Raw genomic sequence first — 71,181 nt, 5'->3', positions numbered from 1 at the left:
CCCCCCATTATAGGACCCCCCCCATTATAGGACCCCCTCCCATATAGGACCCCCCCCCATTATAGGACCCCCCCATTATAAAACCCCCCCCCATTATAGGGACCCCCCCATTATAAGACCCCCCCCCATTATAAGACCCCCCCCCATTATAAGACCCCCCCTCCCATATAATACCTGAGTGTGTGGCCCTATATGGGGGGGGGGGGGGCACAATATAAGGGGGGGGGTCCTGTGATTGCCCCCCCCCCATTATAGGACCCCCCCCCATTATAAGACCCCCCCCATTATAAGCCCCCCCCCATTATAGGACCCCCCCCCATTATAAGACCCCCCCCCCCCCCATATAATACCTGAGTGTGTGGCCCTATATGGGGGGGGGGGGGGGCACAATATAAAGGGGGGGGTCCTGTGATTGCCCCCCCCATTATAGGACCCCCCCCATTATAGGACCCCCCCATTATAAGACCCCCCCCCATTATAAGACCCCCCCCATATAATACCTGTGTGTGGGGCCCCCCCTCGTTATGGGGCCATGGAACCATCTGGGCCAGATCCCGAAGCACTGAAGGCCAATGGTGGCGGGGGGGGCGGCTATGGGGGGGGGGGGGGGTGTTAATATGGGGGGGGGGATTTGGGGTTATGGGGTGGGGTATGGGGTTATTATGGGGTATATGGGGGGATATGGGGTTATGGGGTGGGGTATGGGGTTATTATGGGGGGATATGGGGGGATATGGGGGGTTATGGGGGAGATATAGGGGGATATGGGGGGATATGGGGGGATATGGGGGGATATAAGGGGATATAGGGGGGATATAGGGGGATATAGGGGGATATAGGGGGATATAGGGGGTATAAGGGGATATAGGGGGATATAGGGGGATATAGGGGGGATATAAGGGGATATAGGGGGGATATAGGGGGATATGGGGGGGATATAGGGGGATATGGGGGGGATATAGGGGATATAGGGGATATAGGGGGATATAGGGGGGATATAGGGGGATATAGGGGGATATAGGGGTGATATAGGGGGATATAGGGGGATATAGGGGGGATATAGGGGGATATAGGGGGAATATAGGGGGATATAGGGGGATATAGGGGGATATAGGGGGATATAGGGGGATATGGGGGGATATAGGGGGGTATGGGGGGGATATAGGGGGATATGGGGGGTATAGGGGGATATAGGGGGGATACGGGGGGGCTATAGGGGTGATATAGGGGGATATGGGGGGATATAGGGGGATGTAGGGGGATATAGGGGGGGTATGGGGTGATATAGGGGGATATAGGGGGATATAGGGGGCATATAGGGGGGATATGGGGGGATATAGGGGGGATATGGGGGGGTATGGGGGGATATAGGGGGGATATAGGGGGATATAGGGGGGATATAGGGGGGATATGGGGGGATATAGGGGGATATAGGGGGGATATAGGGGGATATAGGGGGGATATAGGGGGATATAGGGAGATATAGGGGGATATAGGGGGATATAGGGGGATATAGGGGGGATATAGGGAGTTATAGGGGGATATAGGGGGATATAGGGGAATATAGGGGGGATATAGGGGGGATATAGGGGGATATAGGGGGATATAGGGGGGATATAGGGGGGATATAGGGGGGATATAGGGGGGATATAGGGGGATATAAGGGGGATATAGGGGGGATATAGGGGGATATAGGGGGATATGGGGGGATATAGGGGGGATATGGGGGGACATGGGGGGGTATAGGGGGTTATTAGGGTCAATTTGGGGTGGGGGTCTTGATGCCCCCCCCTCATACCGGCGGCTCCGGGTCCTTTCTGAGGGGGGGGGGGCGGCGCTGCCCTTGGTCGGCCTCATCTGTTCCATTATGGGGGGGGGGCTTATATCAGTGGCCCCCCCCCATATCCTATAGCCCCCCCCCCTCCCCTTTATTGTAATGGGGGGGGGGGGCACAATGGGGTTTTGTAAGGGGTCTTATGGGGGGGTCTAAAGGGGGGGGTCACTATGGACTTATAAAGGGGGGGGGTCTTTAGGTGGGACCCCCCCCCCACTACCATGGACCCTCTACATTGGGGTCCTTATGGGGGGGGGTTATGGGGGGGTCTAAGGGGGGGTAATAAAGGGGTCTAATGGGGGGGGGGTTATAAGGGGGGGTCGTAAGGGGGGGTCATAAGGGGGTCTTTGGGGGGGGGCATATGGGGGTCTAATGGGGGGGGTCATAAGGGGGTCTTTGGGGGGGGGCATATGGGGGTCCTGGGGGGGTTATAAGGGGGTCTAATGGGGGGGGGTTATAAGGGGGGATAATAAGGGGGTCTAAGGGGGGGGCATAAGGGGGTCTTTCGGGGGGGTCATATGGGGGTCCTGGGGGGGTCATAAGGGGGTTATGGGGGGGTCTAAGGGGGTCTTAAGGGGGTAATGAGGGGGTCTTTGGGGGGGTCATATGGGGGTCCTGGGGGGGTTATAAGGGGGTTATAGGGGGGTCTTGGGGGGGTCATAAGGGGGTAATGAGGGGGTCCTGGGGGGGTCATATGGGGGTCTAATGGGGGGGGGTCATATGGGGGTCCTGGGGGGGTTATAAGGGGGTTATAGGGGGGTCCTGGGGGGGTCATTAGGGGGTAATGAGGGGGTCCTGGGGGGGTAATAAGGGGGTCTAAGGGGGGGGGGGTCATGAGGGGGTCTTTGGGGGGGTCATATGGGGGTCCTGGGGGGGTTATAAGGGGGTCCAAGGGGGGGTAATAAGGGGGTCTAATGGGGGGGGGGCTATAAGGGGGGGTCGTAAGGGGGGGTAATAAGGGGGTCTTTGGGGGGGGGCATATGGGGGTCCTTATGGGGGGGGGGTTATGGGGGGGTCCAAGGGGGGGTCATAAGGGGGTCTAATGGGAGGTAATAAGGGGGGGTAATAAGGGGGTCTTTGGGGGGGGGTCATAAGGGGGTCTAATGGGGGTAATAAGGGGGTCTAAGGGGGGGGGTCATAAGGGGGTCTTTGGGGGGGGGGGGTCATAAGGGGGTCCAAGGGGGGGTATTAAGGGGGTCTTTGGGGTGGGTCATGTGGGGGTCCTGGGGGGGTTATAAGGGGGTCCAATGGGGGTTATGGGGGGGTCTTTGGGGGGGGTATTAAGGGGGTCCAATGGGGGTCCAAGGGGGGGTCATAAGGGGGTCTTTGGGGGGGGTCATAAGGGGGTTATAGGGGGGTCTTGGGGGGATCTTGAGGGGGTCCTGGGGGGGTCATAAATGGATCCAAGGGGGGGTCACAAGGGGGGTCCTGGGGGGTCATAAGGGGGTTCTAATGGGGTCCTTGGGGGGGGGGGGGGGGCATGAGGGGGTATAGGGGGGGGGTTATGGGGGTTCTTGGGGGGGGGGGGGGTCCTGGGGGGTCATAATGGGATTCTAATGGGGTCCTGGGGGGGGTCATGAGGGGGTATAGGGGGGGTTATGGGGGTTTTTGGGGTGGGGGGGGTCCTGGGGGGTCATAATGGGGTTTTAATGGGGTCCTGGGGGGGTCATGAGAGGGTATAGGGGGGGTTATGGGGGTTCTTGGGGTGGGGGGGGGTCCTGGGGGGTCATAAGGGGGTTCTAATGGGGTCCTGGGGGGGTCGTGAGGGGGTATAGGGGGGGTTATGGGGGTGGGGGGGGGTCCTGGGGGGTCATAAAGGGGTTTTAATGGGGTCCTGGGGGGGTCGTGAGGGGGTATAAGGGGGGTTATGGGGTTTCTTGGCGTGGGGGGGGGAATCCTGGGGGGTCATAATGGGGTTTTAATGGGGTCCTGGGGGGGTCGTGAGGGGGTATAGGGGGGGCTATGGGGGTTCTTGGGGGGGGGGGTCCTAAGGGGGTTTTAATGGGGTCCTGGGGGGTCGTGAGGGGGTATTTGGGGTGGGAGCAATAGGGGGGGGTGAATAAAGGGGTCACTGCGCCTTTAAATCTGGAAGCCGCACCTTTCCCGCGCTTCCTCGAGGGAATGGCGCGAAAACCCGGCGCGCGCGCGCGAACGTAGGGCGGGAAAAAGAGGGGGCGTGGTTAACTTTGGCCACGCCCACAAATGGAAAAGACGGGAGGATTTAAAGGGGAACGAACCCATTTTTATTAGGGGGGGGTCCCTTATAACCCCGGGTCTCCCATAGGATAAAAGGGGGGTTGGATGGGGGGGTCCATGTATTTCAATGGGGGGGATCCCATGTATTTAAATGGGGGGGGTCCATGTATTTAAATGGGGGGGGGATTCCCAGTATGAGCTCCTATGGGACTGGGGGGGGGGGTCCCTTTAAACCCTATATCTCCCATAGGATATAATGGGGTCTGGTGGGGGGTCCTCTCTCCCATAGGATAACATGGGGTCTGGTGGGGGTCTCCATGTATTTAAATGGGAGGGGGTCTCAAAGAGGGGCTCCTATGGGGTCCCAATATGAGACTGGGGGGGGGTCCCATATAACCCTGGGTTTCCCATAGGATATAATGGGGTCTGGTGGGGGGGGGGGTCCCAAAGAGGGGGGGTCCCATATAACCCTGGGTCTCCCATAGGATATAATGGGGTGTGGTGGGGGGGTCTCCATATATTTAAATGGGGGGGGTCCATGTATTTAAATGGGGGGGGGTCTCAAAGAGGGGCTCCTATGGGGTCCCAATATGAGACTGGGGGGGGGTCCCATATAACCCTATCTCTCCCATAGGATATAATGGGGTCTGGTGGGGGGTCTCCATGTATTTAAATGGGGGGGGTCCATATATTTAAATGGGGGGGGTCCATGTATTTAAATGGGGGGGGGTCTCAAAGAGGGGCTCCTATGGGGTCCCAATATGAGACTGGGGGGGGGTCCCATATAACCCTATCTCTCCCATAGGATATAATGGGGTCTGGTGGGGGGTCTCCATGTATTTAAATGGGGGGGGTCCATATATTTAAATGGGGGGGGGTCCCATTGTACAGGGCTCCCAATATGGGACTTGGGGGGGGGGGGGGGGTCCCTTTAAACCCTATATCACCCATAGGATATAATGGGGTCTGGTGGGGGGTCCTCTCTCCCATAGGATATAATGGGGTCGGATGGGAGAGTCCATTTACTTCAATGGAGGGGGGGGGTCTCCCCTTTATTTGCCCGCGATGAGGGGGTTCCTTAGGACCACGATGACCGAATCCCCCCTTAGGAACATCAAGAGGGGGGGGGTCCCATATAACCCTGGGTCTCCCATAGGATATAATGGGGTCTGGTGGGGGTCCATATATTTAAATAGGAGGGGGGGGGGGTCTCCATGTATTTAAATGGGGGGGGGTCTCAAAGAGGGGCTCCTATGGGGTCCCAATATGAGACTGGGGGGGGGTCCCATATAACCTGGGTCTCCCATAGGATATAATGGGGTCTGGTGGGGGTCTCTATGTATTTAAATGGGGGGGGGTCCCAAAGAGGGGGGGTCCCTTATAACCTGGGTCTCCCATAGGATATAATGGGGTCTGATGGGGGTCTCCATGTATTTAAATGGGGGGGGGTCCATATATTGAAATGGGGGGTGGTCCATGTATTTAAATGGGGGGGGGTTCCCAGTATGAGCTCCTATGGGACTGGGGGGAGGTCCCTTTAAACCCTATCTCTCCCATAGGATATAATGGGGTCTGGTGGGGGGGGTCCATATATTTAAATGGGGGGGGGTCCATGTATTTAAATGGGGGGGGGTCCCATGTATGAGCTCCTATGGGACTGGGGGGGGGGGGGTCCCATATAACCCTGGGTCTCCCATAGGATATAATGGGGTCTGGTGGGGGTGTCCATGTATTTAAATGGGGGGGGGTCTCAAAGAGGGGCTCCTATGGGGTCCCAATATGAGACTGGGGGGGGGTCCCATATAACCTGGGTCTCCCATAGGATATAATGGGGTCTGATGGGGGTCTCCATGTATTTAAATGGGGGGGGGGGTCTCCATGTATTTAAATGGGGGGGGTCCATGTATTTAAATGGGGGGGGTCCCATTGTACAGGGCTCCCAATATGAGACTGGGGGGGGGGGGGGTCCCATATAACCCTATATCTCCCATAGGATATAATGGGGTCTGGTGGGGGTCCATATGTTTAAATGGGGGGGGGGTCCATATATTTAAATGGGGGGGGTCCCATATATTTAAATGGGGGGGGGTCTCAAAGAGAATCCTATTGGCTCCCAATGAGACTTGGGGGGGGGGTCCCATATAACCTGGGTCTCCCATAGGATATAATGGGGTCTGGTGGGGGTCCATATATTTAAATAGGGGGGGGGGGTCTCCATGTATTTAAATGGGGGGGGGTCTCAAAGAGGGGCTCCTATGGGGTCCCAATATGAGACTGGGGGGGGTCCCATATAACCCTGTGTCTCCCATAGGATATAATGGGGTCTGGTGGGGGTCCATATATTTAAATAGGGGGGGGGGGTCTCCATGTATTTAAATGGGGGGGGGTCTCAAAGAGGGGCTCCTATGGGGTCCCAATATGAGACTGGGGGGGGTCCCATATAACCCTGTGTCTCCCATAGGATATAATGGGGTCTGGTGGGGGGGGGGGGTCCCAAAGAGGGGGGGTCCCTTATAACCCTGGGTCTCCCATAGAATATAATGGGGTTGGATGGGAGGGCGTCCATATATTTAAATGGGGGGTGGTCCCATTGTACAGGGCTCCCAATATGAGACTGGGGGGGGTCCCATATAACCCTATATCTCCCATAGGATATAATGGGGTCTGGTGGTGGGGGGGGGGGGGTCCATATATTTAAATGGGGTGGGGTCCATGTATTTAAATGGGGGGGGGGGTCCATATGTTTAATGGGGGGGGTCTCAAAGAGAATCCTATGGGCCTATGGGCTCCCACTATGAGACTGGGGGGGGTCCCTTTAAACCCTATCTCTCCCATAGAATATAATGGGGTTGGATGGGAGAGTCCATGTATTTCAATGGGGGGGGTCTCCCCTTTATTTGCCCGCGATGAGGGGGTTCCTTAGGACCACGATGACCGAATCCCCCCTCAGGAACATCAAGAGGGGGGGGGTCCCATATAACCCTGGGTCTCCCATAGGATATAATGGGGTCTGGTGGGGGTCCATATATTTAAATGGGGGGGGGTCTCCACATGTTTAATGGGGGGGGGTCTCAAAGAGGGGCTCCTATGGGGTCCCAATATGAGACTGGGGGGGGGTCCCATATAACCTGGGTCTCCCATAGGATATAATGGGGTCTGGTGGGGGTCCATATATTTAAATGGGGGGGGGTCCCAAAGAGGGGGGGTCCCATATAACCCTGGGTCTCCCATAGGATATAATGGGGTCTGGTGGGGGTCCATATATTTAAATGGGGGGGGGTCCCAAAGAGGGGGGGTCCCATATAACCCTGGGTCTCCCATAGGATAAAATGGGGAGGGGGGTCCTATTGACTCCCAGTATGAGACTGGGGGGGGTCCCATATAACCCTATCTCTCCCATAGGATATAATGGGGTCTGGTGGGGGGTGGGTCCCTTTAAACCCTGGCTCTCCCATAGGATATAATGGGGTTGGATGGGAGAGTCCATGTACTTCAATGGAGGGGGGGGGTCTCCCCTTTATTTGCCCGCGATGAGGGGGTTCCTTAGGACCACGATGACCGAATCCCCCCTCAGGAACATCAAGAGGGGGGGGGTCCCATATAACCCTGGGTCTCCCATAGGATATAATGGGGTCTGGTGGGGGGGGTCTCCATATATTTAAATGGGGGGGGGTCTCAAAGAGGGGCTCCTATGGGGTCCCAATATGAGACTGGGGGGGGGGGGTCCCATATAACCTGGGTCTCCCATAGGATATAATGGGGTCTGGTGGGGGTCCATGTATTTAAATGGGGGGGGGGGGTCCACATGTTTAATGGGGGGGGTCTCAAAGAGGGGCTCCTATGGGGTCCCAATATGAGACTGGGGGGGGGGGTCCCATATAACCCTATCTCTCCCATAGGATATAATGGGGTCTGGTGGGGGGGGGGGTCCCAAAGAGGGGGGGTCCCTTATAACTCTGGGTCTCCCATAGGATATAATGGGGTCTGGTGGGGGTCCATATATCTAAATGGGGGGGGGGTCTCAGAGGGGCTTCTATTGACTCCCACTATGAGACTGGGGGTGGGTCCCTTATAACCCTGGGTCTCCCATAGGATATAATGGGGTCTGGTGGGGGTCCATATATTTAAATGGGGGGGTCTCCATTTATTTAAATGGGGGGGGGTCCCATGTATTTAAATGGGGGGGGGGGTCCATATGTTTAATGGGGGGGGGTCTCAAAGAGAATCCTATGGGCTCCCAATGAGTCCCTTATAACCCTGGGTCTCCCATAGGATAAAAGGGGGGGGGGGTCCTATTGACTCCCAGTATGAGACTGGGGGGGGTCCCATATAACCCTATATCTCCCATAGGATATAATGGGGTCTGGTGGGGGTCCATATGTTTAAATGGGGGGGGTCCATGTATTTAAATGGGGGGGGGTCCATGTATTTAAATGGGGGGGGGGGTCCATGTATTTAAATGGGGGGGGGTTCCCAGTATGAGCTCCTATGGGACTGGGGGGGGGGGGTCCCTTTAAACCCTATCTCTCCCATAGGATATAATGGGGTCTGGTGGGGGGTCCTCTCTCCCATAGGATATAATGGGGTTGGATGGGAGAGTCCATTTACTTCAATGGGGGGGGGGGTCTCCCCTTTATTTGCCGGCGATGAGGGGGTTCCTTAGGACCACGATGACCGAATCCCCCCTTAGGAACATCAAGGGGGGGGGGTCCCATATAACCCTGGGTCTCCCATAGGATATAATGGGGTCTGATGGGGGTCCATATATTTAAATGGGGGGGGGGTCTCCATGTATTTAAATGGGGGGGGGTCTCAAAGAGGGGCTCCTATGGGGTCCCAATATGAGACTGGGGGGGGGGGTCCCATATAACTTGGGTCTCCCATAGGATATAATGGGGTCTGGTGGGGGTCCATATATTTAAATGGGGGGGGGTCCCAAAGAGGGGGGGTCCCTTATAACCCTGGGTCTCCCATAGGATATAATGGGGTCTGGTGGGGGTCTCCATATATTTAAATGGGGGGGGGGTCCATGTATTTAAATGGGGGGGTCTCCATGTATTTAAATGGGGGGGGGGTCCCATTGTACAGGGCTCCCAATATGAGACTGGGGGGGGTCCCATATAACCCTATATCTCCCATAGGATATAATGGGGTCTGGTGGGGGGGGTCCATGTATTTAAATGGGGGGGTCCATATATTTAAATGGGGGGGGGTCACATTGTACAGGGCTCCCAATATGGGACTTGGGGGGGGGGGTCCCTTTAAACCCTGGGTCTCCCATAGGATATAATGGGGTCTGGTGGGGGTCTCCATGTATTTAAATGGGGGGTGGGGGTCCATATATTTAAATGGGGGGGGGTCCATGTATTTAAATGGGGGGGGGGCTCCATGTATTTAAATGGGGGGGGGTCTCAGAGGGGCTCCTATGGGGTCCCAATATGAGACTTGGGGGGGGGGGGGGTCCCATATATCCCTATATCTCCCATAGGATATAATGGGGTCTGGTGGGGGGTCCTCTCTCCCATAGGATATAATGGGGTTGGATGGGAGAGTCCATGTATTTCAATGGAGGGGGGGGGTCTCCCCTTTATTTGCCGGCGATGAGGGGGTTCCTTAGGACCACGATGACCGAATCCCCCCTTAGGAACATCAAGAGGGGGGGGGTCCCATAGAACCCTGGGTCTCCCATAGGATATCATGGGGTCTGGTGGGGGTCCATATATTTAAATGGGGGGGGGGGGTCTCCATGTATTTAAATGGGGGGGGGGTCTCAAAGAGGGGCTCCTATGGGGTCCCAATATGAGACTGGGGGGGGGGTCCCATATAACCCTATATCTCCCATAGGATATAATGGGGTCTGGTGGGGGTCCATATATTTAAATGGGGGGGGGTCCATATATTTAAATGGGGGGTCTCCATGTATTTAAATGGGGGGGGGGTCTCAAAGAGGGGCTCCTATGGGGTCCCAATATGAGACTGGGGGGGGGTCCCATATAACCCTAGGTCTCCCATAGGATATAATGGGGTCTGGTGGGGGGGGGGGGGTCCCAAAGAGGGGGGGTCCCTTATAACTCTGGGTCTCCCATAGGATATAATGGGGTCTGGTGGGGGGGGTCTCCATATATTTAAATGGGGGGGGGGTCTCAAAGAGAATCCTATGGGCTCCCAATGAGACTTGGGGGGGGGGTCCCATATAACCCTATATCTCCCATAGGATATAATGGGGTTGGATGGGGGGTCTCCATGTATTTAAATGGGGGGGGGTCTCAAAGAGGGGCTCCTATGGGGTCCCAATATGAGACTGGGGGGGGGGTCCCTTATAACCCTGGGTCTCCCATAGGATATAATGGGGTCTGGTGGGGGTCCATATATTTAAATGGGGAGGGGGGTCCATATATTTAAATGGGGGGGTCCCATGTATTTAAATGGGGGGGGGTTCCCATGTATGAGCTCCTATGGGACTGGGGGGGGGGGGGTGTTCCTTTAAACCCTATATCTCCCATAGAATATAATGGGGTTGGATGGGGGTCTCCATGTATTTAAGTGGGGGGGGGTCCATATATTTAAATGGGGGGGGGTCCCATTGTACAGGGCTCCCAATATGAGACTTGGGGGGGGGGGGGGTCCCTTTAAACCCTGGCTCTCCCATAGGATAACATGGGGTTGGATGGGAGAGTCCATTTACTTCAATGGAGGGGGGGGGTCTCCCCTTTATTTGCCCGCGATGAGGGGGTTCCTTAGGACCACGATGACCGAATCCCCCCTTAGGAACATCAAGAGGGGGGGGGTCCCATATAACCCTGGGTCTCCCATAGGATATAATGGGGTCTGGTGGGGGTCCATATATTTAAATGGGGGGGGGGGGTCTCCATGTATTTAAATGGGGGGGGGGTCCCATGTATGAGCTCCTATGGGACTGGGGGGGGGGGGGTCCCTTATAACCCTGGGTCTCCCATAGGATATAATGGGGTCTGGTGGGGGTCCATATATTTAAATGGGGGGGGGGGGTCTCCATGTATTTAAATGGGGGGGGGATTCCCAGTATGAGCTCCAATGGGACTGGGGGGGGGGGGGTCCCTTATAACCCTGGGTCTCCCATAGGATAAAAGGGGGGTTGGATGGGGGGGGATCTATGTATTTAAATGGGGGGGGGTCTCAAAGAGGGGCTCCTATGGTGTCCCAATATGAGACTGGGGGGGGGGGTCCCATATAACCCTATATCTCCCATAGGATATAATGGGGTCTGGTGGGGGTCCATATATTTAAATGGGGGGGGGGTCTCCATGTATTTAAATGGGGGGGGGGGTCCCATGTATGAGCTCCTATGGGACTGGGGGGGGGTCCCATATAACCCTATCTCTCCCATAGGATATAATGGGGTCTGGTGGGGGTCTCCATGTATTTAAATGGGGTGGGGGTCTCAAAGAGGGGCTACTATGGGGTCCCAATATGAGACTGGGGGGGGGGTCCCTTTAAACCCTATATCTCCCATAGGATATAATGGGGTCTGGTGGGGGTCTCCATATATTTAAATGGGGGGGGTCCATGTATTTAAATGGGGGGGGTCCATGTATTTAAATGGGGGGGGGTCCACATGTTTAATGGGGGGGGGTCTCAAAGAGAATCCTATGGGCCTATGGGCTCCCAATGAGACTTGGGGGGGGGGTCCCATATAACCATGGCTCTCCCATAGGATATAATGGGGTCTGGTGGGGGGTCTCCATGTATTTAAGTGGGGGGGGGTCCATATATTTAAATGGGGGGGGTCCCATATATTTAAATGGGTGGGGGGGTCTCAAAGACAATCCTATGGGCTCCCAATGAGACTTGGGGGGGGGGTCCCATATAACCCTATATCTCCCATAGGATATAATGGGGTTGGATGGGGGTCTCCATATATTTAAATGGGGGGGGTCCATGTATTTAAATGGGGGGGGGGTCCATATATTTAAATGGGGGGGGGGGGGTCCCAGTATGAGCTCCTATGGGACTGGGGGGGGGGGGGTCCCATATAACCCTATATCTCCCATAGGATATAATGGGGTCTGGTGGGGGGGTCCATGTATTTAAATGGGGGGGGGGGTCCATATATTTAAATGGGGGGGGGTCCATGTATTTAAATGGGGGGGGGTCCCATTGTACAGGGCTCCCAATATGAGACTGAGGGGGGGTCCCATATAACCCTATATCTCCCATAGGATATAATGGGGTCTGATGGGGGTGGGGTCCCTTTAAATCCTGGCTCTCCCATAGGATATAATGGGGTTGGATGGGAGAGTCCATTTACTTCAATGGAGGGGGGGGGGTCTCCCCTTTATTTGCCCGCGATGAGGGGGTTCCTTAGGACCACGATGACCGAATCCCCCCTTAGGAACATCAAGAGGGGGGGGGTCCCATAGAACCCTGGGTCTCCCATAGGATATAATGGGGTCTGGTGGGGGTCCATATATTTAAATGGGGGGGGGGGGTCTCCATGTATTTAAATGGGGGGGGGGTCCCATGTATGAGCTCCTATGGGACTGGGGGGGGGTCCCATATAACCCTATCTCTCCCATAGGATATAATGGGGTCTGGTGGGGGTCTCCATGTATTTAAATGGGGGGGGGGTCTCAAAGAGGGGCTCCTATGGGGTCCCAATATGAGACTGGGGGGGGGGTCCCATATAACCCTATATCTCCTATAGGATATAATGGGGTCTGGTGGGGGTCCATATATTTAAATGGGGGGGGGGGTCTCAAAGAGGGGGGGTCCCATATAACCCTGGGTCTCCCATAGGATAAAAGGGGGGGGGGGTCCTATTGACTCCCAGTATGAGACTGGGGGGGGTCCCATATAACCTGGGTCTCCCATAGGATATAATGGGGTCTGGTGGGGGTCTCCATGTATTTAAATGGGGGGGGGGGGTGTCCATGTATTTAAATGGGGGGGGTCCCATATATTTAAATGGGGGGGGTCCATGTATTTAAATGGGGGGGGGTCTCCATGTATTTAAATGGGGGGGGGTCCATGTATTTAAATGGGGGGGGGTCCATGTATTTAAATGGGGGGGTCCCATATATTTAAATGGGGGGGGTCCATGTATTTAAATGGGGGGGGGTCCATGTATTTAAATGGGGGGGTCCACATGTTTAATGGGGGGGGGTCTCAAAGAGAATCCTATGGGCCTATGGGCTCCCAATGAGACTTGGGGGGGGGGTCCCATATAACCATGGCTCTCCCATAGGATATAATGGGGTTGGATGGGAGAGTCCATGTATTTCAATGGAGGGGGGGGGTCTCCCCTTTATTTGCCCGCGATGAGGGGGTTCCTTAGGACCACGATGACCGAATCCCCCCTTAGGAACATCAAGAGGGGGGGTCCCATATAACCCTGGGTCTCCCATAGGATATAATGGGGTCTGGTGGGGGTCCATATATTTAAATAGGAGGGGGGGGGGGGGGTCTCCATGTATTTAAATGGGGGGGGGTCTCAAAGAGGGGCTCCTATGGGGTCCCAATATGAGACTGGGGGGGGTCCCATATAACCTGGGTCTCCCATAGGATATAATGGGGTCTGGTGGGGGGGGGGGTCCCAAAGAGGGGGGGTCCCTTATAACTCTGGGTCTCCCATAGGATATAATGGGGTCTGGTGGGGAGGGGGGGTCCCAAAGAGGGGGGGTCCCTTATAACCCTGGGTCTCCCATAGGATATAATGGGGTCTGATGGGGGTCCATATATTTAAATGGGGGGGGGTCTCCATGTATTTAAATGGGGGGGGTCCCATTGTACAGGGCTCCCAATATGAGACTTGGGGGGGGTCCCTTATAACCCTGGGTCTCCCATAGAATATAATGGGGTTGGATGGGGGTCTCCATGTATTTAAATGAGGGGGGGGTCCCATGTATTTAAATGGGGGGGGGGTCTCAGAGGGGCTTCTATGGGCTCCCAATATGACCTCAGGGCTCCCACTATGAGACTGGGGGGAGGGGGGTCCCATGGGTCCCATATAACCCTGGCTCTCCCATAGGATATAATGGGGTCTGGTGGGGGGTCCTCTCTCCCATAGAATATAATGGGGTTGGATGGGAGAGTCCATGTATTTCAATGGAGGGGGGGGGTCTCCCCTTTATTTGCCCGCGATGAGGGGGTTCCTTAGGACCACGATGACCGAATCCCCCCTTAGGAACATCAAGAGGGGGGGGTCCCATATAACCCTGGGTCTCCCATAGGATATAATGGGGTCTGGTGGGGGGGGGTCTCAAAGAGGGGCTCCTATGGGGTCCCAATATGAGACTGGGGGGGGGTCCCATATAACCTGGGTCTCCCATAGGATATAATGGGGTCTGATGGGGGTCCATGTATTTAAATGGGGGGGGGTCTCCATGTATTTAAATGGGGGGGGGTCCCATATATTTAAATGGGGGGGGTCCCATTGTACAGGGCTCCCAATATGAGACTGTGGGGGGGGGGTCCCATATAACCCTATCTCTCCCATAGGATATAATGGGGTCTGGTGGGGGGGGGGGGGGTCCCAAAGAGGGGGGATCCCTTATAACCCTGGGTCTCCCATAGGATATAATGGGGTCTGGTGGGGGGGTCCTCTCTCCCATAGGATATAATGGGGTTGGATGGGGGGGGTCCATGTATTTCAATGGGGGGGGGGGGGTCTCAAAGAGAATCCTATGGGCTCCCAATGAGACTTGGGGGGGGGGTCCCATATAACCCTATCTCTCCCATAGGATATAATGGGGTCTGGTGGGGGTCTCCATGTATTTAAATGGGGGGGGGTCCCATTGTACATGGCTCCCAATATGGGACTTGGTGGGGGGGGGGGGTCCCTTTAAACCCTATATCTCCCATAGGATATAATGGGGTCTGGTGGGGGGGGGGGGTCCCAAAGAGGGGGGGTCCCTTATAACCCTGGGTCTCCCATAGGATAAAATGGGGTTGGGGGGGGGTCTCCATATATTTAAATGTGGGGGGGGTCCCATTGTACAGGGCTCCCAATATGAGACTTGGGGGGGGGGTCCCATATAACCCTATCTCTCCCATAGGATATAATGGGGTCTGGTGGGGGTCTCCATGTATTTAAATGGGGGGGGGTCCATGTATTTAAATAGGGGGGGGGTTCCCAGTATGAGCTCCTATGGGACTGGGGGGGGGTCCCTTATAACCCTATATCTCCCATAGGATATAATGGGGTCTGGTGGGGGGGGGTCCATATATTTAAATGGGGGGGGTCCCATTGTACCGGGCTCCCAATATGAGACTTGGGGGGTCCCATATAACCCTATATCTCCCATAGGATATAATGGGGTCTGGTGGGGGGTCCTCTCTCCCATAGGATATAATGGGGTCGGATGGGAGAGTCCATGTACTTCAATGGGGGGGGGGTCTCCCCTTTATTTGCCCGCGATGAGGGGGTTCCTTAGGACCACGATGACCGAATCCCCCCTGAGGAACATCTTGGAAATGTAACGATCCTTATTGACTGGTTTGGATTTTTTTTTCCCTTTGCCGCTTTTAGGAACTTCCGTCCACATCTCCTTGACGTTCTCCAACACCATGTTACAGTGCCTGCAAATAACATGGGGAGGGGGCTTCAATGGGGGGCTATGGGGGGTTATGGGGTGGTATAATGGGGTTATGGGGGTCTATGGGGTGGGAAGGGGCTTTAATGGGGCTATGGGGTGGTATAATGGGGTTATGGGGTGGTACAATGGGGTTATGGGGTGGGAAGGGGCTCCAATAGGGGTTATGGGGTGGTATAATGGGGTTATGAGGGGGTTGAATGGGGTTATGGGGGGTCTATGGGGTGGGAAGGGGCTTCTAATGGGGGTTATGGGGTTGGAAGGGGGTTATGGGGTCAGAAGGGGCTTCAATGGGGGGTTATAGGGGGGGTTATGGGGGTCTATGGGGTCAGAAGGGTCTGAAATAGGAGTTATAGGGTGGGAAGGGGCTTCAATGGGGTTTATAGGGTGGGAAGGGGCTTCAATGGGGGGATATGGGGGGGTTAATGGGGGTTATGGGGGGGCTATGGGGTCAGAAGGGGCTTCAATGGGGGTTATAGGGGGGCTGAATGGGGTTATGGGGTTTAATGGGGATTATGGGGTGGGAAGGGGCTTTAATGGGGTTATGGGGTGGTATAATGGGGTTATGGGGGGGTTATGGGGTGGTATAATGGGGTTATGGGGTGGTATAATGGGGTTATGGGGGGTTATGGGGGGGTTATGGGGTGGTATAATGGGGTTATGGGGTGGGAAGGGGCTTCAATGGGGGGATATGGGGTTGGAAGGGGGTTATGGGGTTGGAAGGGGCTTTAATGGGGTTATGGGGTGGTATAATGGGGTTATGGGGTCAGAACACCATGTTACAGTGCCTGGAAGTAATATGGGGAGGGGGCTTCAATATGGGGGCTATGGGGTGGTGAATGGGGGTTATGGGGGGTCTATGGGGTGGGAAGGGGCTTCAATGGGGGCTATAGGGGGGTTGAATGGGGGTTATGGGGGGGTTATGGGGTGGGAAGGGGCTTCAATGGGGGTTATGGGGTCAGAAGGGGCTTTAATGGGGTTATGGGGGGGTTATGGGGGTCTATGGGGGGTCTATGGGGTGGGAAGGGGTTTCTAATGGGGGTTATGGGGTCAGAAGGGGCTTCAATGGGGGGTATGGGGTGGTATAATGGGGTTTTGGGGTCAGAACACCATGTTACAGTGCCTGGAAGGAATATGGGGAGGGGGCTTCAATATGGGGGTTATGGGGGGGTTATGGGGGTCTATGGGGTCAGAAGGGGCTTCAATAGGGTTTGAATGGGGGGGTTGAATGGGGGTTATGGGGTGGGAAGGGGCTTCAATGGAGGTTATGGGGTGGTTAGGGGTCACTGGGGGGGGGAGAGAGACTTGAATGGGGGTTATGGGGTGGGAAGGGGCTTCAATGGGGGCTATAGGGGCTTATGAGGGGCTTCAATGGGGGTTATGGGGTTATGGGGGGGTTATGGGGTGGGAAGGGGTTTCTAATGGGGGTTATGGGGTGGGAAGGGGCTTAAATAGGGGCTATAGGGGGGTTGAATGGGGTTATGGGCTCAGAAGGGGCTTCAATGGGGGTTATAGGGTTGGAAGGGGCTTCAATGGGGGGTATGGGAGGGTTATGGGGTGGGAAGGGGCTTCAATGGGGTTATGGGGGGGATATAGGGGGTTGAATGGGGGTTACAGGGGGTTTAATGGGGGTTATAGGGTGGGAAGGGGCTTCAGTGAGGGGTATGGGGGGGGATATGGAGGGTTGAAGGGGGGTTATGGGGTTGGAAGGGGCTTCAATGGGGGTTATGGGGGCTTATGGGGTAGGAAGGGGTTTAAATAGGGGCTATAGGGGGGTTGAATGGGGGTTATGGGGGTTGAATGGGGTTTAAAGGGGGTTATGGGGTGGGAAGGGGCTTCAATGGGGGTTATGGGGTGATATAATGGGGTTATGGGGTGGTACAATGGGGTTATGGGGTGGGAAGGGGCTTCAATGGGGGATATGGGGGGTTTCAATGGGGTTATGGGATTTGAAGGGGCTTCAATGGGGGATATGGGGGGGCTATAGGGTAGGAAGGGTCTTCAATAGGGTTTAATAGTGTTTAATAGGGTTTAATAGGGTTTAATGGGGTTTTAACCCCCCCACATCCCAGACCTGTCGAAGGCTTTGACCCGTCCCTTCAATGGGGGTTATAGGGGGTTATGGGGGGCTTCAATGGGGGTTATAGGGGGGTTATGGGGTGGGAAGGGGTTTCTAATGGGGGTTATGGGGTTGGAAGGGGGTTATGGGGTGGGAAGGGGCTTCAATGGGGTTTATAGGGTGGGAAGGGGCTTAAATAGGGGCTATAGGGGGGTTGAATGGGGTTATGGGGTCAGAAGGGGCTTCAATGGGGGTTATAGGGTTGGAAGGGGCTTCAATGGGGGGTATGGGAGGGTTATGGGGTGGGAAGGGGCTTCAATGGGGTTATGGGGGGGTTACGATGGGGTTGAACGGGGGTTGAATGGGGTTATGGGGTGGGAATGGGCTTCAATGGGGGTTATGGGGTGGGAAGGGGCTTCAGTGAGGGGTATGGGGGGGGATATGGGGGGGTTGAATGGGGTTTATGGGGGGGTTATGGGGGTTGAATGGGGGTTATAGGGTGGGAAGGGGCTTCAATGGGGTTATGGGGGAGTTATGGGGTGGGAAGGGGCTTCAATGGGGTTATGGGGGAGTTATGGGGTGGGAAGGGGCTTCAATGGGGGTCATAGGGGGGTTGAATGGGGTTATGGGGTGGGAAGGGGCTTCAATGGAGTTATGGGGGGGATATGATGGGATTGAATGGGGGTTGAATGGGTTTATGGGGTTGAATGGGGTTATGGGGTGGGAAGGGGCTTCAATAGGGGTTATAGGGTTGGAAGGGACTTCAATGGGGCTTATAGGGTGGGAAGGGGCTTCAATGGGGTTATGGGAGGGTTATGGGGTGGTATAATGGGGTTATGGGGGGGTTATGGGGTGGTATAATGGGGTTATGGGGGGGTTATGGGGTTGGAAAGGGCTTCAGTGGGGGTAATGGGGGTTGAATGGGGGTTATGGGGTTGGAAGGGACTTCAATGGGGGATATGGGGGGTTTCAATGGGGTTATAGGGTCAGAAGGGTCTTCAATAGTGTTCAATAGTGTTTAATAGTGTTTAATGGGGTTTAATGGGGTTTTACCCCCCCCCACATCCCAGACCTGTCGAAGGCTTTGACCCGTCCCTTGAATGGGGGTTATGGGGTGGTACAATGGGGTTATGGGGTGGGAAGGGGTTTCAATGGGGGTTATGGGGTTGGAAGGGGCTTCAATGGGGGTTATGGGGTGGTATAATGGGGTTATGGGGTCAGAAGGGGCTTTAATGGGGGTTATGGGGTGGTTCAATGGGGTTATGGGGGGGCTATGGGGTTGGAAGGGGCTTCAATGGGGGTTATGGGGTGGGAAGGGGCTTATAGGGTCAGAAGGGTCTTCAATAGGGTTTAATGGGGTTTAATAGGGTTCTAACCCCCCCCATATCCCAGACCTGTCGAAGGCTTTGACCCGTCCCTTGAATGGGGGTTATAGGGTGGTACAATGGGGTTATGGGGTGGGAAGGGGCTTCAATGGGGGTTATGGGGTGATATAATGGGGTTATGGGGTGGGAAGGGGCTTCAATGGGGTTTATAGGGTGGGAAGGGGCTTCAATGGGGGGTTATAGGGGGTTTCAATGGGGTTATGGGGGGTCTATGGGGTGGGAAGGGGTTTCTAATGGGGGTTATGGGGTTGAATGGGGGTTATGGGGTGGGAAGGGGCTTCAATGGGGGGTTATAGGGGGGGTTATGGGGTTGGAAGGGGCTTCAATGGGGGGTTATGGGGTGGGAAGGGGCTTAAATAGGGGTTATGGGGTTGTACGGGGGCTCAAATGGGGGGTATGGGGGGGTTCAATGGGGGTTATGGGGGGTTATGGGGGGGATATGGGGGGTAAAATGGGGGGTATGGGGTGGGAAGGGGCTTCAATGGGGGATATGGGGAGGTTATGGGGGGTTATGGGGTGGTATAATGGGGGTTATGGGGTGGGAAGGGGCTTCAATGGGGGGATATGGGGGGTTTCAATGGGGTTATGGGGTTGAATGGGGGTTATGGGGGGTTTCAATGGGGTTATAGGGGGGTTATGGGGTGGGAAGGGGTTTCTAATGGGGGTTATGGGGTTGGAAGGGGGTTATGGGGTGGGAAGGGGCTTCAATGGGGTTATGGAAGGGTTATGATGGGGTTGAATGGGGTTATGGGGTTGGAAGGGGCTTCAATGGGGTTTATAGGGTGGGAAGGGGCTTAAATAGGGTTATGGGGGGGTTGAATGGGGGTTAGGGGAGATTCAATGGGGTTATGGGGGGTTGAATGGGGTTATGGGGTGGGAAGGGGCTTCAATAGGGCTTATAGGGTAGGAAGGGTCTTCAATAGGGTTTAATAGTGTTTAATAGTGTTTAATGGGGTTTAATGGGGTTTTAACCCCCCCCACATCCCAGACCTGTCGAAGGCTTTGACCCGTCCCAGCAGCTTCTTGTTGTTCCTGCAGTTGATCAGAACCTGCGTGTTGTTCTTCACCGACTGCGTCAGCACCGACAGCGGCCCCGTGTTAAACTCCTCCTCCTCCCGCTTCTGCAGCTCCTCGGGGGTCATCTCGCTCTTGGGTTTGTTTAATAGGCTCCTATGGGGCAGGATATGGGGTTATAGGGGGCTATAGGGGGGTATATGAGGTTGTAGGGGGGGTATAATGGGGTATAGGGGGGGTATATGGGGGGATATGGGGTATATGGGGGTTAATGGGAGGTTCTGCAGCTCCTCGGGGGTCATCTCGCTCTTGGGCTTGTTTAATAGGCTCCTATGGGGGGTTATGGGGGGTATATGGGGGTATATGGGGGTATATAGGGTTATAGGGGGGGTATATGGGGGTATATGGGGTGTATATGGGGTTATAGGGGGGGTATATGGGGGTATATGGGGGTTAATGGGAGGTTCTGCAGCTCCTCGGGGGTCATCTCGCTCTTGGGCTTGTTTAATAGGCTCCTATGGGGCAGGATATGGTGTATATGGGGTTATAGGGGGGTATATAGGGTTATAGGGGGGGTATATGGGGTTATAGGGGGGGTGTATGGGGTTATATGGGGGGTATATGGGGGTATATGGGGTTATATGGGGTGTATATGGGGTTATAGGGGGGGTATATGGGGGTTAATGGGGGTATATGGGGGTATATGGGGTTATAGGGGGGGTATATGGGGTTATTGGGGGAGTATATGGGGTTATAGGGGGGATATATGGGAGTATATGGGGTGTATATGGGGGGTATATGGGGGTTAATGGGGTGTACATGGGGGGTATATGGGGGTTAATGGGGTGGATATGGGGGTATATGGGGGGTATATGGGGGTATATGGGGGGTATATGGGGGTTAATGGGGTGGATATGAGGTTATAGGGGGGGTATATGGGGGTTAATGGGGGTATATGGGGTGTATAAGGGGGTTAATGGGGTTATAGAGGGGGAATATGGGGGTTAATGGGGGTATATGGGGTGTATATGGGGGTGTATGGGGTTATAGGGGGAGTATATGGGGGTTATTGGGGTGTATATGGGGTTATAGGGGGGAGATATGGGGGTATATGGGGGTATATGGGGTGTATAAGGGGGTTAATGGGGTTATAGAGGGGGAATATGGGGGTTAATGGGGGTATATGGGGTTATATGGGGTGTATATGGGGGTTGGGGTGGGTTAATGGGGGGTTAATGGGGTGTATAGGGGGGTATATGGGGATATATGGGGGGTATATGGGGGTTAATAGGAGTGTATGGGGGGTATATGGGGGTATATGTGGTTATAGAGGGGGTATATGGGGATATATGGGGGTGTATGGGGGGTTAATGGGGGTATATGGGGTGTATATGGGTCATCTCACTCTTGGGTTTGTTTAATAGGCTCCTATGGGGGGATATGGGGTGGATATGGGGGGGGATATGGGGTTATAGGAGGGGTATATGGGGGTGTATGGGGTATATGGGTGTATATGGGGTTATAGGGGGGTATATGGGGGTTAATGGGAGGTTCTGCAGCTCCTCGGGGGTCATCTCGCTCTTGGGCTTGTTTAATAGGCTCCTATGGGGGGTTATATGGGGGTATATGGGGTTATATGGGGGTATATGGGGTTATAGGGGGGGTATATGGGGGTGTATGGGGGTTATATGGGCCCCGTGTTAAACTCCTCCTCCTCCCGCTTCTGCAGCTCCTCGGGGGTCATCTCGCTCTTGGGTTTGTTTAATAGGCTCCTATGGGGGGTTATGGGGTGTATATGGGGTTATAGGGGGGGTATATGGGGGTATATGGGGTTATAGGGGGTTATAGGGGGGTATATGGGGGTTAATGGGAGGTTCTGCAGCTCCTCGGGGGTCATCTCGCTCTTGGGCTTGTTTAATAGGCTCCTATGGGGGGTTATATGGGGTTATATGGGGGTATATGGGGTATATGGGGGTTAATGGGAGGTTCTGCAGCTCCTCGGGGGTCATCTCGCTCTTGGGCTTGTTTAATAGGCTCCTATGGGGGGTTATATGGGGTATATGGGGTTATAGGGGGGGTATATGGGGGTATATGGGGGTGTATGGGGTGTATATGGGGATATAGGGGGGGTATATGGGGGTATATGGGGTTATAGGGGGGGTATATGGGGTTAATGGGGTGGATATGGGGTATATGGGGGTGTATGGGGGGTATATGGGGGTATATGTGGTTATAGAGGGGGTATATGGGGGTGTATGGGGGTATATGGGGGGTATATGGGGGTATATGGGGTGTATAAGGGGGTTAATGGGGTTATAGGGGGGTATATGGGGGTGTATGGGGGGTATATGGGGGTTAATGGGGGTGTATGGGGGGTATATGGGGGTTAATGGGGGTGTATGGGGGTTAATGGGGTGTATATGGGGTATATGGGGCTATAGGGGGGAGATATGGGGTCTAGGGGGGGTATATGGGGTTATAGAGGGGTTATATGGGGGGTATATGGGGTATATGGGGTGTATGGGGTTGTAGAGGGGATATATGGGGGTTAATGAGGGGCTAATAGGGGTTGGGGGTGGTTAATGGGGTGTATAAGGTGTTATAGGGGGGGTATATGGGGGTATATGGAGTTATAGGGGGGTTATAGGGGGGTATATAGGGTTATAAGGGGGGTATATGGGGGTGTATGGGGTTATATGGGGGGTATATGGGGGTATATGGGGTTATATGGGGGGTATATGGGGGGTATATGGGGGTATATAGGGTTATAGGGGGGGTATATGGGGGTATATGGGGTTAATGGGGGTATATGGGGGTTAATGGGAGGTTCTGCAGCTCCTCGGGGGTCATCTCGCTCTTGGGCTTGTTTAATAGGCTCCTATTGGGGGGATATATGGGGTATATGGGGTTATATGGGGTATATGGGGTTATATGGGGGTTAATGGGAGTGTATGGGGGGTATATGAGGGTATATGTGGTTATAGAGGGGGTATATGGGGGTATAAGGGGGTGTATGGGGTGTATATGGGGTTATAGGGGGGTTATAGGGGGGTATATGGGGGTATATGGGGTTATAGGGGGGTTATACGGGGGTATATAGGGTTATAAGGGGGGTATATGGGGGTGTATGGGGTTATATGGGGGGCATATGGGGGTATATGGGGTTATATGGGGTGTATATGGGGTTATAGGGGGGGTATATGGGGGTATATGGGGGTTAATGGGGTGTATATGGGGGTATAGGGGGGTATATGGGGGTATATGGGGTTAATGGGGTGTATATGGGCGTATATGGGGTTATATGGGGCTAATGGGGGCTATATGGGGGTATATGGGGGTATATGGGGGTATATGGGGTTAATGGGGGCTATATGGGGTTATATGTTGTTGGGTGGGGGGCACCTCCATCTCTATAGTCCTCCAAACCCCCCCAGTCCTCCAACTCTACGGTCCTCCAGCCCCCCGAGTCCTCCAGTCCTCCAACTCTATGATCCCCCCGTTCCCCCCCCATTACATGGCGGCTCCGCTCGGCTCCGCTCCTTCTTCTCTCACGCGCTCTCTCCCCACTCACTTCCGCTTCCGGGTCACTCCTACCTAACGCTCAAAGGTCACCACTTCCGGCTCAGTGCGCGGGAAGGACATAAAAGGGGCGTGGCTTAAACCGGAAGTGGGCGTGGCTTAAGGGAGGCCACGGAGGCAGACGTGGGGGGGGGGGCCGGAAACGGAAGTGGATATTATGGGATGGAAACAGCCGCGGGAGGGGGAGCTACTTCCGGTGTTGGGAGGGGGAAGGGGCCGGAAATGAGGGGGGGAGGGGCCGGAAATGAAGGTGGGAGTATTATGGGATGGAGGGGGCGGGGCTTAAGGGAGAGTGGGCGGGGCTATGGGAGGAGCGGAGGGGGCGTGGCTATAGGGAGGGTGGAGGCTTCCCATTGGCTGGAGGGCGTAGGGGGCGTGGCTTAGCGCGAAGGGGGCGGGGTTAAGGTGGAAGGTGGGGTCTGATTGGCTGGATGTCATTGTGGGCGTGGCCAACGGGCGAGTGTGCGTGGTCAATGCGGAAAAAGAAGCCTGATTGGCTGGATGCCCAGGGGGGCGTGGCTAAAAGGGAGGTGTGAGCTGATTGGCTGGAAGCCGAGTGGGCGTGGTTTAATTGGGGGGGGGGGGGGGAAGAGTGGGCGTGGTTCGGGTGGAGGGTTTTGATTGGCTGGAAGCCAGGAAGGGGGCGTGGTTATAGCGGGGGGTGGGGCTGATTGGCTGACGGCCAAGTGGGGGCGGGGCTTGTGGATGGGGGCGGGGCTTAAGGAAAGGGGGAGTGGCTTGAGTAGGGGGCGTGGCTTAAGTGAGGGGGGGGAGTGGGCGTGGTTCGGGTGGAGGGTCCTGATTGGCTGAAGGCCAAGTGGGGGGCGTGGCTTGTGGGGGCGGGGGCTAAAGTGGGCGTGGCTTGAGGAAAGGGGCGTGGCTTAAGGAGGAGCCTGGCTTAATGAAGGGGGCGTGGCTTAAGGAAGGGGCGTGGCTTAAGGGAAGGGGGCGTGGCCTGGGAGGGGGCTCGGCTCGGTGGGTGCGGAGGGCGGCGGCGGCAGCCATGGAAGGGAGACACGGGACGAGGTAAATTGGGGGGGTCCCAAGGGGTCCTGGGGGGTCCCAAGGGGGTCTCAGGGCTTGGGGGGGGGGGTTGGGGGGGGCTTGAGGGGGGGGTGGGGTCGTTGGACCCCTTAATGGGGGCTGGTGTAGGATAGGGGGTGGGGTGGGGGGGGTTTGGAGGGGGTAGGGGGGTCCTAGGGGGTCCCAAGGGGGTCCTGGGGGGGGTCTTAGGGCTTGGGGGGGGGGTTTGGGGGGGGCTTGGGAAGGGGGTGGGGTCGTTGGACCCCTTAATGGGGGCTGGTGTAGGATAAGGGGTGGGTGGGGGGGATTGGGAGGGGGTGGGGGGTCCTAGGGGGTCCGTGGGGGGTCCCAAGGGGGTTCCAGGGCTTGGGGGGGGGGTTTGGGGGGGGCTTGGGGGGGAGGGGTCGTTGGACCCCTTAATGGGGGCTGGTGTAGGATAGGGGGTGGGTGGGGGGGGGGTTGGGAGGGGGTGGGGGGAGTCCTGGGGGGTCCTGGGGGGGGTCTTGAGGTTGAGGAGGGGGTCTTGAAGTCCGGGGGGGGGTCTTGGGGTGGGGGGTGGGGTCGTTGGACCCCTTAATGGGGGCTGGTGTAGGATAGGGGGTGGGGTGAGGGGGGTTTGGAGGGGGTAGGGGGGTCCTAGGGGGTCCCTGGGGGGTCCTGGGGGGGGTCTTAGGGCTTGGGGGGGGGTTTGGGGGGGGCTTGGGAAGGGGGTGGGGTCTTTGGACCCCTTAATGGGGGCTGGTGTAGGATTAGAGGTGGGGTGGGGGGGGTTGGGAGGGGGTAGGGGGGTCCTAGGGGGTCCCTGGGGGGTCCTGGGGGGGGTCTTAGGGCTTGGGGGGGGGTTTGGGGGGGGCTTGGGAAGGGGGTGGGGTCGTTGGACCCCTTAATGGGGTCTGGTGTAGGATAGGGGGTGGGTGGTTGGGTGGGGGGGGGGTCTTGAGGTCCGGGGGGGGGTCATAGAGTCAATGGGGGGGATCCCAGGGGGGTCTTGAGGTTGAGGGGGGGGGTCTTGAGAAGGGTGGGGGGGTCGTTGGACCCTTTAATGAGGTCTGGTGTAGGATAGGGGGTGTGTGGGGGGGTTGGGAGGGGGTGGGGGGGGGGGTCTTTGGGTCCGGGGGGGATCATAGAGTTAATGGGGGGGGTCCCAGGGGGGTCTTGAGATCGGGGGGGGGTCATTCAACCCCTAAATGGGTGGGGGGGGGTGTCCGGAAGGGAAATGGGGAGGGGGGGTCGTTATAAGGAGGGGGGGGCAGTTGTTGCTTAACCCCCCCCCAGCCCCATATAAAGGATCCCCTGGGACCCCCCCCTCCATTGGGTTTAATTGGGACCCCCCCCCTCCTCAATTGGATTTAATTGGGACCCCCGCCCTCCATTGGATTTAATTGGGACCCCCCCCCTCCACTGGGTTTAATTGGGACCCCCCCCCCCCCCCTCCATTGGGTTTAATTGGGACCATTGGGTTTAATTGGGACCCCCCCCCCCCCTCTCCATTGGGTTTAATTGGGGACCCCCCCCTCCATTGGGTTTAATTGGGTTTAATTGGGTTTAATTGGGTGTGTATCCCTTTAAATGGGGGGGGATCCTCGTGTCGTGGTGTGTCCCGGGGTCCTCGTGCAAGAGGCGTGAGACCACGTGTGCAACCACGTGCAAGGCTGGTGTGGCCTTGTGTGGTCTATGGGTGTCCTGGTGAATCCACATGCAAGATAGGGGTGCACTAGTGCACACTAGTGTGAGCTGGGTGTATGTGGATGTATTATATGGGTGTCCTAGTGCACCCTCGTGCAAGATAGGGGTGCACTAGTGTGTCCTAGTGTGAGCTGGGTGTATTGCAGTGTGGTCTATGGGAGTCTTCGTGCATCCACGTGCAAGGTGTGGGTGTCCTTGTGCACACTAGTGTGAGCTGGGTGTATTGCAGTGTGGTCTATGGGCATCCTCGTGCATCCTCGTGCAAGGTGTGGGTGTCCTTGTGCACACTAGTGTGAGCTGGGTCTATTTGTATGTGGTCTATGGGCGTCCTCGTGCATCCTCGTGCAAGCCCAGTGTGTCCTTGTGCACACTAGTGTGAGCTGGGTCTATTTGGATGTGGTCTATAGGCATCCTCGTGCATCCTCGTGCAAGGAGTGGGTGTCCTCGTGCACACTAGTGTGAGCTGGGTCTATTGCAGTGTGGTCTATGGACGTCCTCGTGCATCCTCGTGCAAGGTGTGCAAGTCCTAGTGTGTCCTAGTGTGAGCTGGGTGTATTGCAGTGTGGTCTATGGGCATCCTCGTGCATCCACGTGCAAGGTGTGCGAGTCCTGGTGCACACTAGTGTGAGCTGGGTCTATTTGTATGTGGTCTATGGGCGTCCTCGTGCATCCTCGTGCAAGGTGTGCAAATCCTTGTGCACCCTCATGTGGTCTCTGGGTGCTTCGGTGCATCCACGTGCAAGGTGCGAGTGTCCTCGTGCACACTAGTGTGAGCTGGGCGTATTGCAGTGTGGTCTATGGGCATCCCCGTGCATCCACGTGCAAGCTGAGTGTGTCCTTGTGCACACTTGTGTGAGCTGAATGTAGTCTATGGGCATCCTCGTGCAAGGTGTGCAAGTCCTAGTGTGTCCTAGTGTGAACTGGGTGTATTGCAGTGTGGTCTATGGGCATCCTCGTGCATCCTCGTGCAAGGTGTGGGTGTCCTCGTGCACACTAGTGTGAGCTGGGTGTACTTGTATGTGGTCTATGGGCATCCTGGTGCATCCTCGTGCAAGCCCAGTGTGTCCTCGTGCACACTAGTGTGAGCTGAGTGTACTTGGATGTGGTCTATGGGCGTCCTAGTGCATCCTCGTGCAAGATAGGGGTGCACTAGTGTGTCCTAGTGTGAGCTGGGTGTATTGCAGTGTGGCCTATGGGCATCCTTGTGCATCCACGTGCAAGCTCAGCGTGTCTTTGTGCACACTAGTGTGAGCTGGGTCTATTGCAGTGTGGCCTATGAGTGTCCTCGTGCAAGGTCTGAGTCCTGGTGCACACTCGTGTGAGCTGGGTGTACTTTGATGTGGTCTATGGGTGTCCTAGTGCATCCTCGTGCAAGGTGTGAGTGTCCTTGTGCACACTCGTGTGAGCTGGGTGTACTTAGATGTGGTCTATGGGCATCCTTGTGCATCCACGTGCAAGGTGTGCAAGTCCTAGTGTGTCCTAGTGTGAGCTGGGTGTATTGCAGTGTGGTCTATGGGCATCCTGGTGCATCCTCGTGCAAGGTGTGGGTGTCCTGGTGCACACTCGTGTGAACTGGGTCTACAGTGACATTGAGCTCTGGGTGTCCTCGTGCAAGATGTGAGTGTATTTGTGCACACTCGTGTGAGCTGGGTGTATTGCAGTGTGGTCTATGGGCATCCTCGTGCATCCTAGTGCAAGGTGTGCAAGTCCTAGTGTGTCCTAGTGTGAGCTGGGTGTATTGCAGTGTGGTCTATGGGCATCCTCGTGCATCCACGTGCAAGGTGTGCAAATCCTTGTGCGCTATGATAATGATCTATGGGCATCCTCGTGCATCCTCGTGCAAGTAGTGCACACTGTATTGTGCTTTAAACCTCATATAACAGGGTGTGTGTGTGTGTGACCCACGTGCAAAACGAGTGTGCAAAAGTGCAAACAATCCTCGTGCAAAAAACCCAGCCTGGATCCCATTCACAACGCTTGTGCAACGCTTGTGATCCAATGGGAGGGGGATTGAAGGGGGGGGGGGGATCCTCGTGCTCTCCTCGTGCCATTAGCATAAATTAAGCCTCATTTGCATAACTCCACCCTCATTGGCTCGCACACTCACCCCCCTCCCTCCCCCCCCTCGTGTCCCGTCCCCGTGCGAGGGGCCCCAATTGGGCTCAAGGCCAAGGAACAGGAACAGCTCGTCCCGCACGTAGCAACAGCGGCCGCTCGCACGCTCACAACCACTGACACACTCACACCCACCAACAATAATAGGGGCTCATTGAGACCCTTGCACACTCACCCCTTGCACACTCATCTCTTGCACACTCATAGACCCTCATAACCCCCCCCTCCCCCCTTTCTGGCTCTTCATTGTGTGCTTACAACCACTGACACACTCACACCCACCCCCAATAATAGGGGCTCATTGAGACCCTTGCACGCTCACCTCTTGCACACTCATCTCTTGCACACCCATAGAACCTCATATCGCCCCCCCCCCCCCTCCCCACTTTCTGGCTCTTCATTGCACGCTCACCAGCCACCAGCCCTGCACACTCACACTCACCCCCCAATGGGGGCTCATTGAGCCCCTTGCACGCTCACCTCTTGCACACTCATCCCTTGCACACCCACAGACCCTCACACCCCCCCCCATTCCCAGCCCCACATCCCCCTTTATGGCTCTTCTTTGCACACTCAGCGTCCCTGCACACTCACACCAACCCCCAATGGGGGCTGATTGAGCCCCTTGCACGCTCGTCCCTTGCACACTCATCCCCTTGCACACCCACAGCCCCTCATACCCCCCCCCCCCCCATTCCCAGCCCCCCTTCCCCCCTTTCTGGCTCTACTTTGCACGCTCACAACCACTGACACACTCACACCCACCCCCAATAATAGGGGCTCATTGAGACCCTTGCACGCTCACCCCTTGCACACTCACCCCTTGCACACCCATAGACCCTCATACCCCCCCCCTTCCCCCTTTCTGGCTCTTCATTGTGTGCTTACAAGCCTTGCACACTCACACCCACCCCCCAATGGGGCTGATTGAGCCCCTTGCACACTCACCCCTTGCACACTCATCTCTTGCACACCCACAGACCGTCGTATCCCCCCCCCTCTGGCTCTTCATTGCACACTTAGACCCTTCCTTGTGTGCTCACCGGCCCTGACACACTCATACCCACCCCCAACAGGGGCTGATTGAGCCCCTTGCACACTCATCCCTTGCACACTCATCTCTTGCACACTCATAGACCCTCATACCCCCCCCCATTCCCAGCCCCACTTCCCCCTTGCTGGCTCTTCCTCGCACGCTCACAACCACTGACACACTCACACCCACCCCCAACAGGGGCTGATCGAGCCCCTTGCACACTCACCTCTTGCACACTCACCCCTTGCACACCCACAGACCCTCACCCCCCCCCCCCATTCCCAGCCCCACTTCCCCCCTTTCTGGCTCTTTCTTGCACGCTCACCGGCCCTGCACACTCACACCCAACCCCAATGGGGGCTGATTGAGCCCCTTGCAAACTTATTCCTTGCACACTCACCCCTTGCACACCCCTAAACCCTCATACCCCCCCCCCCCTCACCCCTTCTGGCTCTTCATTGCACACTTAGACTCTTCCTTGTGTGCTCACAACCACTGACACACTCACACCCACCCCCCAATGGGGCTAATTGAGACCCTTGCACGCTCACCTCTTGCACACTCATCCCTTGCACACCCACAGACCCTCATATCCCCCCCCTTCTCCCCTTTCTGGCTCTTCCTTGCACACTCGCCACCACTGACACACTCACACCCACCCACAATAATAGGGGCTGATTGAGCCCCTTGCACGCTCATCCCTTGCACGCTCATCCCTTGCACACTCATCCCTTGCACACCCACAGACACTCATACCCCCCCCTTCTGGCTCCTCATTGCACACTTAGACCCTTCCTTGTGTGCTCACAACCACTGACACACTCACACCCACCCCCAATAATAGGGGCTCATTGAGACCCTTGCACACTCGTCTCTTGCACACTCATCCCTTGCACACCCACAGACCCTCGTATCCCCCCCCACACACACTTTCTGGCTCTTCATTGCACGCTTAGCAGCCCTGCACACTCACACCCACCCCCAACAGGGGCTGATTGAGCCCCTTGCACACTCATTCCTTGCACACTCATCCCTTGCACACCCACAGACCCTCATACCCCCGCTTCCCCCCTTTCTGGCTCTTCCTTGTGTGCTCACAACCACTGACACACTCACACCCACCCCCCAATGGGGGCTGATTGAGCCCCTTGCACACTCATCTCTTGCACACTCAGCTCTTGCACACCCACAGACCCTCACACCCCCCCCCCATTCCCAGCCCCACTTCCCCCCTTTCTGGCTCTTCATTGCACACTCAGTGGCCGTGCACACTCACACCCACCCCCAATAATAGGGGCTCATTGAGCCCCTTGCACACTTATCCCTTGCACACTCATCCCTTGCACACCCACAGACCCACATATCCCCCCCCCATTCCCAGCCCCACATCCCTCTTTATGGCTCTTCTTTGCACACTCAGCGTCCCTGCACACTCACACCAACCCCCAACAGGGGCTGATTGAGCCCCTTGCACACTCACCTCTTGCACACTCAGGCACAGCCCCTTACATCCCAACCCCATACTGTCCACCCAACCCCATATCGACCCTATATCACCCCCACCGACCCCATATCCCCCATCCAACCCCATTGACCATCCCATAGACCCCCATAGACCCCCACTGACCCTACAACCCCTCCACCCAACCCCATATCAACCCTATATCCCCTTCCCGACCCCATATCCCCCATCCAACCCCATTGACCACCCCATAGACCCCCATAGACCCCCACTGACCCTACAACCCCTCCACCCAACCCCATATCGACCCTATATCACCCCCCGACCCTATATCCCCCATCCAACCCCATTGACCCCCATATACCCCCATTGACCACCCCTTAGACCCCCATTAACCCCCATAGACCCCCATTGACCCCCATAGACCCCCACTGACCCTACAACCCCTCCACCCAGCCCCATATCGACCCTATATCACCCCCTGACCCTATATCCCCCATCCAACCCCATTGACCACCCCATAGACCCCCATTAACTCCCATAGACCCCCATTAACCCCCATAGACCCCCATTAACCACCCCATAGACCCTCACTGACCCTATAACCCCTCCACCCAACCCCATATCGACCCTATATCCCCCCCAGTGACCCTATAACCCCTCCACCCAACCCCATATCCCCCATCCAACCCCATTGATCACCCCTTAGACCCCCATAGACCCCCACAGACCCCCATTGGCTCCCATAGACCCCCATTAACCACCCCATAGACCCTCACTGACCCTATAACCCCTCCACCCAACCCCATATCGACCCTATATCACCCCACCAACCCCATATCCCCCATCCAACCCCACTGACCCCCATATACCCCCATTGACCACCCCTTAGACCCCCATTGACCCCCATAGACCCCCACTGACCATCCCAATCCCCCACTGACCCCATATCCCCCACTATGGACCCCATAACCCCCATCCAACCCCACTGACCACCCTACTCCCCCACTGACCCTATATCCCCCATCCAACCCCATTAACCACCCCATAGACCCCCATAGACCCCCATAGACCCCCACGGACCCTACAACCCCTCCACCCAACCCCATATCCCCCCTATATCCCCTCCTGACCCTATAACCCCTCCACCCAACCCCATATCGACCCCATATCCCCCATCCAACCCCATTGACCACCCCATAGACCCCCATTGACCCCCACAGACCCCCATTGACCACCCCATAGACCCACATTGACCCCCATAGAACCCTATTGACCCCCATAGACCCCCACTGACCACCCTATCCCCTCCACCCAACCCCATATCGACCCCATAGCCCCCATCCAACCCCATTGACCACCCCATAGACCCCCATAGACCCCCACTGACCCTATAACCCCTCCACCCAACCCCATATCAACCCTATATCCCCCCCAGCAACCCTATAACGCCTCCAACCAACCCCATATCGACCCTATATCCCCCCTACCTCCCCCCGACCCTATAACCCCTCCACTCAACCCCATATCGACCCTATATCACCCCACCGACCCTATATCCCCCATCCAACTCCACTGACCACCCCACTGACCCCCATTGACCCCCATAGACTCCCACTGACCCTATAACCCCTCCACCCAACCCCATATCGACCCTATATCCCCTTCCCGACCCCATATCCCCCATCCAACCCCATTGACCACCCCATAGACCCCCATTGACCCCCACAGACCCCCATTGACCCCCATAGATCCACACTGACCACCCCAATCCCCCACTGACCCCATATCCCCCATTATTGACCCCATATCCCCCATCCAACCCCATTGACCACCCCATAGACCCCCATAGACCCCCATTGGCCCCCATAGACCCCCACTGACCCTATAACCCCTCCACCCAACCCCATATCCCCCATCCAACCCCATTAACCACCCCATAGACCCCATAGACCCCCTCTGACCCTACAACCCCTCCACCCAACCCCATATCGACCCTATATCCCCCCTACCTCCCCTCCCGACCCCATTGACCATCCCAAGTCCTCACTATTGACCCCATATCCCCCAGTATTGACCCTATATCTGTCTACCGACCCCATTGACCATCCCAATCCCCCACTGACCCCATACCCCCCATCCAACCCCATTAACCACCCCATAGACCCCCATAGACCCCCACTGACCCTACAACCCCTCCACCCAACCCCATATCCCCCCTATATCCCCTATATCCCCTATATATACATATATATCGACCCTATATCTTTCCCCTATAACCCTTTTCAGATCCACCCCGGAGCTGAGGAAGGAACGATCCCGCGACGCCGCTCGATGTCGCCGTAGTCGTGAGACCGAAGTGTTCTACCAGCTCGCGCACACGCTGCCCTTCGCACGAGGGGTCAGCGCACACTTGGACAAGGCCTCCATCATGAGACTCACCATCAGCTACCTCAGGGTGCACCGCCTGCTGGCCGCCGGTGAGACCCTATATAGGATATGGGGGGTCTTATGGGGTCTATGGGGTCTATGGGGTCGATAGAGGGTCTATGGGGTCAATGGAAGGTCTATGGGGTTGATAGAGGGTCTATGGGGTCAATGGAGGGACTATGGGGTCAGTGGAGGGGCTATGGGGTTCAATGGGGTCAATAGAGAGTCTATGGGGTCAATGGAAGGTCTATGGGGTCGATAGAGGGGCTATGGGGTCGATAGAGGGGCTATAGGGTCAATGGAGGGGCTATGGGGTCGATAGAGGGTCTATGGGGTCTATGGAGGGGCTATGGGGTCGATAGAGGGGCTATGGGGTCGATAGAGGGGCTATAGGGTCAGTGGAGGGGCTATGGGGTCAATGGAAGGTCTATGGGGTCTATGGATGGTCTATGGGGTCAATAGAGGGTGTACGTGGGTCTATGGGGTCAGTGGAGTCAATGGAGGGGCTGTGGGGTCGATAGAGGGTCTATGGGGTCTATGGAGGGTCTATGGGGTCAATGGAGGGGCTATGGGGTCAATGGAAGGTCTACGGGGTCAATGGAGGGGCTATGGGGTCAGTGGAGTCAATGGAGGGGCTGTGGGGTCGATAGAGGGTCTGTGAGATCAATGGACGATGAGACCCCAAAAGGGCGACCCTATAAAGGATAAGGGGGGTCTTATGGGGTCTGTGGGGTCAATGGAGGGTCTATGGGGTCAATGGAGGGGCTATGGGGTCAATGGATGGGCTATAGGGTCAATGGATGGGCTATAGGGTCAATGGAGGGGCTATGGGGTCAGTGGAGGGTCTGTTTGGGGCTGTAGGGTCTATGGGGTCAATAGAGGGTCTTATGGGGTCAATGGATGGGCTATGGGGTCAATAGAGGATGTACGTGGGTCTATGGGGTCAATGGAAGGTCTATGGGGTCAATAGAAGGTCTATGGGGTCGATAGAGGGTCTATGGGGTCAATGGGATCCATAGAGGGTCTTACGGGGTCAATGGAGTCAATGGAAGGTCTTATGGGGTCTATGGGGTCAATGGAAGGGCTATGGGGTCAATAGAGGGTGTACGTGGGTCTATGGGGTCAGTGGAGTCAATGGAAGGGCTGTGGGGTTGATAGAGGGTCTGTGAGATCAATGGACGGTGAGACCCCAAAAGGGCGACCCTATGAGGGACAAGGGGGGTCTTATGGGGTCAATGGAGGGGCTATGGGGTCAGTGGAGGGTCTGTTTGGGGCTGTAGGGTCTATGGGGTCAATAGAGGTCTTATGGGGTCAATGGAGTCAATGGAGGGGCTATGGGGTCAATGGAGGGGCTATGGGATCAATAGAGGGTGTACGTGGGTCTATGGAGTCAATGGAAGGTCTTATGGGGTCTATGGGGTCAATGGAAGGTCTATGGGGTCGATAGAGGGGCTATAGGGTCAATGGAGGGGCTATGGGGTCAATGGAAGGTCTATGGGGTCAATGGAGGGTCTATGGGATCAATAGAGGGGCTATGGGGTCTATGGAGTCAATGGAAGGTCTTATGGGGTCTATGGGGTCAATGGATGGGCTCTGGGGTTGATAGAGGGGCTATGGGGTCGATAGAGGGGCTATGAGGTCAATGGATGGGCTATAGGGTCAATGGAGGGGCTATGGGGTCAGTGGAGGGTCTGTTTGGGGCTGTAGGGTCTATGGGGTCAATAGAGGGTCTTATGGGGTCAATGGATGGGCTATGGGGTCAATAGAGGGTGTACGTGGGTCTATGGGGTCAGTGGAGTCAATGGAGAGGCTGTGGGGTCAATAGAGGGTCTTATGGGGTCAATGGAGGGGCTATGGGGTCAATAGAGGGTGTACGTGGGTCTATGGGGTCAATGGAGGGTCTATGGGCTGCCCTTCGCACGAGGGGTCAGCGCACACTTGGACAAGGCCTCCATCATGAGACTCACCATCAGCTACCTCAGGGTGCACCGCCTGCTGGCCGCCGGTGAGACCCTATAAAGGATTAAGGGGGATTTTATGGGGTCTATGGGGTCAATGGAAGGTCTATAGGGTCAATGGAGGGGCTATGGGGTCAATGGAAGGTCTGTAGGGTCAATGGAAGGTCTGTGGGGTCAATGGATGATGAGACCCCAAAAGGGTGACCCTATAAGGGATAATGGGGGTTTTATGGGGTCAGTGGGGTCTATGGGGTCAGTGGAGTCAATGGAGGGTCTATGGGGTCAATGGAAGGTCTATGGGGTCTATGGAGGGGCTATGGGGTCAATGGACGATGAGACCCCAAAAGGGCGACCCTATAAAGGATAAGGGGGGGTCTTATGGGGTCTATGGGGTCTATGGGGTCGATAGAGGGGCTATGGGGTCAATAGAGGGTGTACGTGGGTCTATGGGGTCAATGGAGGGGCTATGGGGTCGATAGAGGGTCTGTGAGATCAATGGACAGTGAGACCCCAAAAGGGCGACCCTATAAGGGATAAGGGGGGTTTTATGGCGTCAGTGGGTTCTATGGGGTCAATGGAGTCAATGGAAGGTCTGTGGGGTCAATGGAGGGTCTATGGGGTCAATGGAGGGGCTATGGGGTCGATAGAGGGGCTATGGGGTCAATGGAAGGTCTATGGGGTCAATGGAGGGTCTATGGGGTCAATGGAGGGTCTATGGGCTGCCCTTCGCACGAGGGGTCAGCGCACACTTGGACAAGGCCTCCATCATGAGACTCACCATCAGCTACCTCAGGGTGCACCGCCTGCTGGCCGCCGGTGAGATGTGGGGTCTATGGGGTCTATGGGGTCAATGGAAGGTCTATGGGGTCAATGGATGGGCTATGGAGTCAATGGAGTCAATGGAGGGGCTATGGGGTCAATGGAGGGGCTATGGGGTCGATAGAGGGGCTATGGGGTCGATAGAGGGGCTATGGGGTCGATGGAGGGGCTATGGGGTCGATAGAGGGGCTATGGGGTCAATAGAGGGTCTTATGGGGTCAATGGAAGGTCTATGGGGTCAATAGAGGGGGTATGGGGTCAATGGAGGGGCTATGGGGTCAGTAGAGTCAATGGAGGGGCTGTGGGGTCGATAGAGGGGCTATAGGGTCAATGGAGGGTGTACGTGGGGCTATGGGGTCAATAGAGGGTCTGTAGGGTCAATGGAGGGGCTATGGGGTCAATGGAGGGCCTATGGGGTCAATGGAGGGGCTATGGGGTCAATGGAGGGGCGTACGTGGATCTATGGGGTCAGTAGAGTCAATGGAGGGTCTATGGGGTCAATGGAGGGGCTATGGGGTCAATAGGGGGTGTACGTGGGTCTATGGGGTCAATGGAGGGGCTATGGGGTCAATAGAGGGTGTACGTGGGTCTATGGGGTCAATGGATGGGCTATGGGGTCAATAGAGAGTATATGGGGTCGATAGAGGGGCTATGGGGTCAATGGAGGGTGTACGTGGGTCTATGGGGTCAATGGATGGGCTATGGGGTCAGTAGAGTCAATGGAAGGTCTATAGGGTCAATGGAGGGGCTATGGGGTCGATAGAGGGGCTATGGGGTCAATGGAGGGGCTATGGGGTCAATGGAGGGGCTATGGGGTCGATAGAGGGTCTGTGAGATCAATGGACGGTGAGACCCCAAAAGGGCGACCCTATAAAGGATAGGTCTTGGGGTCTATGGGGTCTATGGTGTCAGTAGAGTCAATGGAGGGGCTATGGGGTCAATGGAGGGGCTATGGGGTCAATAGAGGGTGTACGTGGGTCTATGGGGTCAATGGAGGGGCTATGGGGTCGATAGAGGGGCTATAGGGTCAATGGAGGGGCTATAGGGTCAATGGAGGGGCTATGGGGTCGATAGAGGGTCTATGGGGTCAATGGAGGGGCTATGGGGTCAGTAGAGTCAATGGAGGGGCTGTGGGGTCGATAGAGGGGCTATAGGGTCAATGGAGGGTGTACGTGGGGCTATGGGGTCAATAGAGGGTCTGTAGGGTCAATGGAGGGGCTATGGGGTCAATGGAGGGCCTATGGAGTCTATGGAGGGGCTATGGGGTCAATAGAGGGTGTATGTGGGTCTATGGGGTCAATGGAGGGGCTATAGGGTCAATGAAGTCAATAGAGAGTCTATGGGGTCAATGGATGGGCTATGGGGTCAATGAGGCGTCTATGGGGTCAGTGGAAGTTCTATGGGGTCTATGGAGGGTCTATGGGTTCAATGGATGGGCTATAGGGTCAATGGAAGGTCTATAGGGTCAATGGAGGGTCTATGGGGTCTATGGAGGGGCTATGGGGTCAATGGAGGGTCTATGGGCTGCCCTTCGCACGAGGGGTCAGCGCACACTTGGACAAGGCCTCCATCATGAGACTCACCATCAGCTACCTCAGGGTGCACCGCCTGCTGGCCGCCGGTGAGACCCTATAAAGGATATGGGGGGTCTTATGGGGTCTATGGGGTCTATGGGGTCAATGGAAGGTCTATGGGGTCTATGGATGGGCTATGGGGTCAGTAGAGTCAATGGAGGGGCTATGGGGTCAATGGAAGGTCTATGGGGTCGATAGAGGGGCTATGGGGTCAATGGAAGGTCTATGGGGTCGATAGAGGGTCTATGGGGTCGATGGAGGGGCTATGGGGTCGATAGAGGGTCTATGGGGTCGATGGAGGGGCTATGGGGTCAATGGATGGGCTATGGGGTCAATGGAAGGTCTATGGGGTCAATAGAGGGGCTATGGGGTCAGTGGAGGGGCTATGGGGTCAATGGAGGGGCTATGGGGTCGATAGAGGGTCTTATGGGGTCAATGGAGTCAATGGAAGGGCTATGGGGTCAATAGAGGGTCTTATGGGGTCAATGGAGTCAATGGAGGGCCTATGGGGTCTATGGAGGGGCTATGGGGTCAGTGGAGTCAATGGAGGGGCTGTGGGGTCGATAGAGGGTCTGTGAGATCAATGGACGGTGAGACCCCAAAAGGGCGACCCTATAAAGGATAAGGGGGGGTCTTATGGGGTCTATGGGGTTGATGGAGGGTCTATGGGGTCAATGGAGGGTCTATAGGGTCAATGGAGGGTCTATGGGGTCGATAGTGGGGCTATGGGGTCAATGGAAGGTCTATGAGGTCAATGGAAGGTCTATGGGGTCGATAGAGGGTCTATGGCGTCAATGGGGTCAGTAGAGGATCTTATGGGGTCAGTGGAGTCAATGGAGGGGCTATGGGGTCAATGGAGGGTCTATGGGGTCAATGGAAGGTCTATGGGGTCAATGGAAGGTCTATGGGGTCGATAGAGGGGCTATGGGGTCGATAGAGGGGCTATGGGGTCAATGGAAGGTCTATGGGGTCAATGGAGGGGCTATGGGGTCGATAGAGGGGCTATGGGGTCAATAGAGGGTCTTATGGGGTCAATGGGATCAATAGAGAGTCTATGGAGTCAATGGAGGGGCTATGGGGTCAATGGAGGGTCTATGGGCTGCCCTTCGCACGAGGGGTCAGCGCACACTTGGACAAGGCCTCCATCATGAGACTCACCATCAGCTACCTCAGGGTGCACCGCCTGCTGGCCGCCGGTGAGACCCTATATAGGATAATGGGGGTTTTATGGGGTCTATGGGGTCAATGGAAGGTCTATGGGGTCAATAGAGGGGCTATGAGGTCAATGGATGGGCTATGGGGTCAGTGGAGTCAATGGAGGGGCTATGGGGTCGATAGAGGGGCTATGGGGTCGATAGAGGGGCTATAGGGTCAATGGAGGGGCTATGGGGTCGATAGATGGGCTATGGGGCCAATGGAGGGGCGTACGTGGATCTATGGGGTCAGTAGAGTCAATGGAGGGTCTATGGGGTCAATGGAGGGACTATGGGGTCAGTGGAGGGGCTATGGGGTTCAATGGGGTCAATGGAAGGTCTATGGGGTCAATAGAGGGTGTACGTGGGTCTATGGGGTCAATAGAGGGTCTGTGGGGTTAATGGAGGGGCTGTGGGGTCAATGGAAGGTCTATGGGGTCAGTGGAGGGGCTATGGGGTCAATGGGATCAATAGAGAGTCTATGGGCTCAATGGAGGGACTATGGGGTCAATTGAGGGGCTATGGGGTCTATGGGGTCAATGGAAGGTCTATGGGGTCAATAGAGGCTGTATGTGGGTCTATGGGGTCAGTGGAGTCAATGGAGGGTCTATGGGGTCAATGGAGGGGCTATGGGGTCGATAGAGGGTCTATGTGGTCAATGGAAGGGCTATGGGGTCAATGGAAGGTCTATGGGGTCGATAGAGGGGCTATGGGGTCAATGGAGGGGCTATGGGGTCAATGGAGGGTCTATGGGGTCTATGGAGGGGCTATAGGGTCGATAGAGGGTCTATGGAGTCAATGGAGGGGCTATGGGGTCAATGGAGGGTCTATGGGCTGCCCTTCGCACGAGGGGTCAGCGCACACTTGGACAAGGCCTCCATCATGAGACTCACCATCAGCTACCTCAGGGTGCACCGCCTGCTGGCCGCCGGTGAGACCCTATATAGGATAGGGGGGGGTTTATAGGGTCTATGGGGTCTATGGGGTCAGTAGAGTCAATGGAGGGGCTATGGGGTCAATGGAGGGGCTATGGGGTCGATAGAGGGGCTATGGGGTCAATAGAAGGTCTATGGGGTCAATGGAGGGGCTATGGGGTCAATGGAGGGGCTATGGGGTCGATAGAGGGGCTATAGGGTCAATAGAAGGTCTATGGCGTCAATGGAGGGGCTATGGGGTCAATGGAGGGGCTATGGGGTCTATGGAGGGTCTATGGGGTCGATAGAGGGGCTATAGGGTCAATGGAAGGTCTATGGGGTCAATGGAGGGGCTATGGGGTCAATAGAGGGTCTATGGGGTCAATAGAGGGGCTATAGGGTCAATGGAGGGGCTATGGGGTCAATGGAGGGTCTATGGGGTCAATGGGGTCAATGGAGGGGCTATGGGGTCAATAGAGGGTGTACGTGGGTCTATGGGGTCAATAGAGGGGGTATGGGGTCAGTGGACGGGCTATGGGGTCAATGGGGTCAATGGAAGGTCTGTGGGGTCAATGGAGGGGCTATGGGGTCAGTAGGGGGTCTGTTTGGGTCTATGTGGGTCTATGGGGCCAATGGAGAGGCTATGGGGTCAATGGGATCAATAGAGGGTCTTATGGGGTCTATGGGGTCAATGGAGGGTCTATGGGGTCAGTGGAGGCTGTATGGGGTCTATGGAGGGTCTATGGGGTCAATGGAGGGGCTATGGGGTCAATAGAGGGTCTATGGGGTCAATGGAAGGTCTATGGGGTCAATGGAGGGTCTATGGGGTCAGTGGAAGGTCTATGGGGTCAATGGAAGGTCTATGGGGTCAGTGGAAGGTCTATGGGGTCAATGGAGGGTCTATGGGGTCTATGGAGGGTCTATGGGGTCAATGGAGGGGCTATGGGGTCAATGGGGTCAATAGAGGGTCTGTAGGGTCAATGGAAGGTCTGTAGGGTCATTGGAGGGACTATGGGGTGAATAGAAGGTCTATGGGGTCGATAGAGGGTCTATGGGGTCAATGGGGTCAATAGAGGGTCTTACGGGGTCAATGGAGTCAATGGAAGGTCTTATGGGGTCTATGGGGTCAATGGAGAGTCTATGGGGTCAATGGGGGTCTATTGGGGTCAGTGGGGGTCTATAGGGGTCAATGGGGGTCTATAGGGGTCTATTGGGGTCTATAGGGGTCAGTGGGGGTCTATAGGGGTCTATAGGGGTCTATAGAGCTCTATGGGGTCAATGGGGTCAATGGAGAGTCTATAGGGGTCAATGGGGGTCTATAGGGGTCTATAGGGCTCTATGGGGGTCTATAGGGCTCTATGGGGGTCTATTGGGGTCTATAGGGGTCTATGGGGGTCAGTGATGTTCTATAGGGGTCTATAGGGGTCTATAGGGGTCAATGGGGGTCTATAGGGGTCTATAGGGGTCTATAGGGGTCAATGGGGGTCTATAGGGGTCTATGGGGGTCTATAGGGGTCTATAGGGCTCTATGGGGCTCTATAAGGCTCTATGGGGCTCTATGGGGTTTATGGGGTCAGTGCGGGTCTATGGGGTCAATGTAGGTCTATAGGGGTCAATGGGGGTCTATAGGGGTCTATGGGGTCTATGGGTGTCTATAGGGCTCTATAGGGCTCTATGGGGTCTATGGGGTCATTGTGGGTCTATAGGGCTCTATAGGGCTCTATAGGGCTCTATGGGGCCTATGGGGTCAGTGCGGGTCTATGGGGTCAGTGGAGGCTGTATGGGGTCAATGCAGGTCTATAGGGCTCTATGAGGCTCTATAGGGCTCTATGGGGCTCTATGGGCTCTATGGGGCCATTAGTGCCCCATAACCCACCCCATAACCCATCTCTTAAAGGGACATGGGCGGCCGCAGCAGAGGATGTGGACGTGTGTTACGCACGCGCGCTCAGCGGGTTCCTGATGGTGCTCAGTGATGGGGGGGACATGATCTTCCTGTCTGAGAACGTCAGCAGGCTGCTGGGGCTGGGCCAGGTGAGTGTGCAAGGGGGGTGTGTGCAAGGGGTGGGTGTGCAAGGGGTGACCCCCATGGAGACCCCCAATGGGACAACGGGCTCTTGTGCAAGGTGGGGTGTGTTGTGATGGGGGGGAGTGTGGGTTGTGGGAGAGTGAGTGTGCAAGGGATGAGTGTGCAAGGGGTGGGTGTGCAAGGGGGGAGTGTGCAAAGGGGGGATGAGTGTCCAAAGGGGGGGATGAGTGTGCAAGGGGGGGTTGTGATAGGGAAGGGTTAGTGTGGGGAAGGGGGGTTTGTTGGAGAGTGAGTGTGCAAGGGGTGAGTGTGCAAAGGGTGGGTGTGTAATGGGGGTGTGCAAGGGGTGGGTGAGTAAAGGGGATGAGTGTGCAAGGGGTCCTTGTGCAAAGGGTGGGTCTGCAAAGCGGGGAGTGTTTGTGTTGTGAAATGGGAGGGGGTGAGTGTGCAAGGGCGGGTGTGCAAAGGGTGGGGGTGCAAAGGGTGGGGGTGCAAAGGGGTGGGTGTGTAAAGGGGTGGGTGTGCAAGGGGTGGGTGTGCAAGGGGGGAGAGTGCAAAGGGGGGAGTGTTTGTGCTGTGAAATGGGAGGGGGGAGTTGTGAGAGAGTGAGTGTGCAAGGGGTGAGTGTGCAAAGGGTGGGTGTGCAAGGGGGGATGAGTGTGCAAGGGTTGAGTGTGCAAGGGGTGGGTGTGCAAAGGGGGAGTGTGCAAGGGGTCCTTGTGTAAAGGGGGGAATGTGCAAGGGGTGTGTGTGCAAGGGGTGGGTGTGCAAAGGGGGGTGAGTGTGCAAGGGGTGGGTGTGCAAGGGGTCCTCGTGTAAAGGGGAGAGTGTGCAAAGGGGTGGGCGTGCAAGGGGTCCTTGTGTAAAGGGGGAGTGTGCAAAGGGGGGGATGAGTGTGCAAGAGGTGAGTGTGCAAGGGGGGAGTGTGCAAAGGCGGGATGAGTGTCCAAAGGGGGGGATGAGTGTGCAAGGGGGGGTTGTGATAGGGAAGGGTTAGTGTGGGGAAGGGGGGTTTGTTGGAGAGTGAGTGTGCAAGGGGTGAGTGTGCAAGGGGGGATGAGTGTGCAAGGGGTGAGTGTGCAAGGGGTGGGTGTGCAAAGGGGGAGTGTGCAAGGGGTCCTTGTGTAAAGGGGTGGGTGTGCAAGGGGTGTGTGTGCAAGGGGGTGAGTGTGTAAAGGGGGGAGTGTGTAAAGGGGGAGTGTGCAAGGGGGGAGTGTGCAAGGTGGGGGTGTGTGTTGTGATAAGGGAGGGGGGAGTGTGGGGATAGGGGGGGTTGTGAAAGTGAGTGTGCAAGGGGTGAGTGTTCAAGGGGTGGGTGTGCAAGGGGTCCTTGTGTAAAGGGGGGAGTGTGCAAGGGGGTGGGTGTGCAAGGGGGGATGAGTGTGCAAGGGTTGAGTGTGCAAGGGGTGGGTGTGCAAAGGGGGAGTGTGCAAGGGGTCCTTGTGTAAAGGGGGGAATGTGCAAGGGGTGTGTGTGCAAGGGGTGGGTGTGCAAAGGGGGGTGAGTGTGCAAGGGGTGGGTGTGCAAGGGGTCCTCGTGCAAAGGGTGGGTGTGCAAAGGGGGGAGTGTCCAAAGGGGGGGATGAGTGTGCAAAGGGTCCTTGTGTAAAGGGTGTGTGTGTGCAAGGGGTAGGTGTTCAAGGGGTGGGTGTGCAAGGGGTGGGTGTGTAAGGGGTGGGTGTGTAAGGGGTCATCGTGCAAGGGGTGGGTGTGCAAAGGGGGAAGTGCTTGTGTTGTGAAATGGGAGGGGGTGAGTGTGCAAGGGGTGAGTGTGTAATGGGTGGGTGTGCAAGGGGTGGGTGTGCAAAGGGGGAGTGTGTGTGTTGTGAAATGGGAGGGGGTGAATGTGCAAGGGGTGGGTGTGCAAAGGGGTGAGTGTGCAAGGGGTGGGTGTGCAAAGTGGGAGTGTGCAAGGGGTCCTTGTGTAAAGGGGGGAGTGTGCAAGGGGTGTGTGTGCAAGGGGTGGGTGTGCAAGGGGTCCTCGTGCAAAGGGATGAGTGTGCAAGGGGGTGAGTGTGTAAGGGGGTGGGTGTGCATGGGGTCCTCGTGCAAAGGGGGGAGTGTGCAAAGGGTGAGTGTGCAAGGGGTCCTTGTGCAAGGGGTGGGTGTGCAAGGGCTCCTCGTGCAAGGGGTGGGTGTGCAAGGGGACCTCGTGCAAGGGGTGAGTGTGCAAGGGGTGAGTGTGCAATGGGTGGGTGTGCAAGGTGCCCTCGTGCAAAGGGTGGGTGTGCAAGGGGTGGGTGTGCAAGGGTTCCTCGTGCAAGGCCTTGCACACTCACCCCCCCCAGCTGGAGCTGATCGGTCACAGCGTGTTCGACTTCGTGCACCCGTGTGACCACGAGGAGCTGCACGACGCACTGAGCCCCCGACACGGTCAGACCCCATAGAGCCCCATTGAAACCCCATAGAGCCCCATTGAAACCCCATAGAGCCCCATTGAAACCCCATAGAGCCCCATAGAGCCCCATTGAAACCCCATAGAGCCCCATAGAGCCCCATTGAAACCCCATAGGACCACATATGCCCCCCATAGACCCCCATAGACCCCCGTATGCCCCCATAGGACCCCATAGCTCCCCCCCAGGACCCCATAGACCCCCATAACCCCACCCTAGGACCCCATAGGACCCCATAGGACCCCCCTAAGACCCCATAGACCACCATAGGACCCCATAGTCCCCATAGGACCCCCCTAAGACCCCATAGACCCCATATGCCCCCTATAGTACCCCATAGACCCTCATAGGACCCCCCTTAAGACCCCATAGACCCCCATAACCTCACTGTAGGACCCCATAGACCCCCATAGCCCCCCTAATACCCCATAGCCCCCCTAGGACCCCCCTAAGACCCCATAGACCCCCATAGGACCCCCCTAAGATCTCATAGCCCCCCTAGGACCCCCATAGCCCCACCCAGGACCCTATAAGACCCCATAGACCCCCATAACCTCACTGTAGGACCCCATAGGACCCCATAGACCCCCCATATGACCCCATAGACCCCCATAGACCCCATAGGACCCCATAGACCCCCATAGACCCCCATAGACCCCATAAAACCCCATAGACCCCATAGACCCCCATAGACCCCCATTTCCCCCCCTCCGGCACCCCATAAAACCCCATAGACCCCCATAGGACCCCATAGACCCCCATAGGACCCCCATATGCCCCCCATAGCACCCCATGACCCCTATAACCCCACCCTAGGACCCCATAGCCCCACCCTAGGACCCCATAGGACCCCATAGATCCCCCTAAGACCCCATAGCCCCCCCAAGACCCCATAGACCCCCATAGGACCCCATAGACCCCCATAGGACCCCCCTAAGACCCCATAGACCCCCATAGACCCCCCCTAAGACCCCATAGACCCCCATATGCCCCCTATAGTACCCCATAGACCCTCATAGGACCCCATAGGACCCCATAGACCCCCATAGGACCCCCATAGACCCCATAGACCCCCATTGCCACCCCATAGACCCCATAGGACCCCCCTAATACCCCATAGGACCCCATAGACCCCCATAGGACCCCCCTAAGACCTCATAGACCCCCATAACCCCACTGTAGGACCCCATAGGACCCCATAGACCCCCATAGGACCCCCCTAAGACCCCATAGACCCCATAGACCCCCTTTTCCCCCCCCTCCAGCACCCCATAGACCCCCCTAAGACCCCATAGGACCCCATAGGACCCCCCTAACACCCCATAGACCCCCATAGACCCCATAGACCCCCATAGACCCCATAGACCCCATAGACCCCCATAGACCCCATAGACCCCCATATGCCCCCCATAGGACCCCATAGGACCCCATAGGACCCCCCCTAAGACCCCATAGACCTCCATAACCCCATAGACCCCCATAACCCCATCCTAGGACCCCATAGACCCCATAGACCCCATAGACCCCCATAGACCCCCATAGACCCCCATAGGACCCCCATAGTTCCCATAGGACCCCATAGGACCCCCCTAAGACCCCATAGGACCCCATAGACCCCCATAGACCCCCTAGGACCCCATAGGACCCTCGTAAGACCCCATAGCCCCCCATAACCCCACTGTAGGACCCCATAGGACCCCATAGTCCCCATAGGACCCCCTTAAGACCCCATACCCCCACCCTAGGACCCCATAGGACCCCATAGGACCCCCATAAGACCCCATAGACCCCCATAACCCCACCCTAGGACCCCATAGACCCCCATAGCCCTCCCCAGGACCCCATAGGACCCCATAGGACCCCATAGGACCCCCCTAAGACCCCATAGACCCCTATAGCCCCCCATTGCCACCCCATAGCCACCCCATAGACCCATATAGACCCCTATAGACCCCATAGACCCCCATAGGACCCCCATAGACCCCCATAGCCCCCCATAACCCCACCCTAGGACCCTATAGAACCCCATAGACCCCCATAGACCCCCATAGACCCCATAGGACCCCATAAACCCCCATAGAACCCCATAAACCCCCATAACCCCACTCTAGGGCCCCATAGACCCCCATATGCCCCCTATAGCACCCCATAGACCCCCATAACACCACTGTAGGACCCCATAGGACCCCCCTAAGACCCCATAGGACCCCATAGGACCCCATAGACCCCATAGACCCCCATAACCCCACTGTAGGACCCCATAGGACCCCATAGACCCCCATAGCCCCCCCTAATACCCCATAGACCCCCTAGGACCCCATAGGACCCCCCTAATACCCCATAGCCCCACCCTAGGACCCCATAGACCCCCATAGGACCCCATAGACCCTCATAACCCCACCCTAGGACCCCATAGGACCCCCCTAAGACCCCATAGCCCCCCTAGGACCCCATAGTCCCTCTAGGACCCCATAACCCCACTGTAGGACCCCATAGACCCCCATAGAACCCTATAGACCCCCATAACCCCACTCTAGGACCCCATAGGACCCCATAAGACCCCATTGTCCCTATAGAACCCCATAGGACCCACCTAGGACCCCATAGACCCCCATAGGACCCCCATAGACCCCATAGACCCCATAGGACCCCCCCTAAGACCCCATAGACCCCCATAACCTCACTGTAGGACCCCATAGGACCCCATAGACCCCCCATATGACCCCATAGGACCCCATAGACCCCCTTAAGACCCCATAGACCCCATAGACCCCCATAGACCCCCATAGACCCCATAGACCCCCATAACCCCCATAACCCCCATAACCCCACCCTAGGACCCCATAGGACCCCATAGACCCCCATAACCCCACCCTAGGACCCCATAGACATTCATAGGACCCCATAGACCCCCATAGGACCCCATAGACCCCCATAACCCCACTGTAGGACCCCATAGGACCCCATAGACCCCCCATAGCCCCCCCAAGAACCCCATAGACCCCCATAGGACCCCATAGACCCCCATAGACCCCCCATATGCCCCCTATAGTACCCCATAGACCCCCCCTAAGACCCCATAGACCTCCATAACCCCATAGACCCCCATAACCCCATCCTAGGACCCCATAGACCCCATAGACCCCATAGGACCCCATAGGACCCCCCTAAGACCCCATAGACCCCCATAACCTCACTGTAGGACCCCATAGGACCCCATAGACCCCCATAGCCCTCCCCAGGACCCTATAAGACCTCATAGACCCCATAGGACCCCCCTAGGACCCCATAGCCCCACCCCAGGACCCCATAGGACCCCCCATAAACCCCCATAGACCCCCCTTATGCCCCCCATAGCACCCCATAGACCCCCATAGACCCCATAGACCCCCCCTAAGACCCCATAGACCCCCATAACCCCACTCTAGGACCCCATAGGACCCCATAGCCCCCCATAACCCCACTGTAGGACCCCATAGGACCCCCCTAAGACCCCATAGCCCCCCATAGACCCCCATAGACCCCCATATGCCCCCTATAGTACCCCATAGACCCTCATAGGACCCCATAGGACCCCATAGCCCCCCATAGACCCCCATAGACCCCTATAACCACCCTATAGCCACCCCATAGACCCCTATAGCCCCCCTATAGACCTCTATAGACCCCTATAGACCCCATAGACCCCTATAACCACCCCATATCCACCCTATAAACCCCCATAGGACCCCATAGACCCCATAGGACCCCCCTAATACCCCATAGGACCCCCATAGACCCCCATAGACCCCCATAGGACCCCCCTAAGACCCCATAGACCCCCATAGACCCCCATAGACCCCCATAGCCCCCCATAGACCCCCCCTCACTGACCTCCCCCCCCCACAGCGGGGTCCCGTCGCCGCGGTGACCGCTCGGGCCGGAGCTTCTCATTGAGGATGAAGAGCACGTTGAGCGGCAGGGGGCGCTGCCTCAACCTCAAGGCGGCAGCGTGGAAGGCGAGGGGGGCGGGGCTAAAGGGGGGGAAACGACCAATAGGGAGGGGGTAGGGGTGGGACTAAAGGGGGAAACGGCCAATCGGGTGGGGTTATGGGGGAAGGGGGCGGGGCTAAGGGCGAGGGGGCGGGGCTACTGGAAAGGGGGCGGGGTTAGAGGTGGGGATGCGACCAATCGGGAGGGGGTAGGGGCGGGGCTACTGATAAGGGGGCGGGGCTAAAGGGAAGGGGTGGGGCTAAGGGCCGGGATACGACCAATCGGGAGGGGTTATGGGTGAAGGGGGCGGGGCTAAGGGCGAGGGGGCGGGGCTAAGGGGGATATGACCAATCGGGATGGGTTAGGGGCGGGGCTAAGGGGGTGGGGGTGGGGCTAAAGGGAAGGGGCGGGGCTAAAGGGGATACAACCAATCGGGAGGGCTTATGGGGAAGGGGGTGGGGCTAAAGGGAAGGGGGCGGCGCTTCGGAGAGGGGGCGGGGTTAAGGGCTGGGATACGACCAATCAGGTGGAGCTAAGGGGGAGGGGGCGGGGCTAAGGGGGAGGGGGCGGGGCTAATGGCGAGGGGGCGGGGCTAAAGGGGATACAACCAATCGGGTGGGGTTATGGGGGAAGGGGGCGGGGCTAAGGGCGAGGGGGCGGGGCTACGGGGGAGTGGACGGGGTTAAGGGGGGATACGACCAATCAGGTGGAGCTAAGGGGGAGGGGGCGGGGCTAATGGAAGGGGCGTGGCTAAATGGAAGGGGGCGGGGTTAAGGGCTGGGATACGACCAATCGGGAGGAGTTAGGGGCGGGGTTAAGGGAAGGGGGCGTGGCTTCGGGGAGGAGGCGGGGATGTGACCAATCGGGATGGGTTAGGGGCGGGGCTAAGGGGAAAGGGGCGGGGTTAAAGGGAGGGGAGGGGCTATGGGGAGGGGGGCGGGGCTAAGGGCTGGGATGCGACCAATCGGGAGGGGTTAGGGGCGGGGATAAAGGGAAGGGGGCGGGGCTAAAGGGCATAAGACCAATCGGGAGGGGTTATGGGAGAGGGGGCGGGGCTAAAGGGAAGGGGGCGTGGCTAAATGGAAGGGGGCGGGGATAAAGGGGGGTTACGACCAATCGGGTGGGGTTATGGGGGAAGGGGGCGGGGCTAAGAGGAAGTGGGCGGGGTTTAGGGGAGGGGCGGGGTTTAGGGGAGGGGGGCGGGTCTAAGGGCTGGGATACGACCAATCGGGGGGGGTTGGGGGCGGGGCTAAAGGGGATAAGACCAATCGGGAGGGGTTGGGGCGGGGCTATGTTGGAAGGGGACGGGGCTAAGGGCTGGGATACGAACAATCGGGAGGGGTTATGGGGGAGGGGGCGGGGCTAAAGGGAAGGGGCGGGGCTAAGGGTGAGGGGGCGTGGCTACTGGGAAGGGGGCGGGGCTAAGGGAGGAGCTACGACCAATCGGGAGGGGTTAGGGGCGGGGCTAAGGGAAGGGGGCGTGGCTTCGGGGAGGAGGCGGGGATGTGACCAATCGGGATGGGTTAGGGGCGGAGCTAAGGGGGAAGGGGCGGGGTTAAGGGGAGGGGAGGGGCTTAGGGGAGGGGGGCGGGGCTAAGGGCTGGGATACGACCAATCGGGAGGGGTTAGGGGTGGGGATAAAGGGAAGGGGGCGGGGCTAAAGGGGATAAGACCAATCGGGAGGGGTTGGGGCGGGGCTATGTTGGAAGGGGGCGGGGCTAAGGGCTGGGATACGAACAATCGGGAGGGGTTATGGGGGAAGGGGGCGGGGCTAAGGGCGAGGGGGCGGGGTTAGAGGCGGGTCTACGACCAATCGGGAGGGGTTATGGGCGGGGCTAAGGGGAAGGGGCGGGGCTAAAGGGGATACGACCAATCGAGAGGGGTTATGGGGGAAGGGGGCGGGGCTAAGAGGAAGTGGGCGGGGTTAAGGGGAGGGGAGGGGCTTAGGGGAGGGGGGCGGGGCTAAGGGCTGGGATGCGACCAATCGGGAGGGGTTAGGGGCGGGGCTAAGGGGAAGAAGCGGGGCTAAAGGGGATACGACCAATCGGGAGGGGTTAGTGGGGGAAGGGGGCGGGGCTAAGAGGATGTGGGCGGAGTTAAGGGGAGGGGCGGGGCTTAGGGGAGGGGGGCGGGGCTAAGGGCTGGGATGCGACCAATAGGGTGGGGGTAGGGGCGGGGCTAAAGGGGGAAACGGCCAATCGGGTGGGGTTATGGGGGAAGGGGCGGGGCTAAGAGGAAGTGGGTGGGGCTAAGGGCGGCGTAGGGGCTAAGGGTGAGGGGGCGTGGCTACTGGGAAGGGGGCGGGGCTAAGGGAGGAGCTACAACCAATCGGGAGGAGTTAGGGGCGGGGCTAAGGGAAGGGGGCGTGGCTTCGGGGAGGAGGCGGGGATGTGACCAATCGGGATGGGTTAGGGGCGGGGCTAAGGGGAAAGCGGCGGGGTTAAGGGGAGGGGAGGGGCTACTGGAAAGGGGGCGGGGTTAAGGGCGGGGATACGACCAATCGGGAGGGGTTAGGGGCGGGGATAAGGGGAAGGGGAAGGGGCTAAAGGAAAGGGGGCGTGGCTAAATGGAAGGGGGCGGGGATAAAGGGGAGTTACGACCAATCGGGTGGGGTTATGGGGGGAAGGGGGCGAGGCTAAGAGGAAGTGGGCGGGGCTAAGGCGGAAGGGGGCGGGGTTAAGGGCTGGGATGCGACCAATCGGGAGGGGTTATGGGGGAAGAGGACGGGGCTAAAGGGAAGGGGGCGGGGCTAAGGGCGAGGGGGCGGGGCTAAGGGCAGGGATACGACCAATCGGGAGGAGTTAGGGGCGGGGCTAAGGGGAAAGGGGCGGGGCTAAAGGGATGGGGGCGGGGTTAAGGGGGGATACGACCAATCAGGTGGGGCTAAGGGGGAGGGGGCGGGGATAAGGCAAGGGGCGGGGTTAAAGGGATGGAGGCGGGGCTAAGGGCGAGGGGGCGTGGCTAAAGGGGATACGACCAATCGGGAGTAGTTAGGGGCGGGGCTAAGGGGAAGGGGGCGGGGTTAAGAGGAATGGGGCGGGGCTACTGGGAAGGGGGCGGGGCTACTGGGAAGGGGGCGGGGCTAAGGGCGGGGGTGCGACCAATCGGGAGGGGTTATGGGGGGGCGGGGCTAAGGGGATGGGGGCGGGGCTATTTTGGAAGGGGCGGGGCTAAGGACGAGGGGCGGGGCTAAGGATGGGCTACAACCAATCGGATGGGGATAAGGGGACTGGGGGCGGGGCTAAATGAAAGGGGGCGGGGCTAAGGGAGAAGCTATGACCAATCGGGTGGGGTTAGGGGCGGGGCTAAGCGGAAGGGGGCGGGGCTAAGGGTTGGGCTATTGATGCTATGGGTCCCTCTCTCCCTATACTTATGGGTCCCACTTATAGGGCAGGGTTATGGGATCCCCACCCCATTGACCCCACACTTATGGGTCCCTGCCCCACAGGTCCTTCATTGCGCCGGTCACCTCCGTTCCTATAGCGCCGGGGGCGGCTCCTCGTTGCGTTGCTTAGTGTTGATCTGTGAACCCATCGCTCACCCCGCGGCCATTGACGCCCCATTGGGATCCGGGGCCGTGCTCAGCCGACACTCCATGGATATGAAGTTCACCTATTGTGATGAGAGGTGGGAGCCCCCCATAGACCCCCAGAGACCCCAGACCCACATAGACCCCAATAGGACACCCATAGACCCCATAAACTCCCATAGACCCCAATAGGACCCCCTATAGGACCCCTATAGGACCCCAATAGACCCCTATAGACCCCTATACACCCCCATAGACCCCAATGGGAGCTCCATAAACCCCCATAGACCACCATAGACCCCAATAGGATCCCCATAGACCCCAATGGGAGCCCCATAGACCCCAATAGGACCCCCATAGACCCCCATAGACCCCCATAGACCCCAGACCCACATAGACCCCAATAGGAGCCCCATAGACCCCATAGACCCCAATGGGAGCCCCATAGACCCCAATGGGAGCCCCATAGATCCCTATAGACACCCATAGACCCCAATGGGAGCCCCATAGATCCCAATGGGAGCCCCATAGATCCCAATGGGAGCCCCATAGACCACAATGGGAGCCCCATAGATCCCTATAGACACCCATAGACCCCAATGGGAGCCCCATAAACCCCCATAGACACCCATAGACCCCAATGGGAGCCCCATAGATCCCAATGGGAGCCCTATAGATCCCTAAAGACACCAATAGACCCCAATGGGAGCCCCCCATAGACCCCATAGATCCCATAGATCCCAATGGGAGCCCCATAGATCCCTATAGACACCCATAGACCCCAATGGGAGCCCCATAGACCCCCATAGACCCCCATAGACCCCAATGGGAGCCCCATAGATCCCTATAGACACCCATAGACCACAATGGGAGCCCCATAGACCCCATAGACCCCAATGGGAGCCCCATAGACCACAATGGGAGCCCCACAGACCCCCATAGACCCCATAGACCCCAATAGGACACCCATAGACTGCCATAGACCCCAATGGGACCCCATAGACCCCCATAGACCCCAGACCCCCATAGACCCCTATAGACCCTCATAGACCTCCAATAGGGCACCCATAGACCCCCATAGATCCCAATGGGAGCCCAATGGGAGCCCCACAGACCCCAATGGGAGCCCCATAGACCCCCATAGAGACCCCTAATAGGACCCCATAGACCCCCATAGACCCCTATAGACCCTCAGAACCCCAATGGGAGCCCCATAAACCCTCATAGAGACCCATAGACCCCAATAGGATCCCCATAGACCCCAATGGGAGCCCCATAACCCCCCATAGACACCCATAGACCCCAATGGGAGCCCCATAGATCCCTATAGACACCCATAGACCCCAATGGGAGCCCCATAGATCCCAATGGGAGCCCCATAGACCCCAATGGGACACCCATAGACTGCCATAGACCCCTATAGGACCCCCATAGACCCCCATAGACCCCCATAGACCCCTATAGACTCCAATGGGAGCCCCACAGACCCCCAGAGACCCCCATAGACACCCATAGACCCCAGACCCCCATAGACCCCAATAGGACCCCCATATACCCCCCTATAGATCCCAATAGGACCCCAATGGGAGCCCCATAAACCCCCATAGACCCCAGACCCCCATAGACCCCCATAGACCCCCATGGGACCCCAATGGGAGCCCCATAAACCCCCATAGACCCCTATAGACCCCAGACCCCCATAGACCCCTATAGACCCTTATAGATCCCCATAGACCCAATAGGACCCCTATAGACCCCCATATACCCCTATAGACCCCCATAGACCCCCATGGGATACCAAAAGACCCCTATAGACCCCAGACCCCCATAGACCCCCATGGGACCCCCATAGACCCCATAGACCCCAATGGGAGCCCCATAGACCCCCATAGACACCCATAGACCCCCATAGACCCCATAGACCCCAATGGGAGCCCCATAGACCACAATGGGAGCCCCATAGATCCCTATAGACCCGAATAGGACCCCCATAGACCCCCATAGACCCCTATAGACCCGGGGCCGTGCTCAGCCGACACTCCATGGATATGAAGTTCACCTACTGCGATGAGAGGTGGGAGCCCCATAGATCCCTATGGGAGCCCCATAGATCCCTATAGACACCCATAGACCCCAATGGGAGCCCCATAGATCCCAATGGGAGCCCCATAGACCCCAATGGGAGCCCCATAAACCCCCATAGAGACCCATAGACCCCAATGGGGGCCCCATAGATCCCTATAGACACCCATAGACCCCAATGGGAGCCCCAGATACCCCCAGAGACCCCCATAGACACCCATAGACCCCAGACCCCCATAGACCCCTATAGACACCCATAGACCCCATAGACCACAATGGGAGCCCCATAGATCCCTATAGACACCCATAGACCCCAATGGGAGCCCCATAAACCCCCATAGAGACCCATAGACCCCAATGGGAGCCCCATAGATCCCCATAGACACCCATAGACCCCAATGGGAGCCCCAGATACCCCCAGAGACCCCCATAGACACCCATAGACCCCAGACCCCCATAGACCCCTATAGACACCCATAGACCCCATAGACCACAATGGGAGCCCCATAGATCCCTATAGACACCCATAGACCCCAATGGGAGCCCCATAAACCCCCATAGAGACCCATAGACCCCAATGGGAGCCCCATAGATCCCCATAGACCAGAGACCCCAATGGGAGCCCCATAGAGCCCCATAGACCCCCATAGAGACCCCTAATAGGACCCCCATAGACCCCTATAGACCCCAATGGGACCCCCTATAGGACCCCCATAGACCCCAGACCCCCATAGACCCCATAGACCCCCATAGACCCACATAGACCCACATAGACCCATAGACCCCATAGAACCCCATAGACCCCTGTAGACCCCCATAGACCCCCATAGACCCCTATAAACTCCTATACACCCCCATAGACCCTAATGGGGGCCCTATAGGAGCCCCATAGACCCCAATGGGGCCCCTATAGGAGCCCCATAGACCCCAGACCCCTATAGACCCCAATAGGACCCCCATAGACCCCCATAGACCCCATAGACCCCAGACCCCAATGGGAGCCCCATAGAGACCCTTATAGGGACCCCCAATGGGACCCCAATGGGAGCCCCATAGACCCCTATAGACCCCAGACCCCAATGGGACCCCCTATAGGACCCCCATAGACCCCCATAGACCCCTATAAACCCCTATACACCCCCATAGACCCCAATGGGACCCCATAGACCCCCATAAACCCCCATAGACCCCAGACCCCAGTGGGATCCCCTATAGGAGCCCCATAGACCCCAGACCCCCATAGACCCCAATGGGAGCCCCCCATAGACCCCATAGACCCCAATGGGAGCCCCATAGACCCCCATAGACCCCTATAGACCCCAATGGGACACCCATAGACCCCCATAGCCCCCCATAGACCCCCATAGGACCCCCATAGACCCCCATAACCCCCCATAGCTGACTTGGGGGGGGGTCTTATAGGATCGGGGAGGTGGCTGGTTACGCCCCCGAAGACCTTTTGGGTTGTTCCCTATATGAATACGTCCACGCTCTCGACTCCGATACCCTCAGCAGGAGCGTCCATACCCGTAAGACCCCCCCCCAATTAACCCTATTACCCCCCATTAACCCTATTACCCCCCCATTAACCCTATTACCCCCCCCCATTTACCCTATTACCCCCCCATTAACCCTATATCCCCCCATATCCCCCCTTATAGATCCCCATATCCCCCCATATCCCCCTATATCCCCTCTTATAGACCCCCATAGTCCCCCATACCCCCCTTATAGTCCCCTATAGCCCCCCTTAGACTCTCATAGACCCCCATATCCCCCCATATCCCCCTTATAGCCCCCCATATCCCCCCATATCCCCCTATACCCCCCTTATAGTCCCCTATAGCCCCCCTTAGACTCTCATAGCCCCCCATATCCCCCCTTATCCCCCTATATCCCCCCTTATAGACCCCCATGTCCCCCTTAGACCCCCCCATTAACCCTATATCCCCCCATTAACCCTATTACCCCCCCCATAGACCCCCATAGCCCCCCTTAGACTCTCATAGATCCCCATATCCCCCCATATCCCCCCATATCCCCCTTAGACCCCCCCATTAACCCTATGACCCCCCCCATTTACCCTATTACCCCCCATTAACCCTATATCCCCCCATTAACCCTATTACCCCCCATTTACCCTATTACCCCCCCATTAACCCTATTACCCCCCATTTACCCTATTACCCCCCCATTTACCCTATTACCCCCCCATTAACCCTATTACCCCCCATTTACCCTATTACCCCCCCCATTAACCCTATATCCCCCCATTTAACCCAATTACCCCCCCATTAACCCTATTACCCCCCCATTAACCCTATATCCCCCCATTAACCCTATTACCCCCCCCTTTAACCCTATATCCCCCCGTATCCCCCTCTATATCCCCCCTTATATCCCCCCATACCCCCCTTATAGCCCCCCATATCCCCCATACCCCCCATATCCCCCTATATCCCCCTATATCCCCCCATATCCTCCTTATAGCCCCCCTTAGACCCCCCATTAACCCTATAACCCCCCATTTAACCCTATAACCCCCCATTAACCCTATTACCCCCCCCATTAACCCTATATCCCCCCATTAACCCTATATCCCCCCATTTACCCTATTACCCCCCCCCATATCCCCCATATCCCCCCATATCCCCCCTTATAGCCCCCCATATCCCCCCATACCCCCCTATATCCCCCCATATCCCCCCATACCCCCCCATATCCCCCTATATCCCCCCTTATAGACCCCCATATCCTTCTTACACCCCCCCATTTACCCTATATCCCCCCATCAACCCTATAACCCCCCCATTAACCCTATATTCCCCCATATCCCCCCATATCCCCCCTTATATCCCCCCTTATAGTCCCCTATAGCCCCCCTTAGACTCTCATAGACCCACATATCCCCCCATTACCCCCATGTCCCTCTTATAGCCCCCCATAGACCCCCCATTAACCCTATATCCCCCCATTAACCCTATTACCCCCCCATTAACCCTATTACCCCCCATTTACCCTATTACCCCCCCATTAACCCTATATCCCCCCATTAATCCTATATCCCCCCATTAATCCTATATCCCCCCATTAACCATATTACCCCCCCATTAACCCTATATCCCCCCATTAATCCTATATCCCCCCATTAATCCTATATCCCCCCATTTACCCCATTACCCCCCATTAACCCTATTACCCCCCCCATTAACCCTATATCCCCCCATTAACCCTATATCCCCCCATTTACCCTATTACCCCCCCCATATCCCCCATATCCCCCCATATCCCCCCTTATAGCCCCCCATATCCCCCCATACCCCCCCATATCCCCCTATATCCCCCCTTATAGACCCCCATAGACCCCCCCATTAACCCTATTACCCCCCCATTAACCCTATATCCCCCCATTTACCCTATATCCCCCCATATCCCCCCCTATATCCCCCCTTATATCCCCCCATACCCCCCTTATAGCCCCCCATATCCCCCTATATCCCCCCATATCCTCCTTATAGCCCCCCTTAGACCCCCCATTAACCCTATATCCTCCCATTAACCCTATTACCCCCCATTAACCTATTACCAGCCCATTAACCCTATATCCTCCCATTAACCCTATACCCCCCATTAATCCTATTACCCCCCCCATTAACCCTATATCCCCCCATTAACCCTATTACCCCCCCATATCCCCCTATATCCCCCTATAGCCCCCCATATTCCCCATATCCCCCTATATCCCCCCTTATATCCCCCCATACCCCCTTTATCCCCCCATACCCCCCCATATCCCCCTTATATTCCCCCATATCCCCCTTATAGTCCCTTATAGCCCCCCATTAACCCTATTACCCCCCCATTAACCCTATAACCCCCCCCATTAACCCTATATTCCCCCATATCCCCCCTTTATCCCCCCATATCTCCCATATCTCCCCATATCCCCCCTTATAGACCCCCATAGCCCCCCATACCCCCCTTATAGCCCCCCATACCCCCCTTATCCCCCCATATCCCTCCTTATATCTCCCCATATCCCCCAATATCCCCCCATATCCCCCTTATATTCCCCCATAGCCCCCCTATATCCCCCCATATCCCCCTTATAGTCCCTTATATCCCCCCATTAACCCTATATCCCCCCTTATATCCCCCCATAGACCCCCATACCCCCCATATCCCCCCTTATATCCCCCCATATCCCCCCATATCCCCCTTATAGTCCCTTATATCCCCCCATTTAACCCCATTACCCCCCCATTAACCCTATAACCCCCCCATTAACCCTATATCCCCCCCATTAACCCTATATCCCCCCTTATCCCCCCCATATCCCCCCATACCCCCCATATCCCCCCATATCCCCCCATATCCCCCTTATATTCCCCCATAGCCCCCCTATATCCCCCCATATCCCCCTTATAGTCCCTTATATCCCCCCATTTAACCCCATTACCCCCCCATTAACCCTATAACCCCCCCCATTAACCCTATATCCCCCCCATTAACCCTATATCCCCCCTTATATCCCCCCATATCCCCCCATATTCCCCATATCCCCCATTATATCCCCCCATATCCCCCCTTATAGACCCCCATATCCCCCCATATCCCCCTTATAGTCCCTTATATCCCCCCATTAACCCTATTATCCCCCCATTAACCCTATATCCCCCCATACCCCCCCATACCCCCCATACCCCCCTATATCCCCCCATATCCCCCCATACCCCCCATATCCCCCCATATCCCCCTTATATTCCCCCATAGCCCCCCTATATCCCCCCATATCCCCCTTATAGTCCCTTATATCCCCCCATTTAACCCCATTACCCCCCCATTAACCCTATAACCCCCCCCATTAACCCTATATCCCCCCCATTAACCCTATATCCCCCCTTATATCCCCCCATATCCCCCCATATTCCCCATATCCCCCATTATATCCCCCCATATCCCCCCTTATAGACCCCCATATCCCCCCATATCCCCCTTATAGTCCCTTATATCCCCCCATTAACCCTATTATCCCCCCATTAACCCTATATCCCCCCATACCCCCCCATACCCCCCATACCCCCCTATATCCCCCCATATCCCCCCATACCCCCCATATCCCCCCATATCCCCCTTATAGACCCCCATAAACCCCCATTAACCCTATATCCCCCCTTATAGACCCCCATAGACCCCCCATTAACCCTATTACCCCCCATTTAACCCCATTACCCCCCCATTTAACCCCTATTACCCCCCATTAACCCCTATTATATCCCCCTATAGTGCTCAGTAAGGGCCAGGCAGTGACGAGCCATTACCGGTTCCTGGCTAAACGTGGTGGGTTCTTATGGGCTCAGACTCAGGCCACGGTCATCGCCAACAGCCGCAGCTCCCAGCCAGAGGGGATCGTGTGCCTGCACTTCGTATTGAGGTATAAGGGGGGGTATAAGGGGGGTCTATGGGGGGGTATGGGGGGGTATATGGGGGTCTATGGGGGTCCTATTGGGGTCTATGGGGGGATATAAGGGGGGTATGGGGGTATAGGGGGGGATATGGGGGGCTATAAGGGGGGATATGGGGGGATATAGGGGTCTATGGGGGTCTAAGGGGGGATATGGGGGGGTATAGGGGGGGATATGACGGTCTATGGGGGGATATGAGGGTCTATGGGGGGATATAAGGGGGGATATGGGGGGGTATAGGGGGATATGGGTGGCTATGGGGGCTATGGGGGGATATAAGGGGGTCTATGGGGGTCTAAGGGGGGATATATGGGGGGATATGGGTGGCTATGGGGACTATAAGGGGGGTATGGGGGTCTATGGGGGGATATAGGGGGGGATATGGGGGGTTATAGAGGGGATATGGGGGGATATGGGGGTATAAGGGGGGATATGGGGGGTATAAGGGGGGATATGGGGGTATAAGGGGGAATATGGGGGTCTATGGGGGGATATGGGGGTTTATGGGGGTCTATAGGGGGGATATGGGGGATATGGGGGGCTATAAGGGGGATATGGGGGTCTAAGGGGGGATATGGGGGTCTATGGGGGGCTATATGGGGCTATAAGGGGGGATATGGAGGGATATGGGGGGGATATGGGGGTCTAAGGGGGGCTATAGGGGACTATAAGGGGGATATGGGGGGATATGGGGGCTATAAGGGGGTATAGGGGGGGATATGGGGTGATATGGGGGGGATATGGGGGTCCTATTGGGGTCTATGGGGCTATAAGGGGGGATATGGGGGATATGGGGGGGTATAGGGGGGATATAAGGGGGGATATGGGGGCTATAAGGGGGGATATGGGGAGCTATGGGGGACTATAAGGGGGAATATGGGGGGATAAGGGGGGATATGGGGGGATATGAGGGTCTATGGGGGGATATGGGGGTCTATGGGGGGCTATAAGGGGGGATATGGGGGATATGGGGGGTATGGGGGTCTATAAGGTAGGATATGGGGGTCTATGGGGGTCTAAGGGGGGGATATGGGGGGATATAAGGGGGGGTATGGGGGTCTAAGTGGGGCTATAGGGGACTATAAGGGGAGTATGGGGGGATATGGGGGTCTATGGGGGGCTATAAGGGGGGATATGGGGGTCTATGGGGGTCTAAGGGGGGATATGGGGGCTATAAGGGGGGATATGGGGGTCTATGGGGGTCTGTGGGGGGATATGGGGGGGTATAGGGGGGATATAAGGGGGGATATGGGGGATATGGGGGGCTATAAGGGGGGTATGGGGGGATATAAGGGGGGTATGGGGGGCTATAAGGGGGGATATGGGGGTCTATGGGGCTATAAGGGGGGATATGGGGGGGTATAGGGGGGATATGGGGGGATTTAAGGGGGGATATGAGGGGCTAGGGGGGTCTATGGGGGATCGTGTGCCTGCACTTTGTATTGAGGTGGGGGGGTATAAGGGGGGTCTATGGGGGGATAAGGGGGGTATAAGGGGGGATATGGGGGGGTATAAGGGGCTATAAGGGCATCTATGGGGGTCTAAGGGGGGATATGGGGGGATATAGGGGGGATATGGGGGGATATGGGGGTCTGTGCGGGGATATGGGGGGGTATAGGGGGGATATAAGGGGGGATATGGGGGATATGGGGGGATATGGGGGGATATGGGGGTCTATGAGGGGGTATAGGGGGGGATATGGGGGTCTATGGGGGTCCTATTGGGGTCTATGGGGGTCTATGGGGGGTATAGGGGGGGATATGGGGGTCTATGGGGGGCTATAAGGGCGTCTATGGGGGTCTAAGGGGGGATATGGGGGGTTATAAGGGGGGATATGGGGGGGATATAAGGGGGATATGGGGGGTATGGGGGTCTATGGGGGTCTATAAGGGGGGATATGGGGGGATATGGGGGCTATAAGGGGGGATATGGGGGGATATAGGGGGTTATAAGGGGGATATGGGGGTCCTATTGGGGTCTATGGGGGTCCTATTGGGGTCTATGGGGGGATATGGGGGGGTATTGGGGGGGGATATGGGGCTATAAGGGGAGATATGGGGGTCTATGGGGGGATATGGGGGGATATGAGGGGCTAGGGGGGTCTATGGGGGATCGTGTGCCTGCACTTCGTATTGAGGTGGGGGGGTATAAGGGGGGTCTATGGGGGAATATAGGGGTCTATGAGGGTCTAAGGGGGGCTATAGGGGTCCTATTGGGGTCAATGGGGGGATATGGGGGGCTATAGGGGGGGATATGGGGCTATAAGGGGGAGTATGGGGGTCTAAGGGGGTTATAAGGGGGAGTATGGGGGTCTAAGAGGGGATATGGGGGGATATGAGGGTCTATGGGGGGATATAAGGGGGCTATGGGGGGATATGGGGGTCTAAGTGGGGCTATAAGGGGGATATGGGGTTATATGGGAAGAGATGGGGGGTATGGGGGCTCTGGGGGGGGATATGGGGGTCTATGAGGGTCTAAGGGGGGCTATAGGGGGCTATAAGGGGGGTATGGGGGGACATGGGGGGTTATAAGGGGGATATGGGGGTCTATGGGGGTCCTATTGGGGTCTATGGGGGTCTATGGGGGGATATGGGGGCTATAAGGGGGAATATGGGGGGATAAGGGGTATATGGAGGTCTAAGGGGGGTATGGGGGGATATGGGGGGTTATAAGGGGGATATGGGGGTCTATGAGAGTCTAAGGGGGGCTATAGGGGACTATAAGGGGGGTATGGGGGTCTAAGGGGGGATATATGGGGGGATATGGGGGGCTATGGGGGTCTAAGGGGGATATGGGGGGGTATATGGGGCTATAAGGGGGGATATGGGGGTCTATGGGCGGATATGGGGGGATATGAGGGGCTAGGGGGGTCTATGGGGGATCGTGTGCCTGCACTTCGTATTGAGGTGGGGGGGTATAAGGGGGGTCTATGGGGGAATATAGGGGTCTATGAGGGTCTAAGGGGGGCTATAGGGGTCCTATTGGGGTCAATGGGGGGATATGGGGGGCTATAGGGGGGGATATGGGGCTATAAGGGGGAGTATGGGGGTCTAAGGGGGTTATAAGGGGGAGTATGGGGGTCTAAGAGGGGATATGGGGGGATATGAGGGTCTATGGGGGGATATAAGGGGGCTATGGGGGGATATGGGGGTCTAAGTGGGGCTATAAGGGGGGATATGGGGTTATATGGGAAGAGATGGGGGGTATGGGGCTCTGGGGGGGGATATGGGGGTCTATGAGGGTCTAAGGGGGGCTATAGGGGGCTATAAGGGGGGTATGGGGGGACATGGGGGGTTATAAGGGGGATATGGGGGTCTATGGGGGTCCTATTGGGGTCTATGGGGGTCTATGGGGGGATATGGGGGCTATAAGGGGGAATATGGGGGGATAAGGGGGTATATGGAGGTCTAAGGGGGGTATGGGGGGATATGGGGGGTTATAAGGGGGATATGGGGGTCTATGAGAGTCTAAGGGGGGCTATAGGGGACTATAAGGGGGGTATGGGGGTCTAAGGGGGGATATATGGGGGGATATGGGGGGCTATGGGGGTCTAAGGGGGGATATGGGGGGGTATATGGGGCTATAAGGGGGGATATGGGGGTCTATGGGCCCCCCCCCATTTATTTCCCAGCCGTGTCGAACAACGTGGCCTCGTTTTATCCTTGGAACAAACCCAACGTCGTCGGGGGGGGGGGGGGGTCGGTTGCCCCCCCCCCCCAATTCAAGCCTGGAATCTGAAGCCCCCCCCCCCCACCACCAACATGAGACCGTCCTCAACCTCAGCCTCGGTGGGGTATTAAATGGGGGGGGGGGTCGTTATGGGGGGGTATAAGGGGGGATATGGGGGATATGGGGGGATATAAGGGGGGATATGGGGGGATATGGGGGTCTATGGGGGGATATGGGGGGATATGGGGGGCTATGGGGGGATATGGGGGGATATAAGGGGGGATATGGGGGTCTATGGGGGGATATGGGGGTCTATGGGGGGCTATAAGGGGGGTATGGGGTTATAAGGGGGGATATGGGGGGCTATGGGGGGCTATAAGGGGAATATGGGGGGATGTGGGGGATATAAGGGGGGATATGGGGGTCTATGGGGGGATATGGGGGAATATGGGGTCTGTGGGGTGGTTATAAGGGGGGTATTGGGGTCTATGGGGGGATATAAGTGGGTCTAAGGGGGGATATGGGGTGGGTATGGGGGTCTATGGGGGGATATAAGGGGGATATGGGGGGCTATGGGGGGGTATAAGGGGGGATATGGGGGATATGGGGGTCTATGGGGGGATATGGGGGGATATAAGGGGGATATGGGTGGCTATGGGGGTCTATGGGGGCCTATAAAGGGGGATATGGGGGGATATAAGGGGGTTATGGGGGGGTATGGGGGTCTTTGGGGGGTTATAAGGGGGGATATGGGGGGATATAAGGGGGAATATGGGGGTCTATGGGGGGATATAAGGGGGGCTATGGGGGGCTATGGGGGTCTATGGGGGATATAAGGGGGTATATGGGGGGATATGGGGGTCTATGGGGGGGTATGGGGGGTTATAAGGGGGGGTATGGGGGGATATGTGGGGGTATAAGGGGGATATGGGGGTCTATGGGGGGTTATAAGGGGGATATGGGGGTCTATGGGGGGCTATAAGAGGGTATGGGGGGTTATGGGGGGGTATAAGCGGGGATATGGGGGGGTATGGGGGTCTATGGGGGGATATAAGAGGGATATGGGGGTCTATGGGGGGATATGGGGGATATAAGGGGGATATGGGGGTCTATGGGGGGCTATAAGGGGGGATATGGGGGGATATGGGGTGTATGGGGGGATATAAGGGGGGATATGGGGGGATATGGGGGGATATATGGGGGGATATGGGGGGTATAAGGGGGATATGGGGGTCTATGGGGGGATATATGGGGGGATATGGGGGTCTAGGGGGGCTATGGGGGGATATGGGGGGATATGGGGGGGATATAAGGGGGGATATGGGGATCTATGGGGGGCTATGGGGGGATATAAGGGGGGATATGGGGGTCTATGGGGGGGTATGGGGGGTTATAAGGAGGGATATGGGGGGGTATGGGGGTCTATGAGGGGCTATGGGGGGATATAAGGGGGATATGGGGTGGGTATGGGGGTCTATGGGGGGATATAAGGGGGATATGGGGGGCTATGGGGGGTATAAGGGGGGATATGGGGGATATGGGGGTCTATGGGGGGATATGGGGGGATATAAGGGGGATATGGGTGGCTATGGGGGTCTATGGGGGCCTATAAAGGGGGATATGGGGGGATATAAGGGGGTTATGGGGGGGTATGGGGGTCTTTGGGGGGTTATAAGGGGGGATATGGGGGGATATAAGGGGGAATATGGGGGTCTATGGGGGGATATAAGGGGGCTATGGGGGGCTATGGGGGTCTATGGGGGATATAAGGGGGTATATGGGGGGATATGGGGGTCTATGGGGGGGTATGGGGGGTTATAAGGGGGGGTATGGGGGGATATGTGGGGGTATAAGGGGGATATGGGGGTCTATGGGGGGTTATAAGGGGGGATATGGGGGTCTATGGGGGGCTATAAGAGGGTATGGGGGGTTATGGGGGGTATAAGCGGGGATATGGGGGGGTATGGGGGTCTATGGGGGATATAAGAGGGATATGGGGGTCTATGGGGGGATATGGGGGGATATAAGGGGGATATGGGGGTCTATGGGGGGCTATAAGGGGGGATATGGGGGGATATGGGGTGTATGGGGGGATATAAGGGGGGATATGGGGGATATGGGGTGTATGGGGGATATAAGGGGGGATATGGGGGGATATGGGGGGATATATGGGGGGATATGGGGGGTATGGGGGGATATATGGGGGTCTATGGGGGTCTATGGGGGGATATATGGGGGGATATGGGGGTCTAGGGGGGCTATGGGGGGCTATGGGGGGATATGGGGGGATATGGGGGGATATAAGGGGGGATATGGGGGTCTATGGGGGGATATGGGGGGATATAAGGGGGATATGGGGGTCTATGGGGGGATATATGGGGGGATATGGGGGTCTAGGGGGGCTATGGGGGGATATGGGGGGATATGGGGGGATATAAGGGGGGATATGGGGATCTATGGGGGGCTATGGGGGGATATAAGGGGGGATATGGGGGTCTATGGGGGGGTATGGGGGGTTATAAGGAGGGATATGGGGGGGTATGGGGGTCTATGAGGGGCTATGGGGGGATATAAGGGGGATATGGGGTGGGTATGGGGGTCTATGGGGGGATATAAGGGGGATATGGGGGGCTATGGGGGGGTATAAGGGGGGATATGGGGGATATGGGGGATATGGGGGGATATAAGGGGGATATGGGTGGCTATGGGGGTCTATGGGGGCCTATAAAGGGGGATATGGGGGGATATAAGGGGGTTATGGGGGGGTATGGGGGTCTTTGGGGGGTTATAAGGGGGGATATGGGGGGATATAAGGGGGAATATGGGGGTCTATGGGGGGATATAAGGGGGGCTATGGGGGGCTATGGGGGTCTATGGGGGATATAAGGGGGTATATGGGGGGATATGGGGGTCTATGGGGGGGTATGGGGGGTTATAAGGGGGGATATGTGGGGGTATGGGGGTCTATGAGGGCCTATGGGGGGATATAAGGGGGATATGGGGGGATATGGGGGTCTATGGGGTATATGGGGGGCTATAAGGGGGGATATGGGGGGCTATAAGGGGGATATGGGGGGCTATAAGGGGGATATGGGGGGCTATAAGGGGGGTATGGGGGGTTATGGGGGGTATAAGGGGGGATATGGTGGGGTATGGTGGTCTATGGGGGATATAAGGGGGGATATGGGGGGATATGGGGGGATATAAGGGGGGATATGGTGGGGTATGGTGGTCTATGGGGGGATATAAGGGGGGATATGGGGGTCTAGGGGGGTATGGGGGGTTATAAGGGGGGATATGTGGGGGTATGGGGGTCTATGAGGGCCTATGGGGGGATATAAGGGGGATATGGGGGGATATGGGGGTCTATGGGGTATATGGGGGGCTATAAGGGGGGGTATGGGGGGATATGGGGGGGGTATGGGGGTCTATGGGGTATATGGGGGGCTATAAGGGGGGATATGGGGTTGTTATGGGGGGGTATAAGGGGGATATGGGGGTCTATGGGGGGTTATAAGGGGGGCTATGGGGGTCTATGGGGGTCTATGGTGGCTATAAGGGGGATATGGGGGGATATAAGGGGGTCTATGTGGGGTTATGGGGGTCTATGTGGACTATAAGGGGGGTATGGGGGGCTATAAGGGGGGATATGGGGGGCTATGGGGTCTATGAAATGGGGGCGGGGGTCCCTATGGTAATGGGGGGGCTTTAGGTGTCCCTATGATATTGGGGGGGGTCTTTAGGGGTCCCTATGATATTTGGGGGGGGGGGGGTCCTGGGGTCTTTTGGGGGGGTCCCTATAATACTGGGGGGGTCCCTATGATATTTGGGGGGGGTCTTTTGGGGTCCCTATGATATTTGGGGGGGTCTTTAGGGGTCCCTATGATATTGGGGGGGGTCTTAAGGGGTCCCTATGATATTGGGGGGGGGTCTTTGGGGGGGCTTTTGGGGTGGGGGGGGTCCTTATGATATTGGGGGGGGTCCTGGGGGGGTCCCTATAATACTGGGGGGGGTCCCTATGATATGGGGGGGGTCTTTAGGGGTCCCTATGATATTGGGGGGGGTCTATGGGGGGGCTTTTGGGGTGGGGGGGGTTCCCTATGATATTGGGGGGGGTCTTTAGGGGTCCATATGATATTGGGGGGGGTCTTTGGGGGGGCTTTTGGGGTGGGGGGGGTCCTTATGATATTGGGGGGGGTCCTGGGGGGGTCCCTATGATATTTGGGGGGGTCTTTAGGGGTCCCTATGATATTAGGGGGGGTCCTGGGGGGGTCCCTATAATACTGTGGGGGGTCCCTATGATATTGGGGGGGGGTCTTTAGGTGTCCCTATGATATTTGGGGGGGGGGGGTCCTGGGGTTCTTTTGTGGGGGGTCCCTATAATACTGGTGGGGGGGTCCCTATGATATTTGGGGGGGGGTCTTTAGGGGTCCCTATGATATTGGGGGGGGGGGTCCTGGGGTCTTTTGGGGGGGTCCCTATAATACTGGTGGGGGGGTCCCTATGATATTTGGGGGGGGCTTTTGGGGTCCCTATGATATTTGGGGGGGGGGTCTTTAGGGGTCCCTATGATATTTGGGGGGGGGGGGTCCTGGGGTCTTTTGGGGGGGGTCCCTATAATACTGGTGGGGGTCTATAGGGTTGTTGGTGGTCGTTTGGGGGGGGGGGGTCTTTCCTAACCCCCCCCCCCCCCTTTATTATTCCCCCCCTATATCTCCAGGTGTGGGGGGGGTCCCGAGGTTATTGGCTTTTATTCGCCCCCCCCACGTCCCCGAATCGACCCTACAACGAGACCCCCGTCGTTATTGTAGCCCAGAACTGGCCCGACTCCTCAGCCCCATATTTGACCCCCCCCCCAAGAAGAAAATACGACCCCCCCCCCCCCAATATTAAACCCACCCCCCCCCCAACCCAATATCAACCCAATGAGCAACAGGAGGAAAACAAGAAGCCCCTCCCCGGTTAGTGGGGCCATAGGGATTAATGGGGGGGGGGCTATTAGGTTATATGGGGGGGGGGTATTGGGTTATATGGGGGGGGGGGTCTTATGGGGTTGGGGGGTCCCTATGGATATGGGGGGGGTCTTTTGGGGTTGGGGGGGCTATTAGGTTATATGGGGGGGGGTCTTATGGGGTTGGGGGGGTCTTTTGGGGTTGGGGGGGCTATTAGGTTATATGGGGGGGGTTATTAGGTTATATGGGGGGGGTATTGGGTTATATGGGGGGGGGGGTCTTGGGATGGGGGGGGCTATTAGGTTATATGGGGGGGGTCTTGGGGTGGGGTGGGGGTTTATGGTGCTGGGGGGACTATTAGGTTTTGGGGGGGGCTATTAGGTTATATGGGGGGGGGCTATTAGGTTATATGGGGGGGGGTCTTATGGGGTGGGGGGGCCATAGGGATAAATGGGGGGGGGTATTGGGGTTATATGGGGGGGGGTCTTATGGGGTGGGGGGGGGGGGGTTTAGGTTATATGGGGGGGGTCCTTATGGGGTTGGGGGGTCCCTATGGATATGGGGGGGGGCTATTAGGTTATATGGGGGGGGTTATTAGGTTATATGGGGGGGGTCTTATGGGGTGGGGGGGGTATTGGGTTATATGGGGGGGGGTTATTAGGTTATATGGGGGGGGGTCTTGGGGTGGGGGGGGCATAGGGATAAATGGGGGGGGGTCTTATGGGGTGGGGGGTATTTATTAGGTTATATGGGGGGGGTCTTGGGGTGGGGGTGGGGGGTTTGGTTATGGGGTGGGGTCCCTATGGATATGGGGGGGGTCTTATGGGATTGGGGGGGCTATTAGGTTATATGGGGGGGGGGGCTATTAGGTTATATGGGGTGGGGGGTATTGGGTTATATGGGGGGGGTCTTGGGGTGGGGGTGGGGGTTGGTTATGGGGTGGGGGGGGACTTGGGGGGGGTCCCTATGGATATAGCGGGGGGGCTATTAGGTTATATGGGGGGGGGTCTTATGGGGTGGGGGGGCCATAGGGATAAATGGGGGGGGTATTGGGTTATATGGGGGGGGTCTTATGGGGTGGGGGGGCCATAGGGATAAATGGGGGGGGGTCTTATGGGGTGTGAGGGGCTATTAGGTTATATGGGGGGAGGGTCTTGGGGTGGGGGGGGGTATTGGGTTATATGGGGGGGGGGGTCTTGGGGTGGGGGGGCTATTAGGTTATATGGGGGGGGTCTTATGGGGTGGGGGGTCCCTATGGATATGGGGGGGGGCTATTAGGTTATATGGGGGGGGGTCTTATGGGGTTGGGGGTGGGTCTTTGGGGGTTATGGGGGCGGCTATTAGGTTATATGGGGGGGGCTTATGGGTGGGGGGGCCATAGGGATAAATGGGGGGGGGGGTCTTATGGGGTGTGAGGGACTATTAGGTTATATGGGGGGAGGGTCTTGGGGTGGGGGTCTATTGGGTTATATGGGGGGGGGGGTCTTGGGGTGGGGGGGTATTGGGTTATATGGGGGGGGTCTTATGGGGTGGGGGGCCATAGGGATAAATGGGGGGGGGTCTTATGGGGTTGGGGGGGTCCCTATGGATATGGGGAGGGTCTTATGGGGTTGGGGGGGGCCTTTCGGGTGGGGTCCTTATGGTTATGGGGGGGCTATTAGGTTATATGGGGGGGCTATTAGGTTATATGGGGGGGGTCTTATGGGGTGGGGGGGGGTATTGGGTTATATGGGGGGGGGTTATTAGGTTATATGGGGGGGGTCTTATGGGGTGGGGGGGGGTCTTTGGGGTGGGGGGGGCTATTAGGTTATATGGGGGGGGGTCTTATGGGGTGGGGGGGGCTATTAGGTTATATGGGGGGGGGGTCTTATGGGATTGGGGGGGGTCTTTGGGGGGGGGGTCCTTATGGTTATGGGGGGCTATTAGGTTATATGGGGGGGGTCTTATGGGGTTGGGGGGGTCCTATGGGGTGGGGGGGGGCTATTAGGTTATATGGGGGGGGGTATTGGGTTATATGGGGGGGGTCTTATGGGGTTGGGGGGGGCTATTAGGTTATATGGGGGGGGTCCTTATGGGGTTGGGGGGATCCCTATGGATATGGGGGGGGCTATTAGGTTATATGGGGGGGGTATTGGGGTGGGGGGGGTTTTGGGGTGGGGGGGGCTATTAGGTTATATGGGGGGGTCTTATGGGGTGGGGGGGGCCATAGGGATAAATGGGGGGGGGGGTCTTATGGGGTGGGGGGGGCTATTAGGTTATATGGGGGGGGTCTTGGGGTGGGGGGTTTGGTTATGGGCTGGGGTCCCTATGGATATGGGGGGGGGTCTTATGGGGTTGGGGGAGTCTTTGGGGTTGGGGGGGGCTATTAGGTTTTGGGGGGGGGCTATTAGGTTATATGGGGGGGGGTATTGGGTTATATGGGGGGGGTCTTATGGGGTTGGGGGGGTCCTTATGGATATGGGGGGAGGGTCTTATGGGGTTGGGGGGGTCCTATTAGGTTATATGGGGGGGCTATTAGGTTATATGGGGGGGGTCTTATGGGGTTGGGGGGGTCCCTATGGATATGGGGTGGGGGCTATTGGGTTATATGGGGGGGGGTCTTATGGGGTGGGGGGGGCTATTAGGTTATATGGGGGGGGGTCTTATGGGGTGGGGGGGCTATTAGGTTATATGGGGGGGGGTCTTATGGGGTGGGGGGGGCTATTAGGTTATATGGGGGGGGGGTCTTATGGGGGGGGGGGTCCCTATGGATATGGGGGGCTATTAGGTTATATGGGGGGGGTCTTATGGGGTTGGGGGGGTCTTATGGGGCTGGGGGGGTCTTGGGGGGGGGGTCCTTATGGTTATGGGGGGCTATTAGGTTATATGGGGGGGGTCTTATGGGGTTGGGGGGGTCCTTATGGGGTTGGGGGGGGTCTTTGGGGTGGGGGGCTATTGGGTTATATGGGGGGGGGTCTTGGGGTGGGGGTCTATTGGGTTATATGGGGGGGGGTCTTATGGGGTTGGGGGGGGCTATTGGGTTATATGGGGGGGGGGCTTATGGGGTGGGGGGGTCCCTATGGATATGGGGAGGGTCTTATGGGGTTGGGGGGGTCCTTATGGGGTTGGGGGGGGTCTTTGGGGGTTATGGGGGGGCTATTAGTTTATATGGGGGGGGGTCTTATGGGGGGGGGGCCATAGGGATAAATGGGGGGGGGTCTTGGGGTGGGAGGGGCATAGGGATAAATGGGGGGGGTATTAGG

General features: G+C 57.1%; 2 protein-coding genes and 1 long non-coding RNA gene across 3 annotated transcripts; 1 reads left to right on the top strand and 2 right to left on the bottom strand.

Annotated features, from left to right (window-relative positions):
- Window positions 1-8,607: 8,607 nt before the first annotated feature.
- LOC146751040 (uncharacterized) lies at window positions 8,608-12,925 on the bottom strand. Its single transcript, XR_014941957.1, has 2 exons — window positions 12,867-12,925; window positions 8,608-8,750 (listed from the first exon to the last, which is right to left on the bottom strand). It is a non-coding gene; the product is annotated as an uncharacterized LOC146751040 (long non-coding RNA).
- A 2,458-nt stretch (window positions 12,926-15,383) lies between these two features.
- LOC146751039 (small nuclear ribonucleoprotein Sm D2) lies at window positions 15,384-23,619 on the bottom strand. Its single transcript, XM_085535736.1, has 3 exons — window positions 23,572-23,619; window positions 20,034-20,213; window positions 15,384-15,585 (listed from the first exon to the last, which is right to left on the bottom strand). Coding segments are annotated over exons 1-3 (357 nt in total). The 5' UTR covers window positions 23,574-23,619; the 3' UTR covers window positions 15,384-15,410.
- Window positions 23,620-24,567: 948 nt separating this feature from the next.
- Window positions 24,568-67,895, top strand: LOC146751038 (hypoxia-inducible factor 3-alpha-like). The gene is made up of 12 exons (XM_085535735.1): window positions 24,568-24,662; window positions 33,248-33,464; window positions 39,737-39,863; window positions 41,744-41,880; window positions 44,163-44,247; window positions 48,159-48,268; window positions 51,691-51,869; window positions 55,276-55,382; window positions 59,140-59,287; window positions 62,950-63,111; window positions 67,627-67,640; window positions 67,708-67,895. The coding sequence occupies exons 1-12, from the start codon at window positions 24,640-24,642 to the stop codon at window positions 67,878-67,880; spliced, it is 1,482 nt and encodes a 493-aa protein (XP_085391861.1). The 5' UTR covers window positions 24,568-24,639; the 3' UTR covers window positions 67,881-67,895.
- Window positions 67,896-71,181: the final 3,286 nt, after the last annotated feature.

Source organism: Coturnix japonica, unplaced genomic scaffold (genome assembly GCF_054131305.1).
Source record: "Coturnix japonica strain WE unplaced genomic scaffold, WE-NBRP24 Scf166, whole genome shotgun sequence".
NCBI classification, from domain to species: Eukaryota; Metazoa; Chordata; class Aves; order Galliformes; family Phasianidae; genus Coturnix; species Coturnix japonica.
The sequence above is the reverse complement of the archived record's forward strand: the minus strand, read 5'-3'. Positions and strand labels throughout refer to the sequence as shown.

Coding starts and splice junctions, on each gene's coding strand:
- LOC146751039 (XM_085535736.1), bottom strand. Junction 15,586..20,033: donor CGGGTCAAAGCCTTCGACAG/GTCTGGGATGTG, acceptor TGTTATTTGCAG/GCACTGTAACATGGTGTTGG.
- LOC146751038 (XM_085535735.1), top strand. CDS start 24,640: ATGGAAGGGAGACACGGGACGAG. Junction 33,465..39,736: donor CCCTATATAGGATATGGGGG/GTCTTATGGGGT, acceptor GAGTCAATGGAG/GGGCTATGGGGTCAATGGAG. Junction 51,870..55,275: donor TTCACCTATTGTGATGAGAG/GTGGGAGCCCCC, acceptor GGGGTCTTATAG/GATCGGGGAGGTGGCTGGTT.